Consider the following 72,089-nt stretch of genomic DNA (forward strand, 5'->3'; position numbering starts at 1 on the left):
GCACATCTCGATCATGCACACAAAGACGTGCGTCTACACAAAGATCACGTTGTGTCTCTCTTCGTCTACACTTTATTAGTTTTATTTCAGAATCTATGTGTATTCTGACCCGTGGTCATTTTACTAGCTTTAGGGATGGTATGTCAAACTGCCAAAAAAATTTCTACTCCAGACACCGACTGTGCATTTGATAAACCTTCGGTAATCACATTCCTTCATATCAAACTCGTTCTAGACGAAGTCTAAAACTAATAACCCTTTTCAATCATTCTACATCAGAATTGCTCCAGTATGCCCTAAGACATTTTAGAGTTAGATCTCCCAGAGGTGACAATTAGAAGAATGTACAAAAATTATGTAAAGAAAACCCCGCGATTCCTCCAGATAATGAGCTTTGAATGTGTGGAGTGGTCCTTAGGAAAGGGTATGATAAATTATTAATTACAACGAATCAGAAACATGTTTGATAAATTATAAAGGAGTTGAAGACATTTAAAGGAAAACAGAACGTCCAGTTTGCCTCGTCGACAGCAAGTTTGTGTTGCAGCAAGTAATGACGCTTGACAGGCAAAAACTCCAAAGTATTTTGATTTCATTATGTCTTGCTGTAATGCATCATCAGTTTACATTTGTCTCCGCGGAGAAAATGGTACTTCATATAGGTGGGCTGATAGAATCTGTTGGTCAGACTGGTGTCAATCCCGACATAATATATGGATCGGAGAAAGCGTTAGATTTTATTAATGGAAACAATGCCCTTCTGTCTGAATACGAACTGGTTATGCTTCAAAATTATACCACGTATTCTGCGGTGAGTATTGAGAATAGTCTTTTTATCATCCTGCTATTTAGATATTGAGTTACTTTTACAAACTTCCAGTGGCGTTTCTTCCTCAAGTTTGATGTAGTTATTACATTACGTGCAAAACCATCAAAGTACTTTCATCCCATCATGACTTTCAGTTTATTGCCGCCAAGGCATGTTATTCTCATGCTGTAGTGTAATTGGATATTGTCCAATAATATTCAAAATCGGTACAAGGATATTCCAAACGTAATCAAAATTGCTTTCCTCTATATAGACTGTCTACTACTACTGAGTAGATTTATTTGATATATTTTTTGGAATCATATGTTTACCTCTCATGGTTTGCTACGAAGTATATGAATTCACACCCCAGTTCACATTTGTATAAACGTGTTTAATATAGTTACAATAATTCTGATCAAATTCTGATCATCTGTAGATGACACGATTAAAGGCAAGGTATGTTGTCCAATTTGTTGTTCAAGACTTGCTTTCATAAAGCTCTGTTGGGTAACCGTTCATTTAACCCGGCCTTTCAAATTTAGTATAATGGAAACTTAACGTTGAGACGTTGTCTTCGTTCTTCAACCAAACAAACTTAATGCTAAGATGGTAAACCGTTACACACTGTATTTTTTCTTACAACTGATAAGTATCTATATCATTCATTCTCGTTATCCTCGATGTTCCACATTACTGTAGCTCCCTTGCTGCATATATGCATGTGTGTATTGCATGTCCCACGTATACGCTGGGTAGAAAGCACACGATTACCTTGTCTTTTACTCTTGACAATGACATTTATACGAAACGTAATTGGTTGTAAGAACGGAGATGTAGTGACTTCAACAGTCCATAGAGATTTGACTACATTGCTATATACATATCTGTGGGTACACTAGTGATATAATCCATTGAACGTCCATAGGCGCGTAACAAAATCTGATTTTCTACATGTGGCAGTACATGTGTTGTACTTGTGACTACTGTATATGTTGATGGTTTCACAGATGTGTCATAGTTCTGAAGTACACCAAGAAATAATACACCTGTATATATAATCGTACCAACAGATCTGTTACATACAGTATTGAAATCTTAGCCCAATACAGATCATTTAACTGTTGACACAGCTCAAATTACACATATTTGTATGCATCAGTATTTTAGTTATATGATCAGAACAATGTGTACAGTACGAAAGTGCACACCAGGTCCTGTATTGATCCCAGTATAAAAATGTTACATTTATGTCGATGCAGGTCTGACATCATATCGAAATTTACATACAATATAGCAGAAGTTGTTAAGAGTTTGGTTAGGCGATGATTACGCAGTGTAGGTAATATTGAAATTAGATCACATGGCTGACCTTTGGATGAAAAAAGAGTATATTTATGAAATTGTCTACTGTTAGTTATGTTATGTTAAGTTTAGTTTTTTATAAGTGAATGAGCCTACAGTTGCAGCTGCTACTTCTACCTCAACACTGTGCAAACATCCAAACAGGATAATCAGGCTTCAGGGGAGTTAACTACCATGAAATAGAGATTGGGATTGGGTGACTTTGTATTATGGATTTAACCTCTGTTAGTAATTCTTTGATTAATGTCCCAAGAGCCAAAAAGGTTGGATAGTGAAATGTTCATTGTGGTAATTTGATGAGTTTTTATATTTATGAACTTAACCGGTTACAGGTGTCCATTTTTGTTTTCAAAAGCACAACAGCATATAGTTCATCAGGATTTTAAATACTAATATAGAGTGTGTTGAAACGTTTTAATAACTTAAAGGGTTAGTGTCAAATGGGCATAACTACAAAAATGCGATTTCGAGAAGAGGATCAAAACATTATTTTCAGCACTAGGTCTTCATTGACCCTGCGTCAAATTTAAATCACGTTTCCCGCATAATTTGTCTTAATCCAGAACATTGTTTGGTGACATCGGATAAGAAGCAGCAAACTCGGAGAATGTCACCAGGGCTTTTGAAAAATAAGGCCCTCTGATTGTGAGCCAATTCATTCACGCTTTTACCCAGTTATCTTTAAGAATAAAGGTTGTCCTTTTTCTGAGATCAATACTCACACATGGATAGAAATGAAACTGTTGGAAGTGAAAATTCACGAGAAAATTATTTAGGCTTATTCCCTTATGGAACTAACCCCTTCAACTTAAGTTACAATCTCTTCTACAAGTGAAGTCTGATAACTTTGATATATTGGTTATCGTAATTTCATTTTCAGCATCGCATCAGCTTTATGAATTTGCAATTACTATTGTCGTTTGAGCCCCTATGGACAAGTATTTCTACATCACATTATGTTGGTTTTTTTGGTTAAAGGGTTCGATGTATTCCAAAGACTGCTTGTAGAAAAATGTTAGATTAAGCCCTGAATTGTTCGTAACATATGGAATTTCAGAGTTAATATAACTGACGGATAATTAAAAGCAGGTATTTTGGTTGATCAATCGACGATATGGGTATACATGTTAAATATGGTCTTTACAAAGAAATCATTTAGCAAAGAAGACACCCTTGCAGTGACAGATTCTGTATAGCTGCCGGTGTATATGTAAGCTAGTATTTCTTACAACCTGGGAGATTAGTTTTCCGTATAAATGGAAATCATTAGAATCATGATATAGCCATAATCCACGAAGCCCTTTAGATAAAGTAAAGGTTATTAGATTTTCTGTATTTATGATGCTAGGTTTGCCATTATGTTCAAACCCCAATTTCGGCGCAAGTGAGACTTCATTGTGTTAGGTTTGAACTACATGTTTTACAGCCGTGGAATTTCGTTAAAGGTGGTATGCCAACACGAATGACAAAAACGCAATTTAAGATTGAAAGTACCATGGCAAAACAGTTGAGCATATAAGCCATCAAACATGCATACGAAACAGTTGAATAATGATTTCCCATTTCATCCAATATCGCACGTAGTATGAAATAATGATAACAGTTGAATTACCGAGAAAATAATCAGACTTTGGCATTGTTGGTCATGAATGCAGACAAGGAGAGAAAACATTAATTTCAGACAACATCCTTAAATGCATTCATCACGTCGGCAAAACATATTAATCTTGTATCGCGACCAAGGATTCTAATTACTTACGAGTAATGTTTCGACTGTTCAAGTCGACAGGCTTGTGGAACTGGCCTTTTGTTGGCTTTACCGTAGACCTGAGTAAGCGAAACATTACTCCCTATTTTGACCCTTGATCGTGATGCAAGAATTTCTCACAAGGCTATTAATCCTACTAAAACTATCTGTAGGGATAAACCTTTTGGAATGGAAAGTTATCACTTTCAGTTTGTTCAGAAAGCACCTCAAGTACAATTGATAAGTAAATTGAAACCTTTCTTTAAGGCACCATGATACAACGATATTGAATCATTTTACTTCTGCTAATGCAAGTCTGTCCTTGATTACAAATAACATCTGCATTCAATATACTGCAGATATCATCGGATTAACGACATATCAAGTTGCCTGAATGGACAAATTGATGATAATCTGTTTTCCTCTTACGAACGTTCAGTTCAAACTAATTATAAAATTAAATGAATATATATATATATATATATATATATATATATATATATATATATATATATATATATATATATATATATATATATATATATATATATATATATATATATATATTCATAGAACCTCCCTGACAAGGCTCTTGATAGTATATTTCACTTAAGTTCATTTTATTGATAGAACAAGTAACTTGTTTCGTTTTTCTTCACTGAACAACATCATTTTATTGAAGCACTTTAATTAAAAACTTCGTTTATGGCACACGTGAATGTGAGAGGTTTTTGTCATATTATAATTTGTTTACGAATAACACGTTTGTAATTGTGTCAGTTCGATACCTAGGATCCACTGAATTTTTGTGGACTACACAATTTGATGCTTTTCACTATAATAAGTGTATAAAACATTTCAACTTTACTGTTGTCCAATGTGTTAACTAAAATTTTGGATAAAATACCAGTGACATTGGAAATTCTAAACTGTATGCTGTATTGTAATTTAACGTAATGTAATGCCGTGTTATGTTATGTTATGTTACGTTACGTTACGTTATGTTATGTTATGTTATGTTATGTTATGTTATGTTATGTCATGTCATGCTATGCTATGTTATGTTATGCTATGCTATACTAAGCTATGTCATGTTATGTCATGTCATGTCATATTTTCTCATATTAGCCCGTGGCCTAAAAACGACAATTAACCTCATTAATATCACATATATTCGTGGGAAAACACTTAATGTGTTAGGGACGATTGTACAATGTCGCACAAACCCAATAAACGGACCTTGTCCGTTTAGGGCAAGCCCCCCTCCCCTGAACGAACGTTCACAAGTGTGACATCCACATGTTTATATATGACGTAAACAAGGATGACATTGTAGCAGTCACACCACTACGATCGATACAATATAAACACATGATGGTAACCACATTAAAATATTACCAGAAACCCAGCACTGTATAATTATTACATTGCGATAACTTTGAATCAAAATTATGAACACCTCAATAGTAATTACAGAACCTGTTATCATTGAAGGCGTGAACATTTTCGAAATTGGTTAGGAGTGCGAAAATGAAGTACATCAATCGCAATGACGCCATACCCCCACCACCCCAACGAACGAACGAACGAAGAGCGTTTGAAGTTGAGCTTGTGTGACATTGTGCGATCGTCCCTTATCACACATTATTTTCTATACTAAATATGAAACCTGTTTTGATTTTAGACAGAAGAAGGCGAAGCAATACAAATATTGTATGACTTTATCTACAACAAACCACAGCTCTTGATTCTATTCACTGGAACCAATTCAATGATATCACAACCAGTTTGTGAAGTTGCATCTTTCTATAATCTGGTTCAGGTAAGATATAGCCTAGATAACCTACTAGAGCGTTTTCGTAAAACCTTTCAGGTTGATTATACAAGTACTTTCATTTGATATGCCTGCAACCAAACGTTACTTTTTTAAAAGAAATAGATATTACAAAGTATATGTTTTCAATATCAGAAGAAACGCTATTTCAATCCTCTTCCTCTTGAGATAACGCTGGTCAACAGTCGCGCGACATAAAGATTTCAAAGATTAGACAACTTTCATTTGTACTGCAGTTCCAAGAATTGCAGTCTGTGCGTCTTTTGTAGTAGTCACCAGAACACAATATTTTACCAAAGTTTTGCATCTGTATAAACACAACAAAATCGAGACTCGTGTTTTTTTTCTTAATCATCATGTATGGATTTAAACTAGAAATGTGAGCGAACAAAAATCTAAGTGTGTCTCTATATGTTGTGTTATTTTCCTTTGGAAGGGAATGACAGAGAATTGCACTTCACTATTTATTGTATACTAGTCTAATGGACATCAGCCAACGTCACAATCCCTTTTCACCGTTGCTCATGCGCCATATGGTTAAACGACTTGCATTTAAGTTGCCATATGGATGACAAGTGAATATTTATTATGGCTTTCTAATTTTTTTAAGATAACGCTACTATGTTTTTCTACTTGAAAAAATAATCTGAAACAATGGAATCCGTGTTTGTAACTCAATAAATTACAAAAAATTAAAAAGTGTGTAAAAGTTCGTTATTATACCTACAATACAGAATATTTTAAACATTTATTTAATGTTTTTTACTTTTATTGAGTTACAGACAATGATTTATTATATATTGTTTCAAATTGCCTTTTAAGTATAACAAACACAGTAAAGTTATTTTATGAAATACTCGCTTGTCAGCCATATGACCACTAAATATAAAAATAAACACTATTAAAATAACCCCATTTCAAATACTCCATGGAGTCTGTCTTCGTGTTTCACTATGATTTGAGAGTAAGGCGAGGTATTTCTACACTGATGATAATTATTGTTTGTAGGTGTCGCCAGTTGCATCTGCCATTGGGTATTCCGATAAAGGAAGATACCCACTTTTCCTCCGGACATATCCTTCTGACGCCATATTAGTGCCAACATGGGAAGCCATTCTACGCAATTTCAAGTGGAAAAGAGTTGCCATTATATTTGAAAACGTGGAGATATTTACCCTGGTGAGAAGTATATTAAGCTTTGCCTAGGTTTTACCATGACAAACAAATTCGCCCCACAGCAAAAGTAAAGCTACATTTTCGAATCTACTTTTTGCTTAAATTGTAATTGTAAAAAGAGAATTAATCATACCGAACATTCTAATTTAGCAATTCTTTTTTCCCAAAACTATGGCAATAGGTACATGTACAGAGAACAAATTCTGGTGTAGTTTAATGTCCTTTGCAAGCTTCGAATGTCATGGTGGTATGAATAGGTATTTCTTCCCATTTTTAATAATGTGTTTCACCCACCTGGCATTTCTTCAGCTGATGATGGAATTGTTGGAAGTATTAGAATCACGTGGTGGCTATGATATTCTGACTGTAGAACACGTTGAAAGTGGAGAGGAACCCGATGTTCAGTTGGAAAGCTTAAAGGTTGGTGTTAGTGCACCAACTGCACAAAGTCTGTCTGTCTGTCTGTCTGTCTGTCTGTCTGTCTGTCGCATTACCGCATTACCATTACTAATCAACAAAGATCAGTAAATGACACTTAGTCAAATAATTGTAATTAACGTGATTGCATTTTGCGAAAATTGAACGGGTTGTAACAATCTTGAAATGGTATTTTTTTACAGAACCATAATGCTCGAATTATCATTTCACTGGCGTACGAAGAAACGACAAGACAAATAGTCTGTGAGGTAAAAACAATAAGCATAGTTAGGCCTAACCAAAAAATGTTTGGTTCCGATTACGCTCATTTTAGAATAGGTAGATTTTTAAAAATATATTTTTTTTCATGTCTAGTTTAGGTAGTTATGTTTTCCGCTGTTTTTCATATGGTCTCTGTGTTATTGGTTTGTCATCAGTTGTACAGCCATTACAGATTGGAAGAATAGTTTTGCATTGTCTTTTTAAGTTGATGCCAGTTTTCGCATCCACTATTTCTTGCGAGACTTAACGATTTTCGCGATTTTTATTTTTTTTCTCGAATGCGTAAAACAAAGCTTCTGGTAGGCGTGAACATCTAGGTGGGGTCGGGTAACCGGAACCAAGCAATTATTTAGGCCTTATCTAATAAATTTTACTAATTTAGATATTCATATGCTATTTAAATAATGCATGTTACTTCTATTTTGAGATCCAAGTTGTCAGATAGCATTTATAGGGACATGAGCTAACTTCAGACATGTGTATCCCAAATATGAAATACTGATATAAAACTCATATACACGTTGCCATGTGTCTTCGAACAAGAGAATAAAATATACATATAGCATTGACAGGTTTATGCAATGTGTATTTTTCAGGGGTCATCAGTGACACTTTTGGGTGTACCCAAACAATATGTCATGGAATCATTCACTTGTTTGCCTAACTTCTTTTGCCACTTATCTCATGGTTACTGGACATGATCAAACATGCTTTGATAAGTACAAAAAACATGTGTAATTCAAATGAACAAACGTGTCACAGAAAAAAGTTCATATCTGACGAATGTCTGTTTAACCTTCAAGGTAGTTCCATTGAAGGAAATAGTCAGTACTTTAAGTGTTACAGAATACACATTATAACTTTGATTTATATGGCAAGTTAATCTTGACGTTGGCAATAATTAGATTAATTACATCACTTGGATGGATTTCAGCAAGTCTTTCATCATCGTTGTGTACTTTACTAAAGGCTTACAAGGCCAAACTATATGGTAGGAAATATGTATGGTTATTACTTGGTTGGCTAACAAAGGGTTGGTACATCGATCGTCGAACAGAAAATGCAGTTACGTGTAATGTTGAAGAAATGGAGACTGCTTTACATGGATATATTGGAATAAAAGTAGCATCGTATGCAGAGGACTTTAGTGAAGTTGAGTTTAATGGTATGGTAAGTATCCCTTTTAACTCGAGTATGCATGACATATTTTTTGTAATAAGATACTCAGATGCATTTGAAAGACTGAACATTATTATTTTCACTAACCTTTATCTTTTAATTTGTACTTAAATACTTGAGAGTTATCTCATAGACATAGAAAACAAATTCTTTAGCTAATACTGTATCAAACCACTCAATTCTAGTCCATGTACATGAAATGGAGTAACCATATTCTAAGTATTGTTTCTGTTAATTTTCATATTGTGTAGAAGCCAAGTATTGAAGACATCGAGTTTTACAACTACATGAAATCTAATTTCTACTCCGCTGGATTTGCATATGATACCATCATCGCCATAGGCATGGCTTTAAATAACTCTATTCAGATTTTATCTGAATCGGGACCCCCTTCACATCTGTTTGATCACAGTTACAACAACGAAGCCATAGCAACCGTTCTAAAAGACACAGTGCGAGGTTCAAAGTTCTTTGGCGTTACTGTGAGTAGACTACCAACCTTTCATCTATATTTCAAACTATCAAGATTATGTGTCTCGTAAGTGTTGTGACCTAGGAAATACAAGTCATGCATGTTTTGGGAACTTTAGTATTATGCTAGAGTTTGAATAATGTATTACATCTTTTCGCATCCATTTTAATTATTCATGTTACCAGGGGAAAATAGGTTTTAATGATTATAATGGTAATGAATGTCTTATAAGGTACATGGAAACCCCATTACCGCTTTGAAACCACGTCGAATCGATTCTTAAGACTCGAGTTTAATTTCTTGAATCCAGGAAACAATACGTGTTGCCTATATAGGTGTAGACTTGAGATGTTTATGTATTGCTAATACCTGTATTTATTCTCTATATTAATATAGGTAGATTTCGTAAGCGCAATGGCTTGCTTAGAGTGTTTAAATATTTATTGTGCGCCACCATGAACATATTTTATATTAGTGTGTAGCATCTAACCATCTCTTGATACAACTTATACAAACTGACATGCTTAATATATCCTGTTTTAATAGGGATTGGTGCAGTTTACGGAAGAGGGTGACAGAATCTCGAATGTTGTTATTGAACAAATGAAAGGTACACTATACATACGTATATTATACATGATGAAAAGGTTGAACTTCTTAATTCACACAGTTTGAGATTAGAGATTAACTGTGGCAAGGCTTTGATGTTAGCTCACATTTCAGTTGACTAGATTTCAGGAATACCTACTCATACTAATACGTATATATTAATAAACCTATAGGAACATATTTCGAGTATTAACCTATTAAAACTATTAACACACTATTACATTATCAAAATACTCAAAACATACATAATTAATATAGATTATCAGTAACAATCCTGGAAGGAGAAATGTGAAGTGTTCACGGTTGCCAGGAGAGATGCAATTGAGCCCAATAACACTAAATTAATTGGAAATATAAGCATAACCGATCAATCGTGAGTTTACCATCACTGCATTATATATATATATATATATATATATATATATATATATATATATATATATATATATATATATATATATATATATATATATATATATATATATATATATATATAATAGTTTCACATATGTATATATTGGCATCTTAAAAAAATAACACTTCTCTAAAGCAAAATGTCACATGTATATTTTGTCAGGCACTGACATTTTAGAAGTCGGTCTCTATGACTATGCAAATGACGTCATCATATGGGACGAGGAAAACGAACTACATTGGGAAGGTAAGTGACTCTTGAAGTACAATAAAGTTTGAATATTTGTCGTTTTCTCTTCCACCAATCTAAATATATTTGTTGTTGTTATTCTATTGTGTATATTTAATAACTCATTCAGTGTGACAGAATTAAACATTTTTTAACCGTTAGGCAACGTTCCTCCCACCGATGGAATCCAAGAAATACATCTACTTGCATTACCATCATCAACATTGAGAATTACAATGTTTACTATTGCTGGGGCTGGCATAGTATTTGCTGTTGTTTGTTTTGTCATGAACGTCGCTTACCGTCACAAAAAGTAAGTAACATATATTGTCTACAAGAATAGTAGAATCGATACAGTCATCGGTATTGTTATAATGTGTTTAAGTATGATTTCAAAAGTAAGAATTTTGAAGTTAGAAGAAAATCACTTACAATTAACATTTGCTGACTTTGATATGCAAACATGAAGGGTTGAATGAGACATTGTATTATGCATTATTTTCCCAGTATATATATATGTTTGCGAAGGAGGGTCGAATATGGGCTTTGATAAGATTCGCTAAGGCTTGCATTTGTGCCGTTACATATATACCGGAATATGAAATTTGCATATGTGTCGCTAAAATAATGCCCGAGAGTGAGCGTAATCAGTAAAGTGAGCTTTTAAATGATACAAAATGTGTTTTGATTTTAAAATATCGTTTCCATTCAGCAAATATCTGACGTGGTACTACCTTTTGTGTTTACAAAAGCCCTTGGGCAGTATAAATTTCATATACTGACAAGTGTCCACAGTTATGGAATGAGGCATGTGCTAAATTTAAAGGTATATCAATATAATTGGCCCATTCGGATTGTTTACAGGGTCATTAAGATATCCAGTCCTTTCTTGAACAACTTCATCATCCTCGGATGCCTTCAGTTGTATGTTTTGGTTATTCTTTACGGATTAGATACTACTGGCATGTCGAGCTTACAGTTTTCAGTTTACTGCCACGTAAGTTGCCTTAATTTTAAATAACATGTTCTCATGTTTGGTGTACATAATTTTCTTTGTGTCGTATTGTCAGATTTTGATATCTAAATTACATGCAGAATTATTGCCAATCACAACTAAGTAGGGCTTAAAGAACTAAAGGATGTAAAAAAAGTATATAAAAACTAGTGGCAATTTTAGATGTATCAATATACCTTTGCCATTATAGATAACTGTACTTGTCTGAACATCATGTGTAACGAGATTGCATTTTTGACATTCCACAAATGTACCTAACTTTAATATATTTCAGTTTGGTATGGGATAAGAGTACTAACATATTGATTTGTGAAATAAGGTTTGAACACGTCCATTGAAATGCAGTTTAGTTGACTAGCAGAGCAAGTAAGAGACGCAGTTCCTCCCCTGACTTAAAAAGTCATAATCGTACCTAAAAATGACAATATAGCCCCGTCTACACGACACTAAAACTCCTACCTGAGGTAGGATTCAGGATAGTTTGAAGCCCGTGTAGACGCAAAAGCGTCCTGAACCTGTCCTGAACCTGTCCTGAAACCGTCCTGACTTAGGACACCTTTGAGAGGTTTCCTGAAACCCTCCTGACTTCGTCCTATAGTACTGTCAGGACGGAACGCGCGACATCTACTCTGTAACCTTCCTACGTGTAGACACAAATCTATCCTACCTCAGGTAGGACTTGGGACTGCCTCAGGTAGGACGACCTACGTGTAGATGGGGCTAATGTTTCGAAAGACAGTAAAACAACACTAATTCTATATTCTAATTTTTATCAATGGAACCCTTGATTTATAGGCCGAGCCTTTAATGTTATCAATTGGTCTATCACTAGCATTTGGTGCACTTCTTATGAAAACGTACAGAGTCTACGCCATCTTTCGTATTGCAATGGAGAAGTTTCAACAAATCGTAAGTCAGCTGGATAATAATAAGACTCCATTAGCTTTTGTAATCACACAGTTTGTTTCATGTGCTACTTTCAAAGTTATTGCAATGCGTATGTCATTATCCGTGTATTGACATTGACACACACACACACCATATCAGAGTGATTCTGAATAAAAATTTTATAAGTGTGTACTGTTTAACTGCAATTGCTTTAATAAACATCTTTAAAAGAGAAACACAATGCAATGCAATGCACAAAGAACGGAGCTTCATTGACATATTTTGATTGTCTTTCACTTCAGCGCGTTGGAGATTTGAGATTGGTGTGTGGAGTGATTACCATGGTGGGATTAGACATCGCCATTACGGTATGCTGGATTGTTATTGACCCAATGGCTAGCAATATTGGTGTTTTGCGAACAGAGGTAACCATAGATTTTAGTTAATTTGGTTGATATGTTTCCTATTAAGGTTACTGTGGTATTATGGGGTTGACAAATTTCTGTCTGCTAATTAAAAATAACCAAATAATATGTCTGAGTTGTATTTCAATCAGCCAAGGCTTGTATTCACTTTACAATGACAAAAATATATCTGCTTTGCTTCAGAGTTTCACTGACACCAACGGACATGACTTCCTGTATATCTATGAAACGCGGTATTGTTTTTCAAAGTATGCAGTTTTCTGGATGATTGGCATGTATGCATACAAAGCCACTCTATTATTGCTTGGAGTATTCTTGGCATGGGAAATACGCTCTGTTCAGATTCAAGCTCTAAACGAAAGTAAGTTAAGCTTCATTATATATCGCTGAGGGTGTGCACGACAAATGCTGTACAGTTAGTTACTACCTCATTATTCAAACAAACAACTGGTTGTTGTTTTCTTATTTTATAATTACCTATAAACGGTAATCTAAAGATCAAAACTAATAGAAACAAAATAACAGACTCGACATTTCGTAATTGACTTTGCCTAGGTGATGGATTGATAGGACAAATTATGTTTCGATTTTAGGTCGTCAGATAGCACTTTCCGTGTATGTGGTTGCCTTGGTATCCTTCATATCTGTACCTGTCGAGTACTTCATGGACGATGACGTCACCTTTGTTTATGCTTTTATCGGGGGTTCTGTTTGCCTTGCAAATACAGTAGTTCTCGGCCTGGCATTTGTACCAAAGGTTCGTCATATTTTGTGCTCTTGTCTTTCTACAATAAAGTTTAAAAACTTTATTTTTATAAACCCAGCCGTCCACACCAACTCATTTTTCCCAAAACTTTTATTAATGTTATATGATTGGTAAAAGTCTTCGTATAGTTCCATCTTTGTTATTTTATCAAAACAGTGACGTAATATTCGATAAAACAACAACAACAACAACAACAACAACAACAACAACAACAACAACATATAGATATAGTAAGTTAAAATGCCATGATGTATATTACAAACAGACAATGGAATGTTTCAATGTAAAATGTATGTATGTGGTACTTTTAAATGTCTGCTAAATTTATTGTTCATTTGTTAGTCATTCTTTATTAATTTAAGTAAAAGAAAGGAATATAAATTAGACATGCAACATCTGTGTTTACATTTGACGTAACCCATTTCCGCCTTTCATTCAACGAATTATCTGATCACAGCCTTTCAAAGACATAATCATACCCCTCTTTATGGAGGCATGCTTTCTCTATAAACATTTGACTCATGTCATGCTGGAGGATTTAAGGTTTTTGACTTACGTTACTTAATTGTTTCTTAACTATAGATGGTATCATTGACAAAAGACCCAGATACTGTGAAGACGAGTACTCTACAGAGTAACCCCGTATCTACTCAGAAAGCATCAGTTGAAGAGTTAGAAGGGGTCTTGAAAAAGGTTGTGATAGTTTTCTTTAAATTCAAACAAGAACGTTTGCATGTGCTCAATGTCTACCTTAAGAGGCGATGTATTATAACGTGTACAAATATAACGTATTATAACATATGTTTCATACAACCTTGTGATTGGCGTAGATCGTGTGATGTTACGGAGTAGTGACCCTTAGAGATCTCAATTTGCATGCAACAGCCACCATACATTGCTTATTTCCCTAGGGCACTATCATTGCAGCACGGGAGCCCAGAGATTTGCTGTTGGGCACTAGTAGACGTGATACCACCTATAGCGTCATACTGTTTAATATGTAGCAAGTGCTTACTGAGATTGAAAGCCGAGGAAAATCATTGTTACATAAGTCTTCAGGGTAATAGACATCTGCAAGTGTCCTCATATTCAGGCGATTATTGTTAAATATTGTCACAAATATTCAATTTCCGTTATCTTTTGCGTCTTTGTATTGCAGAGAATTGAGATATTGACTACTTTGAAGAAATTGTACAAAGCTACCTTAGCTCGTGAGAATCACAGCGTGAATGACGTTATTGAACAGGAGAAGCTGTGGAAGACGGTTGGTTGAAAACACGAAACTTCGACAGTCGTGATGTTGATAGCTTTGAATAAAGAATGTATAATTAAACGATCTTGCGTCAGAAAAAGGACGTATGTAGAAAGTATTTCATTGTACTCTTTTCAATTTACAACGAAGTCATCACAAAACGAAACGACAAACTTATTGAAGTAGTTTATCACGTTTAGTCACAAAGAATTTAACTATTCACTTTTATTCACTTACTGTATCTCATTCCAGTCTCAAACCTTACACAGCATTAACAGTTTTTCAAAATTATGTATCATCGAAGTAGTCCAAAATTTAAGTTAGAAAAGTAACGCGTTCGCAATATTCATTGATTTATATACAATTACAAGACTTGCATTGTTTGTTATGCGATGTTTGATGAAAACAATCACCCACTGTATATTGTATTAACTGTTATAATTTCTTTGAATTGTTACTTTATGATATACTTTTAAGAGAGAACTTGTAGAAGATTTGCAACAATGACATATTAGCGCTGATTCGCTGACATGGTTGCTATAGACAAAAACGAAAATTATCCACCGCTTACAAATTTACCGTTTTTACACATTATACAATGTCTTCGATGATATATATATATATATATATATATATATATATATATATATATATATATATATATATATATATATATATATCAAATCGTCATTATTTCATAACATAACATATGAGAAAGTTCAACTTGTCACTTGTACATAAAATTCTCTGAAGATAATTTGAACACTTTACGTAATGTAACCTCCTATATTTAGCAATGGCAGATGACAACATTCGTGATAGCTGTCTTTCTGAGAGACAACAAATAAAAGAAACCCTGAGGTTTATCTATTTTTGTCCAGGTCAATATTCAAAATGGAGAAACTATTTATATACATATTCAAAACTGTCACACAACAATTTTCAAATTATGGTTTAGTGTAATAAAAATTCAAGAATGATTATCCTAATATTTGAAGTGAAATTCCACATGAAGTATAAAAATTACAATTTAATCATTGACAATTTCATATGTTGCTATGTTGGCTGAATATGCTTCTATAAGCATCATCTTGACAGAGTGACGTTGAACTACGATGAGAGCCAGAGATATATCAAATTCCCAATCACACATGTTAAATACTGTTTCATCGATCCCTCGGAATCGAATTAATTGTAAATGTAAATCGGATGGTAAATTTTGACCACCCTATCCCATCCCAGTGGTCTCTTTGAATAGAATGATGAAGTAGTTTGCTCACGAATTTATAACGGATCGTGTGTTAATTGATTGATTCAGAACAACATTGACAAATATGAATATTAAGCAAATTTAATTTGTATATTTAGATATGTGTATATTTTGTCAGAACATTCTAATTGTTTGAGGGACTTGCAAATAAATCTCATATTATTTCAACAAACGTGTTTTGTTGCTTGTATTTTGTGATCATTGTAATTCATTTGAAACAAATCTCGCAAACAGCAGAATCCCTAAAGTGAAAAAGAAGTCACCTTGAACGAAATATTCGCACATCATATATGAACACATACATGTACGATTGCCACAAAGAGTGTTTCTCATGTTTTTTCCTGCTAAACATTTCTAACACGCCTTTTCTACCTTGTGTATACAGCTAGCCTGTCTCTAATTAAATACCATTGCTAAAGAAAAATGTAATTCGATACTTGGTAGATAGGAAATATCTTTCATTAAGAAGGGGCGGGTTGGCTTACATTAATACTGAGGTTCGCTTAACATTTTTACGTACACAGTCTTGGAGAGGTCAATGGTTTGAATTATGTGAACTTCTAATCATGACACACTGTCTCCATTAACAGTCATGCTATCGTAATCTCCAACTATGTAAATTATGCATAAACATTGAAATATGTACATGTCAATTGCAATTCAAAGAAGTTCTGAACAATGTCACTAGGATGTTGCCATATCAACATGTGGTAACAGAACTGATAATAATTTGCTTCTCTCTGGTCATATGATATCAGGCCTATGCCTTTTTTTGATATAGTAGTAAAATGTCTATTGGTATAGGGAAACGTTAACTTCGAAATATTGATCTAAATATGAGAGTTTACATAGCATCTAGGTGTAAAAATATATTTGATTACATGATTTGCTTCATCTGAAGTTACATTTTTAAATATGCATAGCTTTTCCTGGTAGCACATAGTTTGTTCTAAGAAAAAGTAGACGTTTTCATGTTACACACAGGTGTAAATACATTTTAGTCTAGAACGTGTTACAGTGTCAAGTTTTGGATTCTCTGGGGTCGACTGGAAATACTTCATTTTAAACAACAGAGACTTCATATAGTTCATTTTCAAGCTAATAGTGTATATGTTTATCGCCATGTGCGTCTGGGCAGACAAATCCCCTTGTACATAGGTGGCCATAGACTGTCGACAGTAATTCGCGCCTTTTTTCCCCTACGTTTTATCTAAACTTAAGTCGTTGCGGCGCTCCGATCCGGCGCAATACTACTATAATCGCATACTGATATCGAGAGCCGAAGGCCCGAGCAGTCTAAGGTGGCCATGGGGACAGCAGAGTCAGGAGGGGTAAGAATCGAAGAGGCATTAGACTTCATGCATTGACATCCTAATGGATTCTGGACTGAAGAATTTTACAAAGTACAGATTGGCGAGTAGCAGTTCAAGCAGCAAAAACACATTCGATAGGAAGGTAAAATCTATGTTCGGGATTTTGGGTATGGTTACAGAACTGACTGTATGAAGTACATTTTTGTATTTACCAATACAAACATATCCTTAGCAAATTTGCTCTGCATAACCCTACAGATAATAGACTGAGAAAATTGAGCTTTAAAGAAGATATCAGATGACCAGTACACCTTGGACAACGTTAATGTTGTTTTCGAGATACTCATGTTTTTCTAATGTAACCAGATGAACGCATCACTCTAAGACTCTGTACATTGACCATCATATAAACGCATGTGATGTAATACAACCCAATCCTTCTGCCTTCGTAAACTTCCGAATCTACAGTTAGCCAGTGTATTATATGTAACATTTTATGAAATACGTTTCATCTTTATTTCAGGTGTTTACCTTTACAGGTTCTGTTTCCTCATAACCATTGAAAAATGTAAACTATTTAAATGTTGAGACAACACGAGATATATAAAGTCTAAATGTCGCAGCACTGACATATTTATGAATTGCAGAAGTTATAAAGCACATTCAAGTAGTTCAGCTTGAGCTTCAATTTCGGTAGAAATTGCCCCGGTTTCTGTTGATCTTGGAATGGTTGTACACTCTGATGTTGATAGCCTCCTCCCCAATCTTTCTAGGAAGTATTGCTATCTTGTTTGTTCAATTATAAATTTTTTTATAAATAAGTAGAACATTTTCTTTAAAAATAAATAAGGCAGGTCTTCATGATAAATACAGAAACCTGTATTATGATTATTAGGAAGATTGGAAGTAGAACTAACAGAATAAGTACGTTCGCATGTTTCATATCTTTAATATAAATTCAGACCCGTTTCCTTTATGTTACCATTGAACGACAGATGTTACCCATGGATATATTAAAGCTTGTGTACACCAAGTATATGATCACACATATATGCCACACTGTAATAGTTTTATCCACATTTCTCTTTGATGTGCTTGGGTGTTCCTCATTTATAACTTCCGAGATAAGCAATATTCCTTAACATTTGAGGAATAAAAATTAAAAATTGAAGAATATGTACTAAAGGTGCGATTATGAATCAAACATAAAGTTTTAAAATTTTGATTACAAATGTACCAATCAATTTAAATGAAAAACGTGCTTTGAATAAAATACTTCTCAACATCACGTAATCACCATCTTGGATAGACAGTCTATAACGAGATTTCAACATCTCTACAACTGTTGTTATAGATATTCAAAGAAATCAATATATTTGGTGAAGTCATAACATTTCCTTGCAAATATTCTGCAGTCCTTTAAAGAAATTCTGTTGAAACATTTACAAGATTTATATATCCTTCTACAGAAATAATGAACATTTGAGCTGATGGAAATAGGTTTCCAGAAAATCATGAGTGACAAAATTGGAAAATGAAAAGAAATGTTTTCACAAAAAACCCCCGCAGACTTGAGAGCTTTGTCTGAATTGAAGAAGATTATGTATGCATGAGAGTACAAATCAGAGAGAGTTTTGGGTAAAATATTGTACATTTGTTCATTCACAACCATTATCGATATCGTGTTACCGACAATAGAATAGAATAGAATAGAAGTACAAGCTGGATTTACATCATGTCTATTAATTTTGTATTCATTAATTTCGCTCACAACATCAATCTTACATTAAATTGAAAGTTTGAAAGGACGGATGCCCGAAAATGTTCATTAGCTTGATAGATCAAATGACTTACACAAGTTATAACACACAAGCGGTTCCAACTATCTGTCATTCTGATGAGAATCGTCGACCAAGCCTGATCATCAAGCTCAATATTAAAAACAAACTCTGAACTGCTTGTGCGTTATAACATGTGGAAGTCGTCATATGTCTGCCGCTTAAATATCATTCAGTACAGAAACGCTTCTTATGCATATAGATTATATAACCCTTGTCAATTAAGATTAACATATTTGTTTGAAAAAACAAGTTCAATGTGACAGAGTTAAATAAGTATAGTTTGTCCAGAATTATGTAAATGATCAAATAAACCTGTGTAGCTCCAATGATAACATTGTAGTAATACAAGAACCTGGGATTGAATCCCTTGCCTTTTAAGACCGAAATTTCACGGAGCATGCAATGTATATATCCAGAAATTCAACCTTAAATTGTGAAGTATAACATATACGTTGAAAAAATCATACGCTGAATCAGAATAAGGATTACGTATTGCGTTTCACTTCCAATGTATATCAACGCTGTTCACTGTTCACAACATAACCTTAACATTTCACCTTTCAGTAATGCTTACCAGATGGAAATAACATATTAAAGAATGGTGTTTGTGATGACGATGGTGATGCTACTGCTGAGAACGATGAGGAACGCCGGCGATGATGATGAAGATGATGATGATGATGATGATGACGACGACGATGGTGATGATGATGCTGGTGGTGATGCTGATGGTATTGGGGGGGGGGAGGGGGATGGGTGAGGGAAGGAGGGCAACGACAACGGTGAAGACGATGGTTTTGAGGGATGGTGGTTTTCTAATGACTTGTCCTTCAATTTAAAGATGAATTTGTAAAATTCAACATGAGGAAAAAATGATTTCGTACATGCTAATGATCAATACACTTTGGAAATAATTAGTGACAGGATACGGTACGAAATTGTTAAACTACCCTGTCGAAATCAACACTGCTTAACAACATCATCGACATAGCGCACTGATTACTTATTAGGGAGGCCCGCGACTGGTTTGCAAAACAGGACAAAATTCTATTTTTGCCTTTACAAAATGAAAAAGATTGAAAAGTTAATTATATTGTCTCTGTATTATTACAATCGCTAAACTACAGCTAAATAGCTGCAAAACTTCAGAGCTCTCGAACACTAGAAGTATATTAAAAACTGGGTTGCAAAAATCTAAAACAGCGCGGAACAACAAGACAAGTTAGCTACATTAGCATCAAATAGATATTTAAACAATGCCTCACTTGGAAGATAATTGTCTTGTGAAGAATTTATGAGAAAAAATTACCGCAAAAATGGTCTGAAAATAGAAGTTATGATTACAAAAATGTGAATTTCATTAACTACATTGAAAATAACCTTACGGCACTTTTACTATTAAGACATCATGCATTAGACCTCGCAATATTTCGATGTTGATAATTGTGGTTGGTAGGCAAGTCAACACATTTTTGACAAATAGTGTTATCGTGCTCATAAATCTTCATGAATACTTAGATATTTAAATAATAATGCAATGTGTTATCAGTTTAGCTTGTTTTGTGTAGAGAGAAACTCACTGTCGGACTGGTAGATGAGAATCTCGTTAATATTTATTAACATTTATAGTGTAGAGTAGTATAAGACTCCTTTTTGGGTGATATGCATATCTGTCAATACGGTATGTGGGAATACATTATTAAAAACGGCTACGTTATTCTTATCAGTTATAAATGTAACGTTATTATTATTTATGGTATCTTGGATTGATCGATGGGATTATGTAATGTCTGACGATGCTATTTATACTAGGCGGTAAACTGCGGTATCATCTATCTGTGTGACATAGAGATATATGAGAATTAGAATGGATTCGTATCAAACCTTGAAGTTGGTTATTTATATTAGTTAGTTATGTGATTTAGTTATCTAAATGATAAGAGTATAAAAATGAAGTATTTCTTTGAGTTGTCAATGTGATAAGGAGATATGTCTGTAGATGCCTAAACGTAATGCCTACTAATGGTATGATTTTAAATCTGGGTGAAGTGTTGCATGAAGTTATCAAAAACTTTGTGAAGTTTGTGAAGATTCTTATACAATAAAGTGTATTGGAAACAACTGGGCGACTTCTTTACTACACAATACATGACACCACACCTGACTAAATCTTGCATATCACTTATGTTCCCAATTTTTGTCCCAACATATTGTAGCACTGAGAAAATGAAGAAAGTGTGACAACAAGTACCATGAAACTAGATACCATGGCCAATAAACAATGTTCTGTTCTCCCCTTGAATGAGGAATTGGATATGGCATTGAAGACATTTTCAGCAAAAACAAATAAACCTTAACACATGTTATAAAGCACAAACAGTTCAAAGTTTTATCTGATCCTATTTTGTCTTATTCGATTGTCCTCATCAGAATTAAAAATTCCAATATTACAACCGACTACTAACCAGTCTAAATCATTTGTTTGTTCAACTAAGCATAAATAGTTTGAATTGTATTTAATATTTTGAAGCATGACATATTTTGTAATGATAATTTCAGGTTATATCAAGGGAAGTCACTGTCTGATTCCCTTCCCTCTTTAAATCATTCGTGTATTTTCAAATTGGCAAATACTATATAATTACAAATAGTGTTAGGGTACAGTAGTTTCTGGTGCATAAATTGTTGTTGATAGCATGAAGAATCATACAACATGTAACGTTAATACATCTTAATGACAAAAAGAAACATAAAACATGTAATTTAGATTAGATGTTTGATTAAAATACTTTAATAACCAAAACGACTATAGGGTCGAGCAGGACTGTGCCTTTGTCTTTGTTGCTACAACATCAAAACGATTATTAAGCCAAATTTGCACACAGATATAGAACGAAACAGTACGGTATATACAATCATGTTAAAATTCACTAAACATAAACAAGTTTTGTAAAGATCCAAAATTTTAAAATACTTGGGTACAGTTCTGTTGGATAAAAAACTATTCTTAAAATGTTATTCTTGATCTGAATGATCTAAAACGTTTCCCCGAAGGAAGCAATAGCTGTACACGCTGTAATAAACTACCTTTTCCCCTTTCATTTATTTATTTATTTATTTATTTATTTATTTATTTATTTATTTATTTATTCATTCGTTTATTTATTTATTTTTGACCGCATACTCAAATAAAGATATATTGGATGTTGTGTAAGGAGGTAGGTTGGTGTCGACTTCATATAATCACCGTCTTTCGAAGTGTTTGCCATAATGATCGAATGGTTACAGTGATTGGTGTGGTATCTATAGGTTTCAGCCACCATAAGGACAATATTATTCTCAGCTGTGATTATTACCTAACTATACACAGATCTGAAATAAATACTACCTATTCCTAATTGTAATAAAAATTGAGGGTTGTTATGGTGATGCGAAAAAAAAGAATTGGAATATGAAAACTAATTAACAAAGACTTATATTTAGAAGGCCGTCATCCCCCCCCCCCCTTTAGCTGAACATATAACTTCAATGGGGATGGATCGGGAGCTGCAGCTCGATGAATATATGTGATTGTTGGTGTTTTTTTCAGACTAATTAATGTACATCATATGGGTTAATAAATATCAGGTTGTCACTTGTTTCGTAACACGTTGAGAAGGGTTTGTTCGCTTAAATGTAATGATCAGGGTTCCACCCTGAGTGAGGCTTAGTCTGTGAAACTTCTATTTTGATCAAAATGCATTTTCGGTGTAAAATTTCAATTTTATCTTTTCTTAATTTGGTGAATATATCAAGTAGTTCGCGCGCTTTCCTTCATTCTAAAATACCTTTCTCTGCTTCTGTCCTACACAAGATATAAAATTGTATTTGGAGTCAGGAATCCTATCTCTTTGACACATCTACTCTCCATGCTAATGTAGTCACAGGGATCAGGAGGAATAAAAAACTTTTTCATGATTTTCAGGATTTCTAATATTATGTTCCTATGTGTCTCTATATTTCAAATAATGTTTTTTAATATTACCATCATAGCTATCGCTATTTGCCAAATTACCACATCAACCTAACCAGTTTAAACATCTGCCGATCGGACAAATGGTAATAGACGAATTAAATAGACGAATTTGACCGTTAACACATCGGTAGATGTTTACACTGATTGTGGGCATAACTTTAATGATGATGGCAATAGCTTGTGAGTTTGTTCTAGGATTATCTGCGCGCTAATTAATGCAAAGTTGATAAACTCTGATAGGACAGTGATAACGGTAGAAAATAAAAAACGACACCATTAAGAAACGATACTTATAAGATATGATATTAGAAATCAGAAAAAAATCATGTTGAATATAGTGTAGTGAACGTGTATTGATCATTTATTGATGGAAACTGAAGAAAGGAGGGTACTAGATAAATAATGATACTGGACTCTTATCAGTCCCTAGGCACTCTAAAGTATGAGTCATTACATTAGGCGTTTCTACCAACTACAAACTTTCGTTCAGTGATTAAAGTCATTACATTATTCATAAAACTTCTATTCCTACTGCATTTTTAACATTTCAATCAAGGATTAATGGTCAGAATTATTATATAAATACAGTTTGTGAACACGTCGTGCAGTGGGTCTATCTACAGCAGCATCAGTGCTTCATAGAGATTTCCAAGTACTTCGGAACCTACCACTTAATCTATACTAGTCTACCTAAGATAACTCTAACATCATAATTTACGCACAGGAAAGAGAAGTGTGTACACACTAAATTTGTATCAACAATATATAACCTACTGGGTTTTCTACTTTAAATGTCTGCAGCGGTAATTCGTCAGGTAAGTTAAAGTCAAATATATGAGACGTTCAATGAATGATGTACTTAGTATGTTCAGACTTCTTTATTTATAAACTTGAACAAAATCGACATTTACAATTTGTGTATTGAGAAAACCTAAATAACATTATCATAGACATACATCTATACGATTTTAATTAAAGTACTGGTTGATAAATGGAATAATTTAGAACGTATGAGTTTCAAGAAGCGTCATCACTATAGGCATACTATTACTGGCTGTTTCACAGTTAATTCTTCACTTATGTCGCGTTAGGGAACACAACTAGTGCCATGCTTATCAAATATGAAAAGATTATATGCATATATTAATATTTATATATTTTTGTTTTTGACACAACTTGTTACGGACACTACATGTTACGGATACTACAAATCATCGCATCTTATCAGAGTCTAGGGAACACATACTAGATTACATTTTCTAGTAGGTGTAGGCACCTAAAATTTCACTTTCTTAAGTTCTCTACCAAAGTGACTTTTAATACTATACTATAGTTGCCATAGTAGTGATATTGCACCATCATTTACAGACACTGACATTTAAGTATTTTCGCCTACACTTTTTCAGCCTCAAAACTTGTTTTACAACTTACTGTATATAATCATCATTATAATAAACGTTACCCGTAATTCCTTCCCAAATTTTATTTGATACAATAACATCTTACGGCAGCAAACACAAAACTAATAACGACAGCCCTACCAATGGTAACCTCGAGCTCTGATCATAGTAAAGAAATAACACATGCGTATATCCCTTTAGGTGTTAATTATAGAAGTGGACACATAAAAGCGTTCTGTGCACATTATGGAGCTATATATTGTTGCAAAAAATGGTTGAATCTAGATTATTAAAACCCATGCATTTTGAGTGCACCAACACATCATTCAAAAAGAGCAATTTTTTGGACCTATCATGGGTTGTACATGTGGTATACAGATGATATCGAATTTCAACCTTCCCAGTCTTGTAGAAATATAACTATCATAACAAAGAGGGAGCTCAATTTAGTTCATACTTTTCTGAAATGTAGTCATAAGGAAAACGATGGAAGTGAAGCAATGGCCGTACATATCATTTTAATCATAGTATTAGCATAGTATTGATCTATTTAATACGTATACGTGTTAGGTTTAAGAAACGAATGTACTACAGCCTTGCAATTATACAAATTGTAATTACATTGCTGGCCGATAAATTGAATTATTTTACCAAGTATTGGTTTGGGGTATAGTAATTACTTTCAACTATAACGGTGCACTGTCTTCATTATAGATAGACACATGGGGATCGATACAGACGTATCACTGACATGCATGCTTTTCATATTCGGGTCATAGAATCCTATAAAACATTTGAATACACCTTGTTATGGCCACTTGCGATGCGACGACGGATGCAAAAGCTGTCCATTTTCAAGATATTTTTCATAATGTGCTATAAAGAACAAAATCAATTTGAACATTTTGGAGATTTCAGTCAAGGATTAGTGATCAGAATTATTATGTAAATACAGTTTGTGGTCAAGTTGTACAGTGGGCACATCTAAAGCAGACAATACTAGTCCAGTGCTTCATTGAGATTTCTAAGTTCGAATACCTGCCACTGAATCGATCTCACCCACAATAACTTCAGCATTTTAATTTACACACAAAGAGACAGGTTCACTTATTGCATTGGTATCGTCAAAGTCTATCATGATTTATTTTAGATGGTTTTGACAAGGAATGGCTGATAAATTTGAATAATTTTGTACGTAATGGTTTCAAGCAACGTCGTCACTACAGGCATACAATTATAGAATCCTACAGAATAGTGGAGCACATCTAACATTAATCTTTTCGACAACGTGTGCAAAATCTTGAATACTTAGCAAATTATATTTTTTCCTACTCTAAGGAACAATGTTAAGTTGATATGTTTTGTAATCTAAACGAGTCCTTCCTAATTACTGAAACAGTTATTGGCGAACTCGGAACAGGCTGAAATTTAAGTACCGTTGATATCATCCGAAGTTGGAAAATTCGTACCATGTTAAATCTTCAGTAACAACAGAAGTAAATATGTGCAGTATAAATCTGATGTTTCTTGTATGTCTGCTGTTTATGTTTACATTTCAACCCGTATCGAACGAGAAACCAGTTCTGCATATTGGTGCTCTTGTGGGCTCGGAAGGTTCTCATGGTGTTAGTCTACAAGCGGAATTAGCAATCGAATCAGCTCTAGACTTCATACACCGACAACCTACTATCCTGCCTGACTACGATTTGGTGATAATGAAAAATTTTACTAAATTTTCGGTAAGTTGTAAATTTTAAGTGTTGTTTTAGGAGTCAAACACACATAACACTGATGCACTTTATTGTTCTTAAGTTAATGAGATGGCCAGAAAACAACATATTGGCATATTGTTACTAATTATACGGCGTGAGGATTGCGTTGAGGGTTTACTTCTGATCCCCGCTTGAAGCTTTTGGCATTCATCCGAGTAAATAACATTATCCGAGTAAATAACATTATTTACTCGAGTGACAATATCAACATAAAAGTATATATTTACGTCTATCCACTCCTCCTCTTGCATTTAGGGGATGTGTTATAAATGATGTTATCAGGTCGTATATATAGTATGTCTAAATCAGAATCACAGGTTTGACGTCTGGCAATAACAAATGACATATGGTTCAATATACATATCACACCCCATTGGTGTAACTGACCAATTCAGTTGGTGAAGTGAAATTTTGCCCACTTAAATCTTATGCAAATTAGAGAACACGTTGCGATCTAAAAGGGGCGAAATTAAAGTTTTTTTTGGGGGGGCAATAGTTTTGAACAGGGGCTTGGAAATTCAATGTAAGTAAAATGATAGTGGAATTTACAGCACCACTTCTACTGTCCTTCACTTGCTTATACCTTCTACCTAGCTTGTAGCCTTACCATATTTTAGTGTACTGTATATTAATTCGTTGTTCTGACTCGACCATGATTCGAACCTGAGACCTTGTACATAGACGTAAGACTTACCTCTTAGTCATTACTCTATAGAGTAACTGTTGTGGAAAGGTTGTATTCAAAACGTATTTGAAGGTTTCTCGAAAGTTTAACCAAACGCCAAGCTATCAGTGAGTTTCTCATATCATGGTATATTCGCTTTATATTAATTTATATATTAATGTTATGTTGCCCCTGACAACCTACTTCGGCTTACAGGCATAACACCTGTGTGGTTTAGAGTGATCCTCGTCGATAACACTTGTCAGTCACCTACTAGACACCCATGTATAGAGGAGCAATCGTTAATTACAATGGGAAGGCCGGGGAATGGGATCGCATTATTGTTTCTATCTAACTTTGCATTATTTTGTGATTAGGCATCCCGTCACTGCCGTATGTCGGATCATGCTTTAGAGAAAGACCAGATTTCAACTGAATGCCTTCCGTAAGGGCAGTCATAGTACACATAATAATTGCTGGAATGCAAAAATCTTGGCTATAGTACATGATATACTCCTGAATTGGCAAAAAGGTGTGCCAAACTATAAGAAATCTGAAAGGACTTTGTGATATCAGTCTAAGTATGTAGTGGAACATGCCTAGGTGTAATGGTTTATGAAATTATTCAAATTTACAGAGATACACATACATACGTACGTTTACCCATGCATACAGAACAAATGTTAGGATTGCTTATTGGTACCATTTGGACATAATGAACTTTTGTTTAGACCATTATTAACGCAACTAACAGTTTCATGATTTATGGAAGAAATTTAGCTCTACATCTGTGATTTTGAAGGCCCAATAAGTTAGTTTTCGGAAAAAATTTTCAAATGCCCACTAGCCATTCTCAGTACAGGAAAGCTATGCCATCCTCGACTTCACTCGGCCTTCGTGATCCTACATGCCCGGGATATGTATACTCGTTTCCACGGCAAATAATAAACATAATTTGAACCCTCGTAACATCGCTAGTATGCATCGGAAAATTTAAATACTTCATAGTAACCATACTACAGGTGTATACTTTGATTCTATACAACTCGTTTATGGCAAAATATGTAACAATCAGTTCAAGAATTGCGCAATGCATGCCACAATGAATTTGCATGGGTCTCAAATTCGTTTAGTTTCTCGAAATTTAAACATCAAATCTGGACAGAAACTTATTGATACATATATATTTCTACGTACCTTTTAATACAAGCAGCCTGAATACCTTGAACGGTCTAGAAGGAAACCAATCAACGCTATAAAGTTGGGGAAAATTTGAGTACAGAGCTCAACACTGTAACAAAATTTACTTTTCTCATTAATTGTCGTGATTATGCTAATACGATTAAATGCGCTGCGTTCTGGCAACACACTCGCTCCTCAGTATCGAAAGATTTATATAGAAATGGGAGATTTTCAATTTTGATCGAAGAAGACATCGTATGTATTTATCTTGGTGAACTCCCCAGCAAGAATTTTCGGTAAGAAGCAGGTGATTTGACCTGGAAGTTGAAGCTGGCCTGGTTTGACTGACGATCTTCTCATGAATGCTTTCACGGCAAACAGAAACACATGGGAGTGCAGACATGTCTTGAACGAAGACTCGAAGTACAATTTTTTTTTCAGTTTTGATTGAGAATGAGATAGTATAAATTGATTGCACGCAGATGCGATCTTATGGCCAACCACAACATGTATTAAGCTTTTATAGAACGTTGTAGCATAGGTCTCACCGTAGAAAGAGTTTTGAAGGCCGAAGAATTGTTTCTGGTCAGCGCGTATCACTTAAATACCCCCGCCCGATCTTTGTGTGTGTGTGTGTGTGTGTGTGTGTGTGTGTGTGTGTGTGTGTGTGTGTGTGTGTGTGTGTGTGTGTGTGTGTGTGTGTGTGCAGCCAATGCAGTCTACCGATCAGAGGGAAAACACAACAATAACTCTCCCTACATTAATTGCCACTTCAGTGACGACAACAGAACTAATCATGAACAAGCAAATGACATGTGCCCAATACACACACTTTATTGTAAAGTACTAAATCAAAAGAACAGTAACTGCCATGAATAGTGGTTTGAGTAACGTTTGTTTGAGAATTGTTTTTTTAAAAAGAAAGAAAAAAATTCACGTCGTCACATCACTTTAGACAACATATCCTGACCAGAAACAATGCTTTTGTTTTTTTTTTGGCTTAATTACCGAAAATATGTAAATAACTTATTAAAACTAAACGCAATATCAATAATATTTTCAGGATGTATGTACCACATTATATTGAATTGAAGAGTGTATTCATAAGATATAGCCTAATTACTGAAACCAGTAATTACATAAATTGCTCATTAATATTCATGGTATGTTTATCAAAACCTAATCATTGCCATTACCCTATGGAACATGTGCACCAAATTTTGTTTGAATTGAGCCAGTGCTTTTTTTAGAAAATGGTGACAAACACACACACACATACATACATACATACATACATACATAGAAATGCATAAGGAACTAATAAACCAGTCCGTATATATAGCTGTTAAATCCGATGTTTTGAATAAATATTCTTTTTCAAAGGAAAAATTTGCGAGACACAAAAATGCCAGGTCAAAATCCGAACATTTCTAAATATGACATACATACATACATACATACATACATACATACGTATATACATACATACATACACACATACACAGACTTTTCATCCCTAATATAAAACCTTCCTTACGGAAATTAAAATCTGGGATTGAGGGAAGTTCATATTTTATGCAATAGTTGAATAGACTGGGCTTGATTACTGTCTCCCTCTGTATTACTGAGGTCTCTTCAAGGCCTGTCAGCTACAATAACAATAATGAGAATTTTTCCGCACAAATTTTAATCTTTGTTAACTATACGTATCGTCTTGTATGCTAACTGCTTTTGTATATTTGTACTTGGGTTCGTTCTTTATGCATTGTAGGTTAAACGTGTGATTTAATTTTAAAGTTAGTTATCTCTATGTTCAAGACACAATAGACAGCTATACTGACAAATCCGAGCTCCGGGATGAAAAACACTTGATACATACCTAGATATAGAAATTCACACCTCGGAATAGAAGTGAAACATAAAATGAATACACATTTGAAATTGATTTTAGAATATTATATTTATCAATTTGGCAAATGGACAAAGAGTTGGCAAGATTATATACACGGACCAGTAAAATCTGACGATACAAATAGAAAATCGATTAATACATATGAGGGTATGAATAGATGGATGAATGAATGAATGAATGAATGAATGAATGAATGAATGAATGAATGAATGAATGAAATTTATTTCACCAAATAACAAAAATAAGCTACACTTTCAAAGAAACATATGATACAAATATAGAAAGTGAATACAAAAGAAATAGACAATTGTTATCTGATGTGGACCATGGAAATAGTTAAGCGGAACTAGGCTTGTCAATAGCCTGTACATTTTTCTACATTTCAAATCGATAATGGGACGCAGAAGAAAGGTGAATCAAAAGTATACACAGCACACACACACCCACACACACAAATATGCATACACCTCGAGCTCTATATACATAACTCAATAATGTAAAGTGTTCAAAATTGAAACAAATGTACTCAATCTCATAAACACACACAGCAATATATACACATGTATGTATACACATAACTCAATAATGAAAAGTGCCTATAATATAAAGACAGTACAGATGAAGTGAGAAGCAATACAAATACAACAAAATCAAGAAATGTTACTGAAAACGCCAAAGAGAAATGATACGCATTGTCAACGCAAGGATTGGAATTTGTAAGTCACGGAGTACTTAAAACATAATTTCTTAGTTCCATCTTGAATTTTTGCCTTGACATTTTACTTTTAAGGGGGCATGGTAAAGAATTTCAATGCTTTATTGCTGCATATTTTAAATTACGTTGGGTGATATTCAATTTTGTTGATGGTGTACAGTGTTAATGAATAGCCTAATTACCGAAAATCATTAATTATGCAAATTATTCATTAACACTGAAAGGTACACCAACAAGCTTTACAGAACATATGCGATTGTTATGGTTAACGAGTGTACTGAATTATATTGGAATTGAAGCATGTATTCTTAAGATATAGCCTAATTACCAAAAATCATTAATTATGCAAATTATTCATGCTTCAATTTCAATACAATTCAGTACATACATTAACCATAACAAATTGTGTATGTCCTATAAAGTTAGTTGATGTACCTTACAGTGTTAATGAATAATTTGCATAATGAATGATTTTCGGTAATTAGGCTATATCTTAAGACTGCATTAAGCAGTATCATACACTCTTACATACATTATTATTTGCATAATTAGTGATTCCCTTACGGGAGGCATTCAGTTTAAATCTGGTATGAAATGGCCTGGTTAACAGATTTGGTGTAACATAATGATACGTTGCCAGTGCCTAAATGGGTATTTTGGTCTTTCACGCTACAATTACGGTTTAAAAGTGTCACACTTACCCCTAGATACTGTATTACAGTATTCATATTTCTTTACAATTTTAAAAAAAATACTAGTAATCCCTTGTGTGATTTTAGATGGACGAGGGTTATGCCCTTCACCTGGTACACGACTTTCTCTACAAAAAGCCACAGATGATAGTATTATTGCTACATGCCAGTTCCATGATATCAAAACCTGTATGTGAATTGGCGAAATATTATAATCTAGTTCAGGTAAGAACCAATTGATATCATTGTTTGCCAGTCTCCTTAATACTTTCGATTCAGCTTGTATATGTTTTTACTAATTATCTATTAAGTTGGCTGGCAGCCAGACATTTTAATATATATCATTGCAGCTGAGTGTAAGCTTAAAGTCACCCTCAATTTCGTTGTGTATAACCGACCACGTAATCAAATCAGTTGTCCTAATGGATTAGACCTGCACCAATCCCCCGTGTCATTGGAAGGAAAATGTGGTAAACTATTTTTCCAAGTTACTAGTAGTCTTCCAAGGGACTGAATCAGTCAACTCGCTGAAGCCGTAACAGCGAACAAAGAATGAATGATAGACAGGTCCACAGATTACTCGAGCCAATCAGATGAGAGGGTGGTAAGACTAAGGTTACTGTATACGCAAAGTAGGCTACTATTAACTTGGAAAAATGTAACAAAAGTTTACCACATCTTCCTTCCCATTTGAAGATTATGACACAAAATATCTCCCAAGGGCCTGGTGCCTGAAATGGTCCTGTTATTTTACACATGACAAAGCACGTATGACTCAATAAATATCAAGCTAAACCTTGAGGTATATGTTGGAATTTTGAGCTTACATTCATTGATAAATTTTACTATTTAAACAGTGCTGCATGTTTCTGCAAATAACGTCAAATAAGGTCAACGTAATGCATACGTACTGTATATTGTTTGTTCAAACTTCAAATCGTAATAGGTACAATATACAAAAGTTGTTGCGAGGTAGGTAATCAAAACGCATTCCAGGAATGATGATTAAATCTTTCGCAAGACGTTTTAATGCATTGTTGGATATATTGCTAGAATGTGTTTGCGATGTTATCTGTTTCACCAACAGGTGTCTGCAACAGCCTCGTCCGTGGCATTTTCCAACAAGGAAAAGTACCCACTCTTTATTCGCACGACTCCGTCTGATGCCGCATTGGTAACAGCATGGGAGGCGCTTTTTCGTCACTTTAAATGGCATAGAGTGGCCATCATATATGAAAACGCCGAAATATTTACTCTGGTAATTTTTCCTTTAAGAAATATTATGAAAAATCTCACCAAAATTGTTAATTAACTGCTCTTTTGCTACGTTGGTTGATAATTACACTTTTGAAAATAAGAATCTGCCGAAGTGTTGGATGAGACTCTTAAGAGAAAAAAATGGTATTTATGTACATATGTTTGATCATATATTTTTACATCAGGTAGCTCAAGACTTTGAGAAAATGTTGTCTATTAGTCCACGCATTCATTGGAGTGTGTGATTTGCATATAACTGAATATTTAGTATTTATGTATTGGTTTGCCAGAATAAGGCGCTGTAAAATAAATGGTTTCTCTGAATTTCACGAAAGTTTCATAAACATAAATCATACATGCGTTCTATTGAGTGTGGTGTGAATACTTAATGCATTATTTGCATAATTGATTACACTAACAAATTAGCCTTTTACATCTCCAATAGCCGCTTCTGGCTTGATGAATATATTCATGATTTTGTAACACATATAACCAATAGATATAATGAAATTGGCTTGCATATCGCTACATAATGTGCAAAATTAATGGCATGGCGTCATTCGGAGATATACGGTAAATAGAAGCTCAAATTAAACTTCGTACTTGCATTGACGATATCACGTCACACGTCTCCAACACATTTGTCTTGCATCTGATATGACTACTTTGCATAATTAATTATACGTACCAATTTACTCGATTAAGTAATATAACATGAATGTTTTATTCAGGTTTTCATCTCACTTCGTGGATTTTATTGAGTTGGGTTGCAAACCATATAAAATATGTATGTTCACCTTATGCACACACTTTGCAATCTCCTTTTAAACGGGTAAAAGAAATCACTTCAAAGTCAGACTCCAGGTAATAAAGGTATTTTCATAAACTTTTGGTGCTGGGGAGTCATTTCATGATTTTACATCTCAGAATTTTTGCTCGGTTGCCAAGAAACACCAGATCCAAACTCTTTTCGATCTCTCTGTCATGGGTCTTAGGATACATTAATATGTATGAGATGCGCACTGAACATTCATAACTAGTAAGAACTTATTTCCTTCATGAAATTAATCTCCATAACTCAAACTTTATGAAAGATTCTGGCCTTTAGTGAGATATCGTCGCATATGAAATAGCGTTGAGTGAGGAATCCAGATGACATTCTTTATAATCAAGTCCATATTAAAATAATAACTATCGAACATTTAAAGAGATGTTCAGAGTAAATTTTGATTTTCGCTATCAAAAACTCAACAGATGATGAAGGAACTTGTTTCCTTGCTACGGTCGACTGGTGAATACGAGATCTTGACTGTAGAGCATGTAGAAAGTGGGGATGACCCAGTAGTCCAGATGCTTAGTTTGAAGGTAAAGTCATTCATTTTGTTCATGCTGTATGTTGGTTCATGTGAAACGACTCGAAATGATGGAAGATAAATGTTTTAACACTTATTCCCTCCTGTATGCCTCAGGAAGCGGCGTTTTAGGTAGCGATATCTGTCTGTCCATCCGTCCGTCCGTCCGTCCGTCTGTCTGTCCTTCTGTCTGTATGTCTGTCTGTCTGTCTGTCTGTCTGTCTGTCTGTCTGCCTGCCTCTTTTTTTTATGTCTGGCTGTCCGCCTGCCCATCTGTCTGTCCGTCAGTTTGTTGGTTTAGTTGGCTGGCTATCTTTGAATTTCATGTAATTTGGTTGATATATTCAATTCAACATCACGTATCATACATGATTGGTATTATTCATGTGGCTTGCATACCACACTATGATTTCATTAATATTCACACTTATCAATTAGAAAATATATTATCAATGTCTTAGGCAGGGCTTTCCGTACATCACAAACTCATTTGATTATTAATTGATGACATCCTAACCTATGTCTTTCCAGATTTGATTGGCGAAGCTATGAGTCACTCTGTGTTTTAACCCAATGATTCTCTATTTTTACTCAAGATGTTGGTCTACTTTGCATTTGCACTATGTAGGAGTTACATTTTATAGGGCTTAAAACATGTAGACCAGACTTCGTTTTTTGAAGGCAAAATGCACAATTTTTGAATTGCCTTTGATTTCTTGAGGTTAGTATAAAACTCTCAATAATAAGTCATCTGAGCAAAGAAGTTGGTAGGTATTGTTTTGAAACTATTGCAATTTATTCCAATACAAGTCAATGTTGCATGGCCTAAAATGATGATGGTGATCTCCTTTCCGATTTTCTTCAGAACCATGATGCCCGTATTATAGTTCTGATGGGTTATGAGACAATGTCAAGAAAAATCATGTGTCAGGTATGTATGTAAATGTCACATTTCCTGCCATGTATGACATGTCCGTGCAAATGCTAAAATGATGCACGGTCGATGGTGGGAGTTGGTGTGAGATAACAAAGAATAGAAAATATTGAATTCTGACAATTTTGACCTACCCCTTGGTCCACCACAACCTTTATTTTACGTATGTTCGGAATCATAGTTCACGTAAATGAAGTGTTTCCAAGTTGAATGTGAGGATTCCCCTACGCCACACCCCAACTAGGCTTGTACAGGATGTCAAAGATACACTTCACTGGTTTGTTTATAGTGACGTTCCCCCTGGGAATTTGTTGGATATTTGTCTTCTTCCTGATGGAATGAAAACGTAATGGTGGAGTCAAGCATAAAGCTGAAAACTATTAGCTGTTGATTTGTGATGTATCAACGGCGAATTCCTGAAAGCTGTGTTGTTCTTAATTTTTCTAAAGATCAGCGTGGGCTTTACTTCTAATATTAGTAAAAAAAGCGTGTTGTCGCGCCAGTTATTGCAGTGGCGAGCATAAAAATTGCGTACAAAGCTGATACAACTTTAGGCCAATCGTAATGATTCTGTCCTGGGAAAATGAAGATCCCGTTCATTAGAAACGAGGATAACTGAAACAGACATTGTCATTACATCGTACAATCCAATAGCTGTGACATTGAAAGTACAGGCAGATGTCAGAAATTTCTGACAACATTTTCTGGACAACTAAAACAAGTACTGATCATCATACATTTACAACTTACTGAAGCTCGTTGGGAATCAGTGTCGCAATCGCCGAATCGGGGGGAGTATATACGCCTGAATATTAATGGTGAACGCATCTTTTTTAAATACGTGAATGGTGAATTGTTGAAAGTTTGCGTTATAATTGTGGAATGATCGTTATTTTCGAAAGTGAATGGTGAATGCTTATAAATTAAACGCGTGGATCGTGAATGACAAAGCTCTGTGTGAATGTAAATTGTGAATTTAACCTCAACCTAAAATCATGCAATCGATGGCTCAGTACAGTACACAACATGTCTGAAAAATCTATTCTTTTCATTAAACTTTGTAACATTGTATAATCAATGGATATTATAACTGTCAATCAAATATTGCTGATTAAAGACGTTAAAAATCAATAATATCATATTCGTGTTTACGCGATATAATAAACCGACATATAGACCGATAAAATAGACAGACAATCGTTTTTCCCGGTTTACACGAAAACACAGAGAATGGCATAGTCCCTCGAGGGATTTTTCTGTTTATTATTCATTTTCTCTTTTGTAAAGGAAAATGTCCCCATTAAAAAGATCCCACTTACTAGTACCCTCCCAAGGCTTAATGTTCCCCGACTGTTCACAACTTGAATGACTCACTCAGGTCACTACTTCACACAAAAGAACACTTGTGTTAAAGAAGTAAAATATTCAATTCATCAATTCTTGACGTCGAATTTGTACGTTTTTGAGGTTTTTTTTCTCAAAATGATCCACTTTCGGCAGCGTTTTCAAATTGTGTTGTTATGTGCTTTTTTGTCATCTCCGTAAAAACGGTAGATACCAACGTAACAAAGTAGCTGTGGTTTCACCCATCACGTAAATATGTAAAATTAATTGTTGACATTAAAGTATTGTTTTCTATGGTCAAATACTTTATGCTTGTTACCCCTTCAACATAAAAGTGTTATGAAAAAGATCACAATTATTCAACTGAACTGAAAAGGGAAATGATTGTGACTCATAAACTCTAGTCAGTGCGATAGAGACGTAATTCAAGAGGTACCTCCATATTGAACCAACTTTAAAAACAAGTTCAGTGTAAGAGTAGTACTTTCGTAACTTCGAATTTTGCTATTTGTTAACATGTTGATGACGTCATGATACTAGATAACAAGTCCATATTAAATATTTCAGGTAACTCTGTCTTAATTCCTGCACATATCAAAATTGTGAAATCGATTCTTGAGAAAACTTAAAAAGTAATTTCAAACTTATTTTTCCTTCTATCTCCGTTTCTTAAAAAAAAGTGAGTTACGTCTGTTTTGAGCTGAGCCAGCGATACAGTTTCGTACTCAATTGCTTGAATTGTATTCCCAGTTGTTAAATGATTGGCGTCTGTGTACTTGTTCTCTAATAATGATACCAGAATGTCAATGTTACGATCACTTTGATAAGTTTCATCAGTTTTAGTTTAGTCTAGTTTTTCTTTGACTAACGTGTCTTTCAGATTTGCATTTTTGTTGTATGCTATCAATGGTTTGTCTTTAAAAAATTGTTTGAGGACTGTGTCATATTTAATTATTTCCCAATTTTTGTGATAATGCCTGTTTCAGATTTTTTATGTATGGACTATACAAATGTCGTGAATACAAGTTTTTAGTCGTTAAGTGTGTTTCTGTTTGTTTGTTTGTTTGTTTGTTTGTTTGTTTGTCTGTCTGTCTGTTTGTTTGTTTTTGTCCCAGGAACGATTCTCGTTCTGCGTGGTTGATTTCAGTCACTATCTGAGTGACTTCGTTTTCTTTACTTTCGCGTTTTAATAAGTTAATTGACAATTGTCTCACTTTTAATATAAAATCGGTTTCGTTGTTGCATTTTCAGCACATATCTCAGACTTTCGCCATTTATATGAAGCCATTAAATGTTGTTAGTTTAGTCTGTTTCGTGTCTCGCATGCGCGATGTTACCATTGCGATCAGTCAACATATGTTTTTTTTGTTTTTTCCGAGTGTTACCCTAAGACGTACTTGTTCCTCAAGAGCATTGCTTTCGACATTGCAAGCCTACATAAAAAAACTATACAGTGGGACTACACTATCTTCACAGTGCAGGTTGTTCCACAAACAGAAGGCCTCGGTCTGCTTGTCGCCTGGCGCTCAGATTTAAGACAAAAATGGTTTAATATAAAAGATTAATATGCTTTCCTATGCTAGGCCTACAGATCGAATCATTATGGCCAAAAATATGTATGGATGCTGGTGGGCTGGCTCTTGAAAGATTGGATCTTTCAAAGTCTTTCCGATAATGATGCCACGTGCACAGATGAAGAAATGCTCATTGTATCTCATGGGTACATAGCTGTTGAAGTTACAGCTTATGCAGATGACTTCAGTGATATAGACTTCAATGGCTTGGTGAGTTATGTACATTAGTTGCCGAAATATTGAAAGAGCGTATATTTCATCGTGGGGTCATAGGCATCATTTCATTATGATGTAGGTAGAAGTTACGTTGTGAGCGATAATATATCTCTAGAAGTAAACTCGAATAAAAGTCGTACTGGTAAATGTACTTTGCAGGTTAATGAAGTGTAATGGCAAAGGGAAAGGCAACGTAGCATGGCCCTGTATAAGATTTGATAGCTTAATGGATTAATATTTTTTTTAACATGTGTTTAGAAGCCAAAACCAAAGGACATTGACGTGTTCGAGCGCATGCGATCATCACGGGAATTATATTATGCAGGGTATTGCTTTGATGCAGTGCTAGCCATAGCACTGGCTTTAAACAAAACTGACAAGCTAATTTCCACATCGGAAGACCAAAGACGAATTTCTGACTTCACATACAATGATAAATCTACTGCTGTAATCTTGAAGGATGAAATACTAAATCAAGAATTCTTTGGAGTTAGTGTGAGTTTTAAACTTTCTTTCCAGGCACAGATAGTTTTCTTGAATACCGCACTCTTTGTTGTAATTTATTTTTTCAAATGTTGTACAAATGCCAGTTCTCTTTTAGCTATCATGGAGCTAAGATTTGGAATAAGTTATCATTTTTATTGAGATCTATGAATATTAAAAAGAAATTTAAGAATGCTCTCAGAAGGTATGTTACCAACTCAGCATAGACAGTCGGTGATTTATCTCATTTGAGATTACCAATACAAATATAAGTATATTATTTAATTTGTTTATTTAACATGTTACCCATTTAAATGTTTTTGCTATTTTGCCAGCCCCCAGTCACACAGTTTTCAAACCCACCAAGGTCTTTTCTCTCAAGTTATTCTTTATTATTTCTGTGTGTGTATCTGTATGAATTTCTTTCTTGTGATGTAAGCGTATCCTTTATGTGTGGCGAATAAATAAATACATAAATAAAGGTTTACTATGACGTTGGACATGGACACTTGAGGTTGTTAAAGCCAATGTCACTTTTGACTGAATGACAAATACATTTGTCTTGAAAACAGTTTGGTACTTTATAATCGATGAAGACTTCACATTTATAAGTTGGTTTTGATCATCAGTATAATCAATATAATGTTGACCTAATTTCACAATACTTTGATATGTTTCTTTTAAGATTCTATGATATTGTCTGAGTGAAATGATCCTACTTAACCCAGGTTTAATTATAACACGGCCTATTTTCCATATTTTTATCTCATAGGGAATGGTTCGATTGACGAAAACTAGTGACCTATTCGTGAATATAGTAATTCAACAAAAACAAGTGGATGGTAATGATGTTAAGGAGATGTTCAATAAGAACTTGAAATGTGTTGGTTTCAGTTAGAACTTAGATGTCATACGGCCCTTTGTCAGGAACGTCTGTTAAACGTATAATTGACTGCTTCGAATTCTGTTGTTATAAAAGTACACTAAAAAGAGAAACAGTCGACATGACGTTTAACGGCCTTGCAAGACCACTTCTGCCTAAGTGTTGATCGATGGCAGCTCTGTCCTGATAATAGACACTGAATGATGACGCCAAGGCCTTTACCCACTTTCACAATCCAAGCTTTTGTTAAACATTGTAAATTCGTAAGATCCCCTTTAGTTTTCCCTTTGGTTCCAACTTGCACGTTTTATTCACCAAGACACCAAATATATCATTCTCTAAAATTGTTCATTCCCATCATTTACTGGAACACCATCATCTGGCAAGGGACACGAATAGTTTGGTATGACACAATTCGCCATCATTCTCCTAATTTTGTTTCGCGAGAAGGTGCTAAATTCCCCACTTTATTCCGTTTGCATCGTGGAAAGACCTGAAAGGTTTGATCAATAGTACAATGTTACAGTGTAACAGGTTAAAATCTTGAGCAGAGGCTTGTTTTGAATCCATTACCGTGTTAGTTTCACTTCTTTTCGAAATATATGTATGGTACTGCTAATTAATGATAAGCATATAATACATCATCCACGTTCAGTCACAGCGATCACCACGCATTATTTGACAGTGTATCTCGTGACTAATAAGGTGTCATGTCACGTGTAAATTCAACATGGTCTGGACGATGGACGCACTGATTTAATTCAAAAATTGAAGTTAAAAACGTGTTCTTATTATAGCTAAAAACCTGTAGATTGATACACCTCATAGGTGTACAATATTTCGAAGTAAGTCATATCTAGATATTAATTTCAAAATGGTCCAGTTGCAGGTAGTGCAGTTTTAAGGTGGTATTATAACTACAGACATGTTTGCATTATAATAACATTTAAATTGGTGAAGTTATCTTTTTTTTAAATTTATCACAATCAAGCATCAGGTTATAATTGGATGTAAGATAGGGGAACTAATGGCGATTTAGGCGTTTTGACTTATAATTCATGTGCCACATAACCAGTGACGTATAGACACAGGTCGTAATGACGTAGAAATACCAGGGTATATGATCCATATGTTCTGCTCCTAAAATGCTTAGTGAGCCCCTGATGCAAAAGGGATGCAATAAATAAATAAATAAATAAGTAAATAAGGCGATAAATTGGATTATGTACTCTCGTCAAATTGTAAAATAAAAATCTTATAAAATAAATTAAAATTGAATGTTTAAAAATAAAGGAAATGAGGAAACAACGTGCTTCAATGTATGTTTATATCAATTAATGAAGTGTTCTAGATTATCATACTTGTTGTTAGCTTTGATAAATATGCTGTTATTCTTTTCATAAAATGTTCAGACCATCTTATGGTCGAAGTCGGTCGCTTTGATGTTGCAAATGATAAGTTCAAGTGGAGTGAAGAAAGTCCACTTATCTGGCAAGGTGAGGCATTTTCATGTTATAGAATCAATTTGACGATCATGTATATGGAGCTACTGTATCTCAGTTATTTCACTTACACACGCACACACACACACACATCACAGTATTAAATAGACAGAATCAGTCACGACTCTGAATTCCGCAGAAACCTGCAAATATTCTCCTGAAAGTGGCACAGATTGCGTTTGTAAACTTTATACTAAAAGTGAAAAAGTGAGAAAAAAACACTCAATAAACCTTGGGTCTTCGGCTAGTTTCGCAAAGTGAGCGGCATTTGACATGTACGTGATTCCATTGTACATGCATGTCTTCTATGTCATTACTCTAATATTGTTAGAAAAGTTGATTGCATAGTCTATATTTCCACAACACTGTGCATACATGTACTAAATTACGTCATCGGAGCTTTTATAAGTTATATCTCAATACCAGGTCTGAGTTCATGAAATGTATATTCTAATAAGCAGAATACTGCAACTACCTCAGCATAAATCATGCCCCAAAATGTATAAAAACGCTTTGTGCCCCTTTAATTCAATAATTACTCTTTATCAACTATACTTAAATCATAAATTAATGTAATGAGTACTTTTCCTTACCTTACATTATAGGAGTGATTGCTAAGGTGAGGAACAAAGCTATCAAACACGTGATGGTTGAATTCCTACGTTTTGATAGAAGATACTAAATTCCTGATGAGCAATGCTATTTCTTTCTTTTTGAATTATTTATTTTACAGGTAAAGCGCCTCCAACCGATGGAGTTGAAGAAATTTATATAAGTGTTTCAGCTTCAGAAACAGTCCACATAGTATTGAATACGATGGCCAGTGTTGGGATTCTGTTGTCGTTACTGTGTTTGATTATGAATAATTTGTACCGAAACAGAAAGTTAGTAATGCTACAAGTAAATATTATAAACAGTTTCATAGAAATGACTGGAAAGACTAAAGCCTATGTATGTATGTATGTATGTATGTATGTATGTATGTATGTATGCATGCATGCACGCACGCACGCACGCACGTATGTATGTATGTATGTATGTATGTATGTATGTATGTATGTATGTATGTATGTGTGTGTCTTGTAAGTATCTGTGTCATTTAACATGGAACACTTTGTCACTTTCAAAGTTTGAAGTGTTTTTATATATATTTGTTTACACTTCCAACCTGTACATTTGATAACGTTGTGTATAATATTAGTCATTCATTTGTATTTGCAAAATATGACCATTTGGCAAGGGTTATAGGACAGGTCATGTCGTGTTTATTCATGTAGTATCTGTTGTATTCTTATACATTATAACTGGTGATATTTCATAGAAAATGTTACCAAGGTGGTTTTGTATAAACCCTTCCCATGATAAGTTCATTTCACTTTTGAATTCAGATAATATATAACTTATCTAAAATAATTTAGCTTCATTTATTTATTTTGCAATGAAAAATAGAGAGGAATTTCCCTCTATGAACTGAAACGTTTGTATTATTGTTTGCTCTTTGGGCCTGTGGCCTTATTGTTCTGAAATAAACTGATTGATTGATTGGTGATATTTCGTGTCAATTCCAACATTCGTACTGCAGCTCATGAACAAAAAAACCATAACTTTAAGTTTCTACCCCTATATGTTATAACTGTTCCTGTCGTATCTCTATATTTGTCCTTGACCTTGTCCCCGGCTATGTCTCTCCTTTTTATAAAGTCACACAGAAATTTAAAATTTAAGGTTGAAGCCGGGACATTTCACTGTGTGTCTTTACTGAGCAGATTAAAGCAGCGCTCTAATCTAGTTAGTACCCTCTCACTTGACATAACTTGTGAGTCGTATGCACTAACAAGTATATGGTTTCGCACACCTTTGACTGTCTGAGACATGATTGAGATAACCACCCAAGACAAAATTGTCACTCACTTATATCTTATTGGTATCTTATTAGCCTACATGTATATCTGAGAAAAAAATGGTATATGAACCCTTTAATTGTCGTAATGCTGCTATGGATTTATATATCGACTTTGTAAAAGTGTTTAGCTATTAGCCAGTCGAGGAGAGAAATAACGAACACTATGCATTGTTTATGTACACACAGACAGTGTGTATATATAGAACCTTAATTATCGTTTACTTCGAAAACAATATATTGAGTGAACACTATACCCCATCAGAAATCAACATTAATTATCAACTGCATCTGACAACACTATTTCTTATTTTAGAGTAATCAAGATCTCCAGTCCTCTTCTGAACAACTTTGTCGCTTTTGGATGTATTCATCTGTACGTCTTGGTAATACTGTATGGAGCTGATACCTCTAACATGTCATCATTTGACTTTGCTGTACAATGTCATGTACGTCCACGTTTACTCTTCAACCATAAAGACTAGAATTAGAAAATAATTGGTTGGATTAGTCATATATTTAATGTATCGGTTAACGTAATACATGTATACGATGTATATGATTTAGTTTACATAAATAGGAATAGCAAAGAGACACAAAAGTGACTTTCAATATTACATCGCGCGAATTCTCTGAAAATAGGAGAAATATAACGATCAAATGAACCATAAACCGACCTCTATTTGTCAGTCTGTGTATAGCGTCTACCAAATCGAAACATGTACAGACACTAATGCCCTTGGCGAAACCAACATAGGTCATTGGGCAGCAATCATAGAATTCCCTACCCCAATGTATGAAGGTTGGTTAATAGCTATTTTGAATTTTTAAAAAAAAATTCTCCTGGTTTTAGATCTAGAGAAGATGCACATGAAGAAGTGGTGAAATTGACTTTCCGTGACTTACTGACATCAACTAAAGCAGTTAGGACAAAATGAGCCTCGCCTTTGTTCCCTTGAAATTATAGTGAGGCATTCTTTCATCGTCTGGTGATGTGAATAATGCATTTTTTTCTTAACAATTGGGAAGTTTGTTTTAATAGGATTTATTAATAGTCCAGTTGCCAGAGGTGGTTTTGGGGAGTTAACCTTGCAATGTGAGTTATATGATATTTTTTGCAGATTCCACCTCAGAAAGGTGTCCTGTTAGCATATCTGACGGGTGCCACTAGCGCACCCCTGGGCATTTTGTTATATCGCGAGAAAACCGAAATACCATGTATTGCTATGGGTAAACACATGTTTTGGTAGGCTTAATACTTACTGCCCATAAAACCATGTCAAAGTTACTTAAAAGTTACATTTACATGTTACACACTGTATACTATGAATAATCAGTCAATTACAAATATTTTGTCAAAAGTTCTGGATATTAAAATATCATAATTAGGCCAAAGGTCAACAAAATGTCGCCATTTTCAGTTATTATGACTTATAGGTAGTGGATGTATTTTCTGTGTATCGTGTGGGTACATCCATATATCATATACATTTTATTTATCAAATCAGGTTATGACACCAGTTACACATTATAAGCTGAGTTATACTGATATTTTGTCTCTAAAACTTAATATATGTCAGTATTTTGATGAAATTCGTACATATCATAAATCATGATCTGATAACTTAATTAGGTAAAAGTGAACATCATGTGTTGATTTACAGTTTAGTGGTCATAATATATCCACAACAAATCTTGAGCCAAGGTTTTTGAATATAAAAAAAAAGTTTTGAACTTCAAACGTTGTATAATAATTAGACCATTTTGACCACTTTACACCCTGAAAGCGGAAGTAATGATATGCATAAATTTCAAAAAAATACATATATATTCAGTTTGGGGGACAAAATATCAGTATGACATAGCTTATAATGTGTAACTGGTGTCATAACCTGATTTGATAAATAAAATCTAGATGATATATGGATGTATCCACACAATACACAGAAAACACAGTCACTACCTATAAGTCATACTAACTGAAAATGGCGTCATTTTGTTGACCTTTGGCCTAATTATGATATTTTAATATCCAAAACTTTTGACAAAATATTTGTAACTGACTGATTATTCATAATATACAGTGTGTAACATGTAAATATGACTTTTAAGTAACTTTGACATGGTTTTATAGGCAGTAAGTATTAAGCCTACCAAAACATGTGTTTACCCATAGCAATACATGGTATTTCGGTTTTCTCGCGATATAACAAAATGCCAAGGGGTGCGCGAGTGGCACCCGTCAGATATGCTAACAGGACACCTTTCTGAGGTGGAATCTGCAAAAAAATATCATATAACTCACATTGCAAGGTTAACTCCCCAAAACCACCTCTGGCAACTGGACTATAATAGCGAATGGTTATTTTACCCAAAAGTGCTACTCAGAGTAACAAATTAAATATTTTTTGTTTTGTTTGTTTTACTGTTTTCAGGCTAAACCACTCTTGTTGTCACTTGGTCTATCTTTGGCATTCGGTGCGATCTTCATGAAGACCTACAGAGTCTTTGCAATATTCAAGATCGCCGTTGGAAAGTTTAAGAAAATAGTATGATGTTATCTATCTGCTTATTAAACTGCACAATATAACGCTTAACACTTTGAGAATGTCATATATATATATATATATATCTATATCTATTACGCCATACGTACGCTGTTGGTCAGTTTAGCGCTTCACAAAATTATCATGGAGTTCCACTTCCACCTGTCATTGGTAACTTCTGTGGGCAATTCGGAGCCTAGTTTTAGGTTTGGGTTGATTTCATTCAGCTCGGTGTTTACCATGCTGATCCATGTGGTTTTTGGTCTTCCTTGTGGTCTTTAACATGGCGTAAGAGCTTCTACGAGGGCTAGACTGGCTGGTGATTTCTCAGGTAGTCTCATAAGATGGCCGAGCCATCTTAATCTTCTTGTTTTTATTTTCTTACGCCAGTCTTTCTCTCCTGTTCTTTTATAGTGTTTTTTAATTGACACTGTGTGGGGCCTTTTTATCTTCAACATTTTCCTCAGTTTATTTCTTTGGAACACATCTATCTCCTTCTCTTTCTTCTTTGTCAGAGTCCAGAGCTCACTTTTATACCTGGATACGCTGGTCTCATAGGCATTGAATAGTCTAGTCCTAATTTTAAACTGTAATCGTTTACTGGTCAGAGTCTTTTCATATGTAAGAAAGGTTGCCATAGCCAGTTGTTTCGATTCCTTTATGTCTTCTTCAGAGTTCATAAGGGAACCTTAATATCTATATCTCTTCCATTCTCCTGGTCCTGCTCTTTTGATCGACAGACGTGTATTCTTCTGTTTTCGCTTCATTTACTGGAAGGTTTCTTTGGTGCTTCTTGTCTTATTAAGGCTGATATTTCACATCTGTATGTTAACCAGGTGGTGCCATCTGCATATTGTTGATCTATGGTAATTTCGTCACTGTCAACTTTGCTGTGCGAATGATCTTGTAATTCCGGTGTTTTGCTTAATTGTGATCATCGTGGGTTGTATCGTCTGCAAGTGCCTTTGCGAGGTATTATAGTGTAAAGAGTACCGGGCTCAGGCAGTCTCCTTGAGGAACTCCAACATTCGTGATACATGTTTCTCCAGTACTCTTTCCACATCTAACTTGCAGTTGTACGTCCTTCAACAGTATTGATACCATATGGAGCTCGTCTTCATCAGAATTCTTGCTGCAAATACCAGTTCTGTGGTGCTGCGTCCATCTCTGTATGCTGCTTGACTAAGTGGTATCTGACTACTTATCTTATTGTGTATTCTTCGGATCATGCATATTGCTCTTATTTTCCTCAGCATGCTGAGGAGAATAATTGGCCTTAAATTTCCAGGTAGTCCCTTCTTCTTGTTTGGATTTGGAAGGGGGATACCCTCCTTGATCTCCCTTGGATATTTTCCACTCCTGCATATACTGTTGAGTAGATTAGCTATGTCTTTGCTTATCAGTGTTGATCCATACTTTAGTTGTTCTGCCATGATCTTGTCTATTCCGACACTCTTTTCGTTTTTGAGGGATTTTTATGGCTTTTCTCACCTCTTCTTCTGTGAACGGGATTTCATCTCTTTTGGTGATATTTCTGGTATTAGCGTTTGATTGTCTTGGATGAAAGTTTTCTGGAAGAAGTCTGTTATGATCTTACTGCTTCTTCCTCGTTTGATGTCAATCCATTTTTGCCATCAACCAGTATTGGTTCTTTTGGTTTCCTCTCTGTTGATTTTTCTAACTGCGCAGCTTTGTACATTTTATATGAGTCATCTTTACTATTTTCTATCTCATCCATACCCTTAATGAGTCTTTCATCTTCTTTTTGTTCGATTTTTCGGTGAATTGCTCGCACCATCAGGTTTCTTTCTTTTTGTAGTTTCTATCTTTGTTCTTTATTTGTAGCTGCAATTATTTTCATTCTCAGATTTTTCTGTTCTTCTGACATTCTATCTATTTCCTCGTCGTGTGTTGTTCGATGTGATCGATTTCTTTCTTTAAATCCGATGATTACTTCTGCAGCTTCTAGGCATGCTGCTACGATTCTATTCCATTTTTCTTGTTCATCATCTGTTTCTTCTACTGCCTTCAGTTTCTCTGCAGTACATCTTTCATACTTATCTATCTGATTGTTGTGTTTCTCAGTTTTTCTCTGGCTATTGTGTTAGTCTTGACTTTCTTTGATGTTTTCAATCTCCAATTTATATTCATATTTGCCGTTACTAGTCTATGATCAGAGACTTTTTCTGTTCCACTGTATGATCTTGCGTCATTTACAAAATATCTGTGGTTTATTCTTACTAAGATGTAATCTATCTGACTTCTTATTGGACTATTCCTATTTGTGTTCTTCCTTTCAGGGCATACCCATGTTGCTCTGCGTGCTTTCTTGTGATTAAGCACAGTGTTTATGATAACCATTTCACTTTTTTTGCAAATGTTAACAGGTGTTTACCATTGTTGTTCAACTCTCTTTTTCCAAATTTCCCCATGTTTGTGGGATATTCTTTAAATCCCGATCCTGTTTTGGCATTGAAGTCCCCTGATATCAATAGTGTGTCTCTTCTACTGATGGTATATATAATGTTTTCTAGGTCTTCATAGAACTTCTCTTTTTTCTGGGTCTTTCTCACTGGTTGGCATGGTGTGGGCATATGTGCATATGATTACAAACTTTCTTCCCTCCAGATGTTATCATGCGTATTTTGTCCATTATTTCACCTTATTGTCCCTTCTTCACCATGATTCCAACACCACCTACTGTTCTTCCACCACTTTTACTAGTTCCATTATAATACAACGTGTATTCCTTACCAGTTTTTAACTTGATATTGATGGCTCCGTTTCCTTCAATGTGTGTCTTTTGTAGTGCTACAGCGTCCATCTGGTAATTTTCCATATTAGTGGCCATGGGTCATTTTGGTTTCTGTCTTGATTCTCATATACTGCATGTAATAGTTATTAATAGCATTGGCTAAATAATCTATAAGTACCAATTTGACTAAATCTGTGCACGTTAATATTAAGAACCGGATATGAACAAATTGTGTACCGGAAGGTTACAGTCTCGAGAAAGAAGGCCGAATTAAAAAAATTATTTCACCATTATAATGATAATTACATTAATGGATATGCATTGCACACTTATTTTCATCAAACAGTGTTATGCTCACACAGAATATCTGTCGCGAATCCTATCTATTGAACAATTTTTTGTTTAAATATAACGAAAAAGAGCAAATGCTGTTATTAATATGCAAATTAGCCTAATTGATATGTACTAGATTTCATTCCAAATACTTAATTGTATTATTACCGTTAATATATATATATATATACATATATATATATATATATTAGATATATATATACTGCATATACTCTTCCACATATATATATATATATATATATATATATATATATATATATATATATATATATATATATATATATATATATATATATATATATATAATATTTTTCCCAGAGGCATAGTTATTATAACTGCCGACAAATCAACGAACTTGAACAGCAGAACTGAATTAATCAGTAAATGCCGGCACGCTAACAAGTTCTTACTTAATAATACGTAACCTTTGTTGTCAATCTTTTTGTGTACACACAGCCGTCAGTGAACACACATAAGTTATGTACATAAAGCAGGATGTATAGCTAACGAATACTATTAAACCACACTATTACACCTGACGATCCTTCGGGTGAAACGGTCCGTAGTGTAATTCCACTATGTAATACCAGACTCGTCTTCTTTCATTCTTATGTATGATAGCTCTCCAAGGTGATCGAGCACTCTACTTGGCGAAAGAAGAATGAAATTATATGTATATATATATATATATATATATATATATATATATATATATAATAAATTCTAGCTGCCTTCCAAGCCATCATTTCTCTTAAACTCATACATTTCAGCATGTTGGAGATTCAAGGCTTCTTGCCGGTGTTGTTGCCATGGTTATATTGGACCTCGTTATATCATTGTCTTGGGTCATTGTTGATTCAATGACCAGCACAGCTGACATTTTGTGGATTCAGGTACAGTAGAAACAAAGCATTCGAATTGTTTTCATTGCAAACGATTGCGCGATAGAGTCTATATAGAATAGTAACTCTAATAATTCAGGTACTTACATAATTTGAATTATATTGCCCAAGATATCTCAGTTCGCTACATTCTGCCATTAATTATATAGCTGATACCTTCAAAGTTTGTTTTTCTTGGTTTCTATAGGAAACAACTGATGAGAATGGACACGACTTTCGTCATATCTACATAACAAAGAGTTGCTCTTCAAAGTACTCAATGATTTGGATTATTATTTTGTATGCATACAAGGCATCCCTACTTCTGTTTGGAGTGTTCTTGGCATGGGAAATACGCTCTGTTGAGATTCAATCTCTGAATGAGAGTAAGCATTGTCATACTGTCTCGATTTACGTGTTTCTGTTTGTTGGGAAATAAAGTTATTTTTTGGGGGTAAAATTTAGGTTGCAGAGAGTCATTTTCTGATTTCACATCACTTACATTACGCGTGATTGCCGAGAAATACGAAGTGAACATTGTTTGCCATCTGTTGTTTAGTGGCAGCCTTTATTAGAGGTTGCACATTGTCTCATGGATCTCGCCTCAAAAATATGGAATGATTGAACACTGCGTATTCATGAGTATGGCAGACATGTATATATAATATTCATGAGTTGCCTTGCATTGTTTTACCTAGTACATTGACATAATTTCGACACATGACTTGATTCGGCTTTTGATCGATATGAATGAATATGCATTGTTCAACCATTCCATATTTATGAGGCTAGCCCGCATGAGACAATGTGCACCCACTAATAAGGGCTACCACTAAACAATGCACGGCCAATAATTTTCACGTATTTCTCGGCAATTGCGCTTAATGTAAGTAATGTGAAATCATAAAATGACTCAAAATTTACAAAAATGACTTTACTTCCTGGAGTAGCATTCCCTTTAACACATACCATTCACATTACATTTAATATAATGTATCACAACGAATCAGAAACAATTGGTCGCAGTGCTCAAGGTAATGTACAACCACTGCATCATAAAACGTGATTCGTGACATGGTTCTGCATGTGTAATTAAGTAAAAATTCAACAAAACTAAATAAGTAGCTAGTTCAAAAATTATCCAAAATGAGTGAAATATCGGTCAAGACTGACAATGAAGTAAAATCAAAATGAAATTGTAATCTCTTCATCAGAAATGCTATAGAGATTCACAATTTTCCACTCGCTTAAGAGTTTAAAACGTTGTATTTTTCAAGGTCGACAAATAGCATTATCAATCTATGTGGTTGCTTTGCTGTCGTTTATCTCTGCATCTGTCCAGTACCTAAAGAGCGATGACATCACCTTTGTCAATGCATTCACTGGTTTTTCAATGGTTGGCTCAACGACAGTAGTCCTTGTCCTAGCTTTTGTGCCTAAGGTAAGTTATGGTGCTTTTATTCATTACGATTCTCATACGAACAAAGGGCATCAAAAGGATGTCATTGATTTGACTGGTTCTGTCAATGCACAAATATGACATATCACGGGGGGGGGGGGGGGTGCGTTGCCTCAGTACATAAATGTGGCCAAACGGTTACCTTGTTGTAAATGTACGTGAATTATACGTGCATTATCTCATCATGTACACCACCACAAAACATTAAACGGCCAATCGCCTTCGTACTTATCAGACACTATTCAGACAATGTGAATCCTCGCAGACTTCTTAGTTCCTCAGACAGATGTCTTCTCCACGAGCCCAAGTATAGACTCATGTCATTTGGTGGGCGTGCCTTTTCGCGTGTTGCACCACGCCTCTGGAACACTTTGCCATTTTAAATACGTCAAAAACCCCCAGTTTGCTCTTTTAGGAAGAACCTTAAACCATATCTTTTCAACAGAGCTTTCAACTTGTATACGTAATTGTACAGCGCCTCTCAACTTTACTTACCATTGGATACTGGCGCTTTATACTTAACTTGATTGATTGATTGATTGATTGATTGATTGATTGATTTATTGATTTATTGACTGATCTTATGAGCCTTACTTTCACTCACTATAAGTGTATATATCCATGAAATATTATCTGTTCGATTACAGACACCACAACTAAGAGCATACATTGCATCACACCGTAATAAATATTGAAATCCCATCTTTCACGTATGTTCCCATTTTCCCCAAACAGATGATGGCACTGAGAAAAAAAGAAGAAAAGGTAAGAATAAGTGCCATGAAACAAGATACCAAGGTGGATAAAGAACGTGCTGTTCGTCTGTTGACCAAGGAATTGGAGAAGGTATTTAAGACATTTATAGTAGAAACCGGGGTAGAAACATATATATACCAGGTTCATTTATTATTCGATGCATCGCAGTATACAATCATGACTTTTTTTATTACACCAGTTTCCTATTATGTTCCATTCATGTTCCAATGTGTAAAATGTCGACATTTTTCACTTTTCTAATTACGTAAACTCAACAATATCAATTGTGCTTGTGCAGAAATAGTTTAAAATATGTAGTACCTTATAACGGAAGCTGAAAGTCACTTTTTGCTTTTTTTTCACAGAAAACCACCAGACTTGCTGCAATGAAGCAACTATTAAAGGAGTAAAATCCTTATTCTTTGAAACAAGGCTGGCAGTGTATGGGGGTGGTATCACTACTTTTCAATGTACCGGTGTTTATTTAATTTCTGTGACGTCATATCTGAAGGATATACTACTTTCGTAGCCATTTTATAGTCAATTGAATGCATGTTGCCATATAGAGACTTTCTTATACATCGAGTGAATGTTACTGTATTGAACATTTCGTACACTTATCACTTCAAATTCTACTACTTTTGTGACTAATGAACAATTAGTTTAATATCCTTCATCAAATATCTTTCTGTAACGTAATTATGCCAAGCCATTGTATGTCAGATATATTCCTCTGACTGTTACATACCGAAATAACAGTTGTTAAATGTTCCAAAACCATGTCTTGTCAGAAATTTGAGAACATGTCCTTGAAAGTTTTAAAAATCTAAATTTTATCTTTTTGCAAACCAATTAATATATAGTAAACTTCATTTTAAATGATAGATACGATGTTTAACTATATTTCATAGATATATTATAGAATTTCATAATCAATGGTTTCAATATATTCAATATAAGCATAAATGTATATCATGAAACTTATATGTACTATGTATTTCTTACCGCTTCAAAATTCGCCATCTAAATCAGTTTATTATATATTCTACAATTTTTCTATCCTGGTAATATCCATGCATATGCTATAAAGAATTGTTTACGCATGTCATACATCTTTGATGCGATGACTTTGATTTCAATAATTTTCCAACTAGACATCCAAAGTAACATCCCCACCAAATATCAAAATAATTGGCCATGTGGGTTTTTAGTTTGTCGTTAACATGTACACGCACAGACACAGACACAGACACACACAGACACACACAGACACACACACACACACACACACACACACACAGGCGCGCATACACAGCACTCATTCGATCATCGATAAAATTCCAAAGAGGTTATAGGTCCCCGTCTTTTACGCCAATACATTGTTTTCCTTAGCAACCTTTTCTGTCACCATTCTTTTCGGCACATAGGGACGTATTCAATCTTGTTTTCCCACAGCAAACCACCAGTGATTGCATGGTAACCGTTTGGAGACGTCAGTGATATGCTAACATACATAGTTACGTGATACTGATAACTACATTTTAATTGTACACGTAATTGTATAATATGGAAATAAACCAATTTTCAATTCAGTCTAATGATAGCGTGTCCTCTAATTGACTTATCCATATGAGATTTCTACTTTTGTTTATTGAAGCAAAAGATGTCAGATTTTACAAAAACAACGAAATTGAAATGGAACACCCATCCAATTGTATCATTTTAGGACAAAACAGACGTTTTACTTAATCATTAAAATATGTTCATTCAAGTATTGACGAACAAAAAATATTCTGATTCGGTATTATTGATTGACGAAAAGTCGATTGTTTTTCCGTTCTCTATACTAGAAACATATTAATCTATAACCCCTGACCAGAGACTAACAAATGAATTGTCTGAAATATTAATGCAGTGATTTAAAGCAATACAGATTTCTTAAATGTATTTGAGTGAAATGAGTTCTGAGGCCATACAATAAGGACGATTGTATATGTGTGTGAAAGGGGGGGGGGTCGAATGTAAATGACGTCAGATGGACTCCCGTTCTACTGAGTATGCAATGTTGGTCGAACATAGGGGCGGAGATTTGGAGAGATTAGTGTAAAATGGGATAATCTGACCAATGTCTTTGTCGCCTATGTATATGTAGTGTAGTGTGGTTATGATAATTATATAAAAGATATTCGTTTTTCATTCATTTGATAAACATGTACGCTTTTTACCAAAGCACCATAGTTCATTTCTACAAATACATAGCATTATGGGTAATTTACTTTACTAAGATTAGGATATATTATAGGATGAGGTAAAAATGGGGATGCAATTTTAAACTCAATTGGTTTAATAGGGTCTGGGGTTTAGCAACAGGGTTGCACACCCCTATGAAACTACTGGGTACTACCCCACCCCCACCCCCACGGGTGCTAGTTATGCTTAGTTGTTGCTGCAATCGACAGTCTGCGTTGCCTGCCCTTTTGGTGAAAAAAGTATGTTGTCATGGCTACAATTCTTTCTGAACCGACTGGCATTTCAATCCATATACTCAATTCATTCCATAGAATACAGTCGTATAATGCTAGTATCTGAACATCACGATCTAAAAACCCACGTCTTTGTTTGCATTTTAGTAAACGCAGCCGAATTGTATTAATTGAGAACTAGAAAACACATGTCGAAACAATAAAGTATACACCACCATATTTACAAGAAATGTGTGATTTTTTGTGTGAATAGGGCTGTGGAAATATGATTCACCGCAAATATTTTGTTACACCGCTCCAGTGCAATAGACCGTTGGTTGACACACACACACACACACTCGCACGCACGCGCGCATACACACAGCACTCATTCGATCATCGATTTAATGCCAAAGAGGTTATAGGTCCCCGTCTTTTACGCCAATACATTGTTTTCCCTTGCAACCTTTACTGTCACCATTCTTTTTGGCACATAGGGACGTATTCAATCTTGTTTTCCACAGCAAACCACCAGTGATTGCATGGTAACCGTTGATATGCTAACATACTTAGTGATGTGATACTGATAACTACATGATAATTGTACACGTAATTGTATAATATGGAAATAAACCAATTTTCAATTCAGTCTAATGGTAGCGTGTCCTCTAATTGCCTTATCCATATGAGATTTCTATTTGTTTATTGAAACAAAAGATGTTAGATTTTACAAAAACTACGAAATTGAAATTGAACACCCATCCAATTGTATCATTGTAGGACAAAACAGACGTTTTACCTAATCATTAAAAAAATATGTCCATTCAAGTACTGACGAACAAAAAATATTCTGATTCGGTAGTATTGATTGAAGAAAAGTCATCGCAGCATAAACCAAGTGATTGTGTTTCCGTTCTCTATACTAGAAACATGGAAATCTAACCCCCTGACCAGAGACTAACAAATGAATTGTTTGAAATATTAATGCAGTGATTTAAAGCAATACAGATTTCTTAAATGTATTTGAGTGAAATGAGTTCTGTCGCCGTACAATAAGGACGATTGTAGATGTGTGTGAAAGGGGGGGGGGGGGGTCGAATGTAAATGACGTCAGATGGACTCCCGTTCTACTGAGTATGCAATGTTGGTCGAACATAGGGGCGAAGATTTGGAGAGATTAGTGTAAAATGGGATAATCTGACCAATGTCTTTGTCGCCTATGTATATGTAGTGTAGTGTGGTTATGATAATTATATAAAAGATATTCGTTTTTCATTATTTTTCATTCGTTTGATAAACATCTACGCTTTTTACCAAAGCACCATAGTTCATTTCTACAAATACATAGCATTATGAGTAATTTACTTTACTAAGATTAGGATATATTATAGGATGAGGTAAAAATGGGGATGCAATTTTAAATTCATTTGGTTTAATAGGGTCTGGGGTTTAGCAACAGGGTTGCACACCCCTATGAAACTACTGGGTACTACCCCACCCCCACCCCTCTGGTGCCAGATATGCTTAGTTGTTGCTGCAATCGACAGTCTGCGTTGCCTGCCCTTTTGGTGAAAAAAGTATGTTGTCATGGCTACAATTCTTTCTGAACCGATTGGCATTTCAATCCATATACTCAATTCATTCCATAGAATACAGTCGTATAATGCTAGTATTTTAACATCACGATCTAAAAACCCACGTCTTTGTTTCAATATAAAATGCCTTAGTGTTTGCATTTTAGTGAATGCAGCCGAATTGTATTAATTGAGAACTAGAAAACACATGTCGAAACAATAAAGTATACACCACCATATTTACAAGAAATGTGTGATTTTTTTTGTGAATAGGGCTGTTGAAATATGATTCACCGCAAATATTTTGTTACACCGCTCCCGTGCAATAGACCGTTGGTTGAGACACACACACACACACACACACACACACACACACACACACACACACACACAGCACTCATTCGATCATCGATTTAATGCCAAAGAGGTTATAGGTCCCCGTCTTTTACGCCAATACATTGTTTTCCCTAGCAACCTTTACTGTCACCATTCTTTTCGGCACATAGGGACTTATTCAATCTTGTTTTCCACAGCAAACCACCAGTGATTGCATGGTAACCGTTGATATGCTAACATACTTAGTGATGTGATACTGATAACTACATGATAATTGTACACGTAATTGTATAATATGGAAATAAACCAATTTTCAATTCAGTCTAATGGTAGCGTGTCCTCTAATTGCCTTATCCATATGAGATTTCTACTTTTGTTTATTGAAACAAAAGATGTTAGATTTTACAAAAACAACGAAATTGAAATGGAACACCCATCCAATTGTATCACTGTAGGACAAAACAGACGTTTTTCCTAATCATTAAAAAAATATGTTCATTCAAGTACTGACGAACAAAAAATATTCTGATTCGGTAGTATTGATTGAAGAAAAGTCATCGCAGCATAAACCAAGTGATTGTGTTTCCGTTCTCTATACTAGAAACATGGAAATCTAACCCCCTGACCAGAGACTAACAAATGAATTGTTTGCAATATTAATGATGTGATTTAAAGCAATACAGATTTCTTAAATTTATTTGAGTGAAATGAGTTCTGTCGCCGTACAATAAGGACGATTGTAGATGTGTGTGAAAGGGGGGGGGGGGTCGAATGTAAATGACGTCAGATGGACTCCCGTTCTACTGAGTATGCAATGTTGGTCGAACATAGGGGCGAAGATTTGGAGAGATTAGTGTAAAATGGGATAATCTGACCAATGTCTTTGTCGCCTATGTATATGTAGTGTAGTGTGGTTATGATAATTATATAAAAGATATTCGTTTTTCATTATTTTTCATTCGTTTGATAAACATCTACGCTTTTTACCAAAGCACCATAGTTCATTTCTACAAATACATAGCATTATGGGTAATTTACTTTACTAAGATTAGGATATATTATACGATGAGGTAAAAAATGGGGATGCAATTTTAAACTCAATTGGTTTTATAGGGTCTGGGGTTTAACAACAGGGTTGCGCACCCCTACGAATCTACTTGGCACCACCCCATCCCCACCCCTCTGGTGCCAGATATGCTTAGTTGTTGCTGCAATCGACAGTCTGCGTTGCCTGCCCGGCCCTTTTGGTGAAAAAAGTATGTTGTCATGGCTACAATTCTTTCTGAACCGACTGGCATTTCAATCCATATACTCAATTCATTCCATAGAATAGAGTCGTATAATGCTAGTATTTTAACCTCACGATCTGAAAACCCACGTCTTTGTTTCAATATATAATGCCTTATTGGTTGCATTTTAGTAAAAGCAGCCGAATTGTATTAATTGAGAACTAGAAAACACATGTCGAAACAATAAAGTATACATCACCATATTTACAAGAAATGTGTGAAATCTTTTGTGAAATAGGGCTGTCGTGATTCACCGCAAATATTTTGTTAAACCGCTCCCGTATAATAGACTATTGGTTGACACTTTTTTGTTGCAAACGTAAGCAATAAACACATAGTTAGCCCTATAATCTGTCAATCAAATGTTCTGTTTAAATCACACTTACACATTTGAGATTATTGTGGAGTCAACTTTATTACATAACAACACTTGAAAAAGTCCCCCCCCCCCCCTGACAAAAGTATTACATGTTTAAAACACTACATGTTCAAGAATGTCTACCAGAAATACATAACTACAATACAAGGGAAAAAAAATTGTGTACGGCTGGCAGTCTGCGCTGCCTAGCTTGCTACACGCTGCAATGGGCAATGCGGTAATGGCGGGAATGCCACGTCATGTGACAGCTCTCGTGTGATTTAAAAATACCTCATCAAGTGAGCCACCCCTTAAATCACACTTACACATTTGAGATTATTGTGGAGTCAACTTTATTACATAACAACACTTGAAAAAGTCCCCAAATATCCCAAATCTGAGGGGGAGTATTCAAAGGTAGGAGGTAGGGAGAGAGGAGGTAACCTGCATAGCAGAGTTAATTTTAAAGGTTAGAGGTAACGTTAAGTACTTCATATAGGCATCACTCTGCCAGTCCCCCATGACCTTAATAACCTCCCCTGGGATGCCACATTGGAGTGCCCATGATGCTCCACCGCGCCGCAAGCTGTGAGCAGAGTACTGCTCTTTAGGTATCCCTAAATTAGCAAGGCATCCACGTAGTTTGCTGCAAAAAAGGGAAGAGAGGAGGGGTTTAAATTCCCTGTTGCCTGTAGGCATGACAAAGGCTGGTCCGTTCCGGGGTGCATTGACAGTAAGAGAGAAATATCTGAGAACAGCCCATACTGGACACAGTGGGTGCCGTGGCACTAAAGGAAGAGGCACCACCAGTACACGGTCCTTGGTTGATTAGTTTTAGACCAATAAATAGAAATGGATAGACCCCATGTCTGTACCTGGAAGGCATTACGAGACAAGTGTTTAGCACTATCAAAGCCATGCAAAGAGGGAGCCAGAAAATTTGACTTCCTTAACAACCCAAAGAAACCAACAAGGCATGCCGCCCAAAAAACTGAATCAACAACAGTAGACAGGTTCGATTGCTGACGTATACCTAGCAAAAGTTTAGGAGTAATAGGCAGCTTCCTATTAACAAAAGTACCCTTATCTTTGGCAATACCCCTCAAGACAATAGACAAAGACCAGTATCCTGCAACGGGTTCGCAAACCCATGCTCCAAATGTAAGATGCGAATAATATTTAAATATTGTTTGATTGAAGAGTACTTAAGCCTACGTGCTAAGTATGCCGCATATCTGCATACCATGAGTTGGGAGGCTGGGACTGGTGGGTAACCCATCTGTAAGCAGAATTGTAGGTAAAATTTCCAGTGGGTACTGTAAGTATGTTTTGTGTTGGTAGCAAATGCCTTTGCTCTGTATGTCTCCACTTCCAAGTCAAGCTCCGCTGCCAGCTTTGTGATTTTTGGATCTGAGAATAAACAGTCATCAGTGCAGAGTAAGACATATGAAATGGAAGCCTGTAGTAGGTAAAGCAAGGGTGTGTTGCACCTGAGGGGTGTAGGAGTGAATGAAGGCGGAGGAATTGCCCAGGTTCATGCAATCTGGATATGGCATCTGGAATGTCATTCTGCTTCCCTGGAACATAAACAGCATGAATAGAAAAGTTAAACCATGCTGAAAGCCAAAAAAGGATGCGCAAACCTTTCATCACCACCGCATTACGTGTTGTGCCCTTATTGATTACGCTCACAGCGGTGGTATTGTCTGTATGGAGAACAACTCTTTGATTTGTCCAGAACGGTGCCCAACGCATGGCTGCAAGCAAAATTACAAGGGTTTCTTTATAGTTAATGTGTAGACTCGCTGCACCTGGCCAGCAAGACCAAGGATAATAAAACCAATCATTCCGAAAGAAGGCACCTGCAGCAGTACCAGATGAGTCAGTGTGAACATCAGTGATTGGTGCCTCGTTGAGGAATTTAGTAGTACCATTAAACACAGGCAGGTACTGCATCCACCAGTCAAGATCTGCAAAAAATTCAGAAGTCAATATAGCTTTATGCCCTTGCTGTTTAAGTACAGCAATAGTGTCAAGAATGCGACGGAGGAAAGTTCTACCTCCCTGTATCACTTGACAAGCCCAGTTTAGTTTCCCAGCAAGGGACTGCAATTGGCGTTTCGACGCGCGCTTCTTATTCCTGAAAGTAGCAAGTAAGCAAGACAATTCATGCAATTTGTCCTGCGGAAGAGACAGTGTCTGTGCAACAGAGTCAATCCTGACTCCCAGGAATGTAATGCATTGTGTGGGGCCTTCCACCTTATGCCAAGCAATGGCAAAGCCAAGTTCACGTAACAACTTAATTAAGACATTGAGAGCATTTTGACAATCCTCGTATGTCTCAGCAATTAAAAGAAAATCATCTAAATAAACAACCACACAATCAATACCCTTTCTTACCAACATACGACGTATTGACTGAGTAAGGCGATGGAAGATCATAGGAGCTCTTTTCGCTCCAAAAGGTAATCTAGTATCATACATATAAGTCGGTTCACTATGATTACTGAAGGTCCACTTCAGCCCAGTGGCCCTGTAATCATCAGGATGAATGCGTACATAACGATAGGCTGACTTAAGGTCAACCTTAGCCATAAATGCCCCTGGTTGCATCACATTGATAGCATCCTGCAATGATTGATATGTAAAAGAAGGAGCTGATGCATAGTCATTAAGCCCTTTGCCAATGGGGCGACTACAATCATGGATAATACGAATGCCCCCTGAATTTGATTTAGGTATGGCACCCAGCGCACTAATGATATCTGGTTTGTCCTTTGTAACAACGTAACGCCCCTCAGCCAACTCAACCAAAATTTGAGCTTCAACAGCATCTCTGTGGTCTACATCAGTTGACGATTTATAATTATTTTGCTCAACTTTAACTAAATGCGAATCATGGTCAATTATACGGAAGCCATACAAAAGGCCATTTAAAAGAAATTCCCTGTCAGGATCATCTGACGCTAACTCAGCTTCCCACACCTCATATTTTAAAGCGCTAGGGTTATGAGGTGGAGCATGGAGGTGCCCTAGGCTATTGTGTTTTTTGCCAAAGTGTCAGACTTATCTGGTTGGTTACTGTCCAGATGTGTCAACTTTGAATGTTTCTGAAAGCAAACTAAGCATACATGGCTATAGTTACACCTACTACCAAATTTACAATCGCCTTTGTTAAACCCAATACACACTGGTTTGCCCGTGCGTTTATCCACTGGTGCAGCCTGTCCATATTTTCCCCCAGTTTTACTGGTCTTGTTTTGAGTGAGAGGCATTTTCTCTCTGAGATGAACAGTGGATAAATGTTGGGACTCAGTTCCCCAGGGGAGGTGATAGACAGACTGCAACATACGGAATTCACGATCGTACTGAAGTACCGATACCCACTCATAACGATCTGCTAATTGTGTTACTTTAACTGTATAAGCTAAGTATTGTTTAACCTGAGTCATATCATAAGCATGGTTCACTATTAATTCATACAAAATTCTAGCATTGGCAGCCGCCCACTGCTGTGGTGTCACACTATTCAAGTCCGGCTTACTTGGCCCTGATTCAAGTACTAATTTGGTACCCCCTTCACCAGTTGACACAACCTTCTTATCGATTTTAGTGGTGAAGGATCCGGGGACAAAGTCAGTAATGTCTAAGTGTTTCTGACCATTTATCGACTTGGGTTTCAGGTAGACCAGTGGGTCCAAGTCCATCCTTTCAGGCACAGTAGTCGGTCGTTGCGTGGTTTCACTATCCGGTTGCAGTAGTTTGAGCATGCCATCTAATGATAATGGAGGGGAGACTTCACTCTTGATACTTGAATTGGTTCCTGCCTGTTGTCGTGGAACTTCACTATCGATGGCCTGGTTGCTGTTCATGGGAGCCGCCATCTTAGTTGGTGTTGTTTGTTGGTCGTTTAGTTTCACCAGTGCCGTTTCCAATAGGCGATGTTGCGCTAGAGGGCTCACTTGCATCAGGCCTAAGTCTTCTATTTTCATCGTATGAATGGCTTTCATGGATACAAACCCATTCGCCCCTAAAACTGCCAGAGTCGACGTAGAAATTCCATTATTCTCTGCCCATAACATTACTTCCACATCTGGGGTCAGTGACAAAATGTCATGTTTATCAGCCTTACTTTCACCAGCGTCGGGCGATGCATCCACCTGATCCTTGACGACTTGATTGGCTTTAGATTTTGGCATCTCACACATCGTTGACGGCGATACGGATAAGCAAAAGGATTATAGCGTGAATGTTCAGGCTTGTGAAGAAGGCTAGAAGAAAAATTGTGTACGGCTGGCAGTCTGCGCTGCCTAGCTTGCTACACGCTGCAATGGGCAATGCGGTAATGGCGGGAATGCCACGTCATGTGACAGCTCTCGTGTGATTTAAAAATACCTCATCAAGTGAGCCACCCCCTATTCAGTGAAATTCTAAATATAACAAGGTGTTTTAGGCACTCTGGGCTTTATTCCGACGTTACTTGCTAGTAGTTGACATCGAAGAACCGCGTTGCTGATACTTCACTTCAGCAGGTAGGAGTGGGTTTCTTTTTTTTCGTTTCCGATTGAAAATCTACTTTGCTAGAGAGTATTTGCAAGTGTATCTGAAATTTTAAAACTTAGTATATTTTGGAAGCTGAATAGAAAGTAATTCATCCTCTTTTCGACATTAACGTTTTAGCTTCGAACGGATATTTTGGCAAAAAAAAATGTTTACTACATAAATTGAAGGCACTGTTTTTAGTTCTAAGTTTCCAGAATGTCCTATGCTTGTTTTGAAGTTTACATGGAACAAGGTGTTTCATAATATAACCAGGAAAATAAAGTCATACCGTTCGTAAACGTTTCGTATTTATAACTCTATTTCAGAATTTGATATCGAAAGAGGCATGATCCGACTGTTGGTGTTCCTGACTGTCGTGTTTACGGCTACAGCTTCTCAAAATGTAAGCGCATTATCATTCTTAATTACGTGGAAAAATTAATTTTGTGTTTCCGATTATATGCCCTCAGAAAATATGGTATGTAGGTCGGGAATTTATTTTATTTTACCTTTTAAATTGTTTTTATTTTAGAAAAAAAAATATTTTTTTCGATCAAAAACAAACAAGATGTATTGACTACTGACATCACTGGGGAAAGAAAACAGACATACGTGAAGGTCAAGAAGACAAAGAATTTCTTATCTTTTTGTTTTAAATATTAAAACATGTTTAGGGTCGACGGCTTAAACTAGGGTCTGTAGAGTTATTTGGAAACACATTTTTTTTTTAATCTGAAAATGTTTTGTGTTGAAATTTGTGATAAGACCAGTTTGTCTACATAATGTAGTACTTTATGTGACTGTGTTAAAATCTGTTAGTTTCTCTGTTTACAGTACTGTATTCAGTACCATAGCCTGCGGGGGGGGGGGGGTTAGCTTCGCTTTAGCTTTCCAAAACCCGAGATTTTGGAAAAAAGAAAGAAAAAAGCGACTTTTTGAATACATAGCGATGTTATTAAAATCGTTATTTATTTGACGATTCCTAGCACATGCGCGATTTAAATTGATGGATCACTAAAGTCAAAAGTGACTTACACTGACTCCTCGCCAATATGTATCTTATATTTCAACTGTACGCTGGCTTGAATAAAAATGTGTCCAATTAAAAATTGTAAATTTTTGCAGGATAGTAAATTAAAAATTCTTTGTGCGGGAAAGTACAAAAGAAGTGCGCGTAATAGTAGTCTTGAAAGTCTCCTTCATTTATAATTGTGATCGACGTTGTCTTTGGTTAAAATGTTGTTTGATATAATTATATCATTGCACTGACACTAGCGTTATTACGCAGTTCATTTTGAAGCCACAATTTGTTATGGCAAGAATGGCCCTGAATTTGTAAACAGAGCTGTAGGTTAGACATCAAAATCAAAACTTCAATTATATCCATTATAATGATAATGACAAGGAGAATTCACTGAGTTCACCTTGGGTTCCGACATAATAAGAGAGGGCCATAAAAGTGTTGGGAGTAGGGTAAAGAAAATTATTATTTTGTTACTTATTTGAGAAAGCACCATCCATTTTTTTTAAAATTAGAAGTAGTTTTTTTTTTACTTTGAATATGACATATTTTGGCAACTACTTTGAAAGATACGCCAGTAAGCCAGGAAAATTGAAAGCTGTTCAACCTACCCATGTATTGTTTTTTTGGTGATGGGCAATATATCGTCATGCGGGCTTCACATTTTTTTCAAAATTAGGGATATTTTTCTGAACAGCACATGTAACAATAGACATTTGAGTCTATTATAATATCTTGTACAGTGGTTTACGTGGCTCTCATGATGCATACAAGCATTAAATTAAGCTGTTGCATATCCAATGTGCACTAAAAAGAATTGAGCAAATGTTTACGACCATAGGAGTGGGCTGAGCAGTCATTGGGCCATCAAAGGTCTGAAAGTCTTGAAATATTTTGCTCTTTATTCGGGATTTTTTGGAACTAAATTAAACTACAGGAGACGTCATTTACCAAGTGCACATCCGCAAAATATCTTTCAGCTTTGCCTCAACAAAATACACTTCCAGATAATATGTAATGCAGCGCATAGCATAATTGTTTCAATTCTGGTATTTTATTACCATATTCACGCATTGTAAGACCTTAAATTATGTCTATGGTTTGATATTTTATGCCTCTAAATTTCCTCCTACACTGTCGTATTTTTATTTTTTTCACCTTTGAAGTTGTCTTCTTCTAATCAGTTGAAATCAAGGTAATAATTGTCTTTCTTCCAAAACAGGATGGATGGTGTCCCTGTAACGACTAGAGCTAATTAGAGACATCAGCTTAAAAGCATGTGAAATCCACATCCTGTGTAAAGCAATCTCATTCGGAGTATATTGTAGTTGGCTATCACTGTCATTTTAATGCCTCATTGTACCATATAATTTTATATCTCCACTGTTTTTGTGAATGTGACAGAAGGGGTGGCTAAAATAATGCTTGAGTTTCATTTGGCGGGGCTTAACATTTTTTTGAGAAGAGAGGGTGAGAGGAGCTACAAAATTTGGTTAACCGTGAATTGTGCACATTTCCTAACTGTAGCTATGCAGACAAATTGCAAGAGATAGTATCAAGATGACTGAATAATCTAAACTCGACCTGAAATATTTTGCTATCATTATATATGGTTTGTTTTATCCTTGTTAAGCATTGTGAAAAAATGAAATCTACCCAATGTGATGGGTTAGGTTGCCCGTTGACCAGCTTTTTTTAAATATTTTCTGGCCTTACATATATTTAAATGCGTATGCTAAAATAGATATAATGAAAATTGAATGCACATTTATGTAAATTAACCACTTTTCTAAATTTTAAATGCATGATTGCACCAAGACAAAGTTCTGTCCCCCCCCCCCGGCAGTTTGGTCAGGCTACGGCCCTGGTATCTGAGTGTTTGTATACGCCTTGATACACTATAGTTTCGGTACGTGATAGGCAGGAGTACAATCGGCGATTCACATAGACACATTCGTCATGATTATATGTGTTGGAACTTTGAAAACTGAAAAATGACGAAAATTCATAGTATCCCTTTACAGAGCTGTTGGATTGTTATGAAACAACCAGCCATGCTTTATTTGATGTCAGCACGGTGGCACTTTAATTCGTTTCCTTTAGACAAATTTAAATGTCACAAGAGACTGTATTCATTTAATCTTGCTATCTTAATAGTGTTAAGTATCATTTATAGTTTCTTGTTAGTTCCTATATGTGGCTGTATATTAAACAGAGCCTGTGAACGTCAACTTGAAACGAGCTGTAAACAAACCTATTAAAGACCACTTTTACCTCCGTACTCTGAGCACATACTGACTTCCAATTGTTGCCAAATCCTACCACGTTTAGGCAAATCAGGACATATTGATTCCCACTTGCAAAAAATGGCAAGCCGTTGATATCCAGCTATTAAATTAACTTATTAAAATATCAAGAAAGCTCAGGTGAAAATGAAAACTCATTATGATAAGAAGGCAAACATTCAACATCAGTTCAAAGTAGATGATGCTGTATACTTATATCATCCAGTGGTTAAAGTTGCATCAGCCTTTCAGGGGCCCATTCTGTATCTGTGAACAACCTTCACCTGTCAATTTCAAACTTGGATATATTCCTAGCAATACGATATATCCCAAACTTATCCATGCTAATTGTCTTACGCTTGCTCACTTACGACCACCCCATTTACTTAGTAACAGTGATACGCCTACTACATGCACCGACGGACACAAAATGAGAGTCCCTCGGATGGCAACACAGATTTGCGAGAAAAGTCTAATAAGACAAATTATCACTTAAACTCAGATAATGAATCATATTAAGTACCGAAAAACGAAATGCCAAAACCACACCCTCAACCAGAGACTCACCAGGATACAAATTCACTTGGATGCCAATACTCATACTAGTAGCGATGTCTGTCTACCGCCATATTGTGAATACGAACGAATTCTAAAAGGGCCTTACAAAATAATATCCTTGAGTATCTGGTAAAATGGAAAGACTATTCCTCATCCCATTTTTAAATCAGTAGCGATATTTAGATAAGTAAAGCGATTTTTAAATCAGTTTCGATTTTAAATCAGTAGAGCGATGATGCAAATAGAAGAGCGATTTGTCGTTTTCGGCCACGGTATTTTCGGCCACAGTAATTTACAGCTGGATTCGAGCTTCAAATCTTAATACAACCGCCCAAATAAGTTTACAATGATGTCACCCTGTTACAAGTTTGGGTTCGTCAAGACACAAGCGTTTGCGTTCGTAAACTATGCATGTCTCATTATCACCATATTCAATTTCTTTGAGGTGGTCATATCAACTTTCTTATACTGTTAACACGTGTCAACCATTTTGTTTAATTTCCTACGGAAAGTGTTTGCGATAAACCTTGACAAACTATGGCCAACTTCTCTTCGTTATTCACTTATTAGATTTCTCGTCTGTCTATGTGATCTCTGTGTCTGAGTACTATATGCCAAGCTAATCATGGTGTAATCTATATGCACAAGTTGAATATATAGATTTTGCTTAGTTTATAAAAAACCTATTTTTTCGAAGGCCGATTTTGTCTCCTTCGTAGATTTTATGACCGGTCAATTGCCGCAAGTGCAAATTTTAGAGAATAGAAATAGCCCCTGTGTGAGGACAATGATTTCAAAATTGATTTACACCGCACAATTTCTCTCATAGACAACATGTTCTGAATAACTCCATTGAATGAGTCTAAGGGTGAAATTATTTTGATAATGATTCGTTTACCATTAAATATTTTTTTTTTCATCCTGAGTGAAGTTGTCATTTATAAACTTTTGATATGCACTGTTTGTATTGTTGGCTTGAACTATAGGTCGTGCTGGCGACGTCCCAAACTGACAACATCTGTGGGTAAAATGACGGTAAAATAACGGTCTCCATAGTGACAATGACGATAACTCGATACCCTAGCGCCTTCTAATTTGTCTATGGTTTATTAGAATGAATATACTTAATGATTAGAAATGATGACCATTTATTATGTTTAAGTCTACGACTACTGTATATGCATGTAGTTATGGAGAAATTTATTTATTAGCTTATACTTAGTTTTGACAATTGGTTCCACACATGCATTTTTCACTTTTGAATATATACTCAATATTTAATCGATACTTACTCAATATAATCATTTATTCAGTATATATTTTAGATTGTAGTTCGTTAAAAACTTCGTTTACACTATTTTTGGAAGACGTAGTAAAAAAAGTGTGTGGTTCCGATTACGCTCAAATATTAGAATAGGAGGGGGTAGATAAGATTTTTTATTTTATTTTATTATATTTTTTTCGTGTGTGAGTGTCTAGTTCAGGTTTTCCATTGTTTTCCAAATGGTCTCTGTGTTATTTATTTCATCTTATCAGATGTACAGCCATTACAGATTGGAAGAATGGTTTTATATTGTCTTTTTAAGTTGATGCTAGTTTCCGCATCCAATATTTCTCTTAAGACTTCACAATTTTTGCGATTTTTCTCGAATACGTAAAAAAAAACGTTTAGGGTCGGCAGTGAAAAAACTAGGTGGGGTCGGTTAATCGGATTAAACAATTATTGTTTTAGGCCTAATCAGTATAGTTACAGTTACTTGGAATCATTTGACTTTATACTCAGTAGTTAAACATTGGATTGTTCTATATATATTAAGATAACCAGACGGTATATAATCACATTTACCTATTTATTCTCCTTTTCCATCATGTATTTCAATTTGTATTTTAAACAAAAAAAAAAGAATTTTTTCTTCGTTCACTTTTGATTTCAAAAGCCATTTATTTAGAACAATTTTATTGTACGTTTTTTTCTCATTACCAGTTACGTAATTTTATTGCGAGTTTATTGACTGAAAGTTACAAGTTTTTATGAAATGTTTTATATGATGTATAATGCTATAATGCACACCAGTGCGTTTCGCCTATACTGACTTAGGTGGAGGAAAGAAACACGAATAGATAAAAGAAGCCCGCCCTCTATCGCCACCACTGCTATATTCTTTGATTTTGTATACCAATAGTTGCTGTTACCCTCTATGGTACATATTTAAACAGTTTTCAAGTACCAATTAGTATAATTTCGCTTTTAATTTCGGTTTTTATTAGAATCAAACAGAAAAAAACCCGTATTGATTGAATGGATTCAGATATTTTCGACAGTATCACTACTTTGCTCCATATAATAGTCTTTATGTTAAATCAACATTTTCAATATATTACTAATTTGCTTGTAATCCTTATTGATATCTCCCCATATTTCATACATTTCTTTGATCTTATTTTTAGTTTAGCTGCATACTGACGGAAAGAAAATTTGGTTTCGTCATACTCATTATGTCATCGCCTTCCAAAATAAAATGGAAGGAGATGACATATGTCACGGACCAATATTTGAATATTTACTATTTCGGCAATTTCGTCTTCTTGTCTAAAAATATATTAAATTAACTTCTCAAATTGAGCTACCAGACAAATATTGTTAAATAGTGTTAACCTCGACTCTTAAAGGCCAGACAGGATTTAGAGGAGAAAATGCAACCATCTCATTCTGAAAGGTCACTGCCGAACCGTAAATCTATGTCTGTTGAGCTATTCGCCTTACTGTGTGCTCCGGTAGTACGAGTGAACTTAATGTAGCGTGTAGATAACTGAATATTCCCTACAACGTTAGGGGTTGGCCGATGTTTGAGGGCGCCCGTCACGGCGTACCTTCTATGTATACCGGCGATGAGAATAATTATTCATGAGCAATGACTTCACGACGATCAAACCAATCAACGACCTTCACAGATCATGACAGATGTATATCGAACATGACTCATCAACACGTATTACATAATTTGTATGTTTATGAACAAACATTAGGTTTTACAAACACAAATTGAAATTTTACAAACACAAACTGACATTTTACGAACACAAAATGAAATGTAGGGAACATATATATACATTTTACTTGAATTGCAACATGGACGTGTACCCTATGTTGTGATGAATTAGATTAGTTACATAGAATTTGAATTGCATATTACAAAGTATTTCAAAGTTGTTAAAATATATTAGAAGTTAATTGATAGTTATAATCAATTAGTATACAGGAAGTGTACTTAAACTTGAATGACTCCATGAGGGACGTCAATGGGATAGGTCTTGACAAACATACAAAAATGATATCATATATAATTTGATTCGCGGATCCAATCATAATACTTCGAGTGTTCATGTGATGACGACTATCCAGTGAGTATCATTTCAATTATCTAGGGAGTTGTTAGAAATTCTTAATCGTTGTAAATACTTGTGTTTTCATGTGACATGTTAGATTTGGATTTTACAAATGTAACATATGGAATAATAAATCAAGTCTCCTTCCAGTGAAAAGCTGGTGTGCCAGAATCTTTGCTGTATGCTGTGAGATTTGTGCCTGTGTAACTGACTGTTCGTTAACGCTTGATAGTGTAGGATCCAGAGTAAAACAACTAACTACTTCAAACTTTATCACACATAGGATCTAACATGTGGTCACAGGGTACGGCAAGCAATTATATAACATTTGTCTAATATGAAAGTAAGTTGATGATATGCATACAAAAATGATTCATCAATAACAATATATTGAAAATGACAAATACAACTGAAAGTTTATGAATACCAATATATTTTTTGACGACAATAAGATTACATATAGCATGAAAATAACAGTTTTAATAATACGAATATATATATATATATATATATATATATATATATATATATATATATATATATATATATATATATATATATATATATATATATTAACCAATGAAAACATGAATTTTACGAATACAAATGTAATCTTATGCATGGAAATGAGTTTTATTGAATATTGCAACACATGCTCCCACATATTTACCTACAATCTTTAATTATGCAAATACTTATGCTTTGTTCGTCCCCAACGGACGTGCATAGTGTGCGTACCCACCCGTATCTCTGAAATGCATGATCTGATTTCAACCAATTCTGGCACAGAATATCAGATCCTATTGTCTGCTTATGCACGGCAGTTTGATTGTTGACCTTCACGATAATGGCCGAATGGAGGCCATATTTGTCATAAAAATTCAGATTTTGCCAACTAACTCTGGAGATTCATAGATAGGTCTTGCATTGACTTGACTTGTCAACAATAGTTTTTGGACAAAGGGTGAAATTATTCACGTAGTTTCTAATTCTGTATCACAAACATAGTGGTTTGTAGTTGTGTGCCGCGAATCAGCCAATGAGATTTTAAAATATCTGTAATAGAACTTTTGTTTCTTTGTGTGTATGTCCTAATACATCATTTGCCACTTTCCGTATGACCACAATGCATTCTCTCTTATTTTTCTTCACATTAGAACTCAATAACTGGAATATGGACTGATACTGGTATGTTATGCAATATAAATTTGATAATGATAAACGTAGTCATCCATATATCATTCCAAATATACCAATGATCTTGCCATGAACATTAAACATCAGTGAAACAGGCAGTTCATATGTTGCAAATAGTGTTTGTGCTATTAAGAAAGGTTAGGTTGTTGGTTCTTTGGTCGGTAATAGTCAAGGCACAGATTGCTCTGCGTTTCATTCTCTGTCTCTGTCTCTGTCTCAGAAATCTTTCTATTAAATGGAGAGAAAAAACCCAGTTACTATTAAGAATTGTAAAATAACATATCCTGCTGTTCAAGACCGTGTTACTACGACAAGCGGCTGGTACAACTCTCGTTGGTCTTTCAGGATTAACGACATCACATAATTCACATGCATAATACATTTATTATGATAATATATCGAAATCATTCCAGAGGAATATGTATGTACATTTGTATTTCGGAATCATTGAAAACTAAAAAATACAACTAACATCATTTAACAATTTTGGACTAACATTGCATTTCTGTTTATCTTTGGACAGCGTGCACGGGATATTTATGTAGCAATTACAAATGTATTAGTCTTTATCAAGTTTGTGATAATAACGATAACTGTGGTGATGGGAGTGATGAAGAAATTTGCGAAGGTACAATATTTAGATTTATTGATTGATTGATTGATTGATTGATTATATGTACCTGTAATGTGTCGTCTCTAATAAGCATTGCAGTGTAAAAATTAAAGGTTAATGAGTATACATATCAAGAAATGTCATGTCTTGCCACTCCTTGTATTATATTCCTGTGATGTCACCACCAGAAGGTTTCCCATAGATACTTGCAGAAAACCCTCTCAATGACTGAACACATATCAAGTGCAGTTGATGGTTGTTGTTGTTTTTTTTTTTTGTTTTTTTTTAAGATTTCAAGGTTGAATAACTCATCGGGGTACTATTTTATCACCCAAAATGGTAGTAATTGATAGAAGTAATTATGCAATGTACGCTAAAACCGCAAATAAATGTCTACCCGGACTTTTACTTTGAAAAGTACCAGCATGATAATTTATCATTTTCTGTTTGCTTCTTAGATTGCACACATAAAGATCTATTCAAATGTAATGACGGACAGTGTGTTTTGGCTAACCGTCGATGCGATTCATTTCAAGACTGCGACGATAGAAGTGATGAACTGAATTGCACTTGTAAGTTTTCAATGTCCAAAGATAAAAATATATTTACATTCAAGA

At 35.1% G+C, this 72,089-nt stretch overlaps 1 protein-coding gene across 1 annotated transcript; it reads left to right on the forward strand.

The window, feature by feature from the left end:
- The first annotated feature begins 646 nt into the window (after positions 1-646).
- LOC144434115 (gamma-aminobutyric acid type B receptor subunit 1-like) lies at positions 647-45,654 on the forward strand. The gene is made up of 29 exons (XM_078122570.1): positions 647-811; positions 1,083-1,085; positions 5,605-5,742; positions 6,763-6,933; positions 7,240-7,350; positions 7,551-7,616; positions 8,599-8,799; positions 9,060-9,290; positions 9,827-9,905; positions 10,482-10,550; positions 10,695-10,845; positions 11,397-11,529; positions 12,343-12,456; positions 12,738-12,860; positions 13,044-13,221; positions 13,454-13,617; positions 14,209-14,319; positions 14,786-14,890; positions 31,742-31,879; positions 32,742-32,912; positions 34,166-34,276; positions 35,129-35,194; positions 38,125-38,325; positions 38,590-38,826; positions 39,587-39,707; positions 41,110-41,193; positions 41,933-42,083; positions 43,953-44,022; positions 45,535-45,654. Exons 1-29 carry the CDS (start codon positions 647-649, stop codon positions 45,652-45,654), a joined length of 3,783 nt encoding a protein of 1,260 aa, XP_077978696.1.
- Positions 45,655-72,089: the final 26,435 nt, after the last annotated feature.

Source organism: Glandiceps talaboti, chromosome 4, assembly GCF_964340395.1.
Source record: "Glandiceps talaboti chromosome 4, keGlaTala1.1, whole genome shotgun sequence".
In the NCBI taxonomy this organism is placed as follows: domain Eukaryota; kingdom Metazoa; phylum Hemichordata; class Enteropneusta; family Spengelidae; genus Glandiceps; species Glandiceps talaboti.

Coding starts and splice junctions, on each gene's coding strand:
- LOC144434115 (XM_078122570.1), top strand. CDS start 647: ATGGTACTTCATATAGGTGGGCTGATAGAATCTGTTGGTCAGACTGGT. Junction 13,618..14,208: donor GCCTGGCATTTGTACCAAAG/GTTCGTCATATT, acceptor TCTTAACTATAG/ATGGTATCATTGACAAAAGA. Junction 42,084..43,952: donor AATTTGTACCGAAACAGAAA/GTTAGTAATGCT, acceptor TCCTGGTTTTAG/ATCTAGAGAAGATGCACATG.